Source organism: Akebia trifoliata, chromosome 8, assembly GCF_017979445.1.
Source record: "Akebia trifoliata isolate Shusen 1 chromosome 8, ASM1797944v1, whole genome shotgun sequence".
Lineage (NCBI taxonomy): Eukaryota > Viridiplantae > Streptophyta > Magnoliopsida > Ranunculales > Lardizabalaceae > Akebia > Akebia trifoliata.
The window spans coordinates 2,314,440-2,384,922 of NC_141382.1; the positions used below are offsets into that span (position 1 = coordinate 2,314,440).

Below are 70,483 nucleotides of genomic sequence, written 5' to 3' on the forward strand. Positions count from 1 at the left end.
AACGAATAAGTCCATGATAGAGTTGCCATTGAGCTCTTCTATTGGTCCATTTGGAGGAGACCATTCGATTATCAATCCATTGATAGATTAAATTTGTTTGATTTCAATATGACCTAAATATTTATCAATCATACAATAGAGGGATTGGATGATTTAGGACTGGAGCCAAGGCATATGGGTCTCTCCCCTGGGCACATGCAACGTCCACACATCACACACACCTGGTATAAGTGAGAGAGCACTCTTGTGGGTGGCCCCGAGAAAATATTGCTTATATTGGGTATCGAGCACAATCTATGAACTCTCACCACTTATTAGATCTGAAATTGCCATTGAGCCACCCCTTTGTGGTTTGAAATTGTTTATTTTCATTAATGATATGAAATTGACAATCAAACACTTCAATAGATATGCGACGATCTCCAATGATCATGATTAGATGTTTTGATCATAACCTATTCCTTATCCTTGAGAACATGTGATTGTAGGATCATACAAACTTATAGATAAAATGTCATTTTCTACCATGTTAATGTAATATGAATTCTTGTACGATAGAAGGGTTATAATGATAAAATAGAATAGTATAGCAATGGGCACAGAAGTATAGAAGAAAAAATGTTAAACGGTTCGAAATTATCTAATCCAACTTAACTCAAGCATTTTGGATCCAGATTAAGTGAAATCAAAATTATTTGAATATGATTTTATCTAGTAAGTTATGATTCAAGATGAGTATGAATATACTCAATCCGACCCATTTAAATCCTACTTATTGCATTTCTACATGTTTTATTTACCTTCTCCTCTCTCTATTTCTCTCTCCTTTTGGTTGAGCGAAGCGGATCCTCCTTAGCACCGTTTGAACGGTTGAAAGAGCGTTACATCAGCAATACAATCAAATTCATCACTTAAAAAAATATGGAGTTCAGTAGTCATTCATTTTTAAAGACATGGATCTAGCAAAAACAAACTTCTTTTTTATTTTTATTATTTAAAATTAGTTCTAAACCATGATCATAAGGTGGCTTAGATATTATTTTTCTTGCATACTTGGCTTTAACTTATATGTCAAGAGAGTGTTCCAAGAAACGCTAACTAATGACAGAAGGAAAGTGGGTGTTGAGTGTCATAAAATAAAAATATTATTGACACGTTAAAAAGTACGTGATGTGTACACGGCCGACATCGCAAGAGCACAGAACCGCACATCTTTCTCCTGTGTATCCTGACAAAAACGATCCACGACACAGTACTTTTGCCACGTTATCAGTGTATCATATCGCGTACCAAAATCGCGTGCAGACATCACGACTCATAATATTTTTCTCACAGGACTCACAGAAATATGGGATCTTCCAATCACATGTACCCACGTGTATTGAATGCATTCGTAATTTACAAAAGTATCGATGGTAGTTATAAAACTACTCTTGTATACATGACGTGGCAAGCACTGAGGAATCTGTAAGCATAGTGAGAAAAAAAAAAAAAACGACTCCTTGAACGTGACGCAGTGCTCATTCAGGTGCGCAAAGAATTTGAATGGTTGAAATTTACTCATACGAAAGGTGGTGAGCTGTGGGCACTCTCCCTCTCACAGCCTCAAACACATCTCTCTCTCTCTCTCTCTCTCCTCTCCAAATGCTTCTTTGAACATCTGTGTTGTCTCCCTGAACATGAATTCTAGCTCGTCCAACTCTCAATCCATGGTAGAATCTACCCCTACAGATGTCTCAGGTAAGAAGGTACGGAAACCCTATATCATTACTAAGTCAAGGGAGAGCTGGAGTGAAGAAGAGCACGATAAGTTCCTCGAAGCTTTGCAACTGTAATGTTTTTTTAATCTTTCCCAACTTTGTTTTTTTTAATAGTTGAATCTTGTTCTCAGACATGTTTCTCAAGTCAAGATATTTATAGGGTTTTGGAATTTTTATTTTTTTGTCTTTTCTCATGAATTTTCATTTCCATCTGTATTTCAATTTTTTTTTTTTTTAAAATTTATTTCAGGGAATTTTTTGGTTTTGATTTTCTGATTAATTGCTGTTGTTTAAGAACTTTGGTTGTTTAGTGGTTTAAAATTTAATTAAGAATCTTTTGAGTTTGACGTTGTTCCTCTTCTTCTACCCACATGGGCGCATCATCTATCATCTCTCAAGAAACAATCAAGATGAATTTTACATCTCAATCATAAACGCGCAATTGACAATCAGATTTGTCAACAAATCAGTGGTGATATCGAAGGATCACAATCGATGTTTTTGTGATTGCGGGAGGTTATTGGAGTATTAACGTATGTATTGTATTAAGGTGTACGTAGACGCATCGAATCATGTTTGTTCATTAAGATTAAATCATGTGGTTAGGGTAGTTAGGTAACTACATAAAGATCTAGTTTATCCGGGTTATTCAATTTATAAAGAAATTTGTCGATAAAAAAAAGAAAAAGATTATTTATTAAATTTAATTATATATATTTCAATTTATGCTGAGTTTGTTGGGCTGGATTGACTTGGCTGGTCCAAATCGGACTCCACACCTAATCAATCTCATGGTCACCAATGCAAAATTTAAACTAATGATTTTGGAGAAAGATAAGTTTTTTTTTTTTTTGATATGGGGATGTCCGGACTTACGTCTGACTAGGGGGACCGGATGAGCCAGGGTCCCTCCCCCGGGCACGTGCAATGCCCTCACATCACATGCACCACGTAAGTGAGGGAGCGCCCTCGTGGGTTAATCAGCTCAGATGATTGACTATGTCCAATTTGGCTGGTATATATTGCATTGGCCATTTTTATTTTTTTTCCATCCAATAATGGTGTATTTTTCTTCTTGTGTTTCTCTATGGATGCTTGGTTTTTGTTTTGTTTTTTCTCTTCTAATTGAAACTGGTCACTATTACTAATTTGGAGCCAACATGGTGTATTTCATACTTAATACTCAAAACCCAACCTAATGATTTGCTTTCTTGCTAATTCAGGTTTGATCGTGACTGGAAGAAAATTGAGGACTTTGTTGGTTCAAAGACTGTAATACAGGTGCTTGTTAAATAATGGTGAAAGTATCTCCAACAAATTACTTTGTCTCAGTTTAAAAACAACGTATTCTATCCTAAAAGAATTATGCATTTATACTTGTGAAATATTGGGTGTTGTAACCTCGAATGTCAATGAAATCTAGAAATAAGATCGTAATACGTAGAATCGTTCTGGGTTTTCCCAAGTTTCCTTGGTTTTTGTTTTGCAAAATTTATTCTTAAACTCTGTTTCATACATTTGGGTCCATAGATATTGTCTCTCCCATTTGGTTGATATTTGGGACATTTTATTTCTTCTTATAGACAACATTTTGTCTTTAATATTTTTGTATGTTCGTAGGGAGTTTCATTCTATCCTCCCATCTGCAGATCCGGAGCCACGCCCAGAAATACTTTTTAAAGGTTCAAAAGAATGGCTCAGTAGCACACGTGCCGCCTCCTCGTCCCAAACGCAAAGCCGCTTATCCTTACCCACAAAAGGCTTCCAAAAATGGTATTATTTTTTATTTATTTTTCGGGGGGGGGGGGGGGGGGGGGTCTTAACTAAAAGGCCAAGAAGTTCTGGTGTAGGATTTGAATTTCAAGAGTTGATCTATTGATGTCCTGACTTGCTACTTTCTTGAATAATTCGCAGCTTTGGTTCCAACTCAAGCATCCATGACTTGCCCTTCTACCCTGCATTGCCTTGCACTCGGATATTCCCCATGGGACGACACTTCTATACTTACAAATACCGAATTAAGCGGAAACTTACCCGTTCAAGATGACTATGCCAATGTTCATGAAGTTGAAGGTATGCATATGCTTTTAAAACTGTTCTTTGCTAATCTCGCACCTTTAATGTTCCTCTAGAATTTAGATGATTTTACTAAAAAAAGTCGTGATAATCTGACACCCCCCTACGCTCCCATCACAGAACTGTAGATCATGTGCCTTAAGATACAAAAGAAAAAGGTTTGTGGTTTTGCGTATCCCGAGGCAAATGATCTATGGTTCTGTGATGGGGCGTATGTCAGAGGGGGTGTCAGAAAATCATTAGTCTACTAAAAAATGTACATAGATACATGCTTTTAGAGGGAATTTTTCGTGTACTTAGTGTGCCTTAATGTCACTGATTCAGCTGATATTGAGTCAAATGGGGAAGTGAGGATTGGTAGTGGCAGCTTTAGTGGCAACGGAAGCTTGAGAAAAACATCACCAAATTGTGACATACCAAAGCAAGGTTCTACACCTCATGGTACTCTTCTCGCCGTGTGCAAACTTTTGTATCACAAATTGTCAAATCCTAAAACAAGAAATTGCATAATCAAATCTATAGCTTCCACAGCAATTATTCGCATATTAATCTGAGTGTTACTATACTTAGTTGTCGTCTTGTAATTTAGATTTTAGACTTCTTAATTATCTTATTTTCTTTCCTTATTACATGGATTATCTAGGTCAGTGATCCACAAATGAAAGTTTATTGAAGCATTTAGCTGTTATAAGAAATATTAACTTGTCAGCTTTAAACAAATATGCTGTAATTGTGTCTCATCTTTGGAGGAGTTTAGTGGATAAATTGATAAATTTGTTTTCCCTTTTAATTATTTGGTCTTGTTAACGTGTTCCCTTAGGGCACACGTTAAAGTGCAATTAATACACTTTGAAAATTGGAATTTATACTGAAAATGCCCTTAAAATTTCTTTTTTTACCAAAATATCCTTGGATTCCAATTTCGACAAGTTAACACAACCCTTAATTATTTGATTAAGTTATTAGAAATGATTTGAAATATTTATAAATAGGAAGCAATTCATTTTATTAACAAAATCTCCCCCAGTGCACGGTTCTTCCATCATATTTATTGCTCATATTACCTGTTTATCACGGATCATCTTTCCCTTGCTGCATCAAATTGGTTGGATGTTCTTCATTGTATCTCTGTTTTGCAGGTATACCCGACTTTGCTGAAGTATATAACTTCATTGGAAGTGTCTTCGATCCAGACACTACAGGTCATGTGCAGAAGCTCAAGGAGATGGATCCCATCAATTTTGAAACCGTGGGTTTTCTGAAACTTACTATGTTTTGCAAATGACTTATGTGCTATGTAGTTGTTGTATTGGTGTAAAAAAAGTAGCTAAAATTCCAGTTTATTAAAATTATCAAAGGTATTGAAGGTGTACTAGAAGAAAATTTGGCTATTTAGATTTAAAACTGCAAGCGAAAAATGACTTAACATTTCTCATTATCTTTAGCCACGAAGCAAGATTTTAATGCCTTCGACACTATCGCAATTATCCTCATCTCATCACATGGAGGCTGTTATTGTTGTTGGTTTTTTTTTTACTGGTTGTCCATTGTCCATATAAATCTATTTGTTGACTTTTTTCAGGTGTTGTTATTGATGAGAAACCTCACCATCAATCTGTCTAGCCATGATTTTGAGCCAATTGTAAGTACTTATTTCATTGTTATTTCTGTGTATCTTTCCGAGTGACAACTCTTCTATTGATGATGCATGAATTCTTGATTATACAAGTTTCTTCTGTTTCCAATAATGCTTGTGGTTAGAAGTTCAACCTTCATAGCTTCTGATGTTGGCTTAGACTCAATAACCCATCGATGTTCTATTTATTTTATTTTTGGCGCTGAGTTTAAAGGATTCACACAATTTAGTGGCTATATGACACATGCATTAATGGTTTCAATCTCCTATATCATTTGAGATTTCATGACACTTGCATATAACACTTGCACTCCATTCTTATGGGACATTGGCTAATTGATTATGTTATCTGTTGGTACAGGGAAATGGACTGTCATCAGATGACGTGAATCCGGAAACAGTAAGAAATCCTTTAGGAGCTTATGCCACAAATCAGAAGTAGGACCTCATATACCATTTAGTGGCTATATGACACATGCATTAATGGTTTCAATGTCCTATATCATTTGAGATTTCATGACACTTGCATATAACACTTGCACTCCATTCTTATGGGACATTGGCTAATTGATTATGTTATCTGTTGGTACAGGGAAATGGACTATCATTAGATGACGTGAATCCGGAAACAGTAAGAATTCCTTTAGCAGCTTATGCCACAAATCAGAAGTAGGACCTCATATACCGTGTTGAACGACTGAGTGATGATAACTTGCTGGCTTGTATGTGTTATCTTTTAACATCTCTCCTTTAGTTCTTCACACTGAACAATAAGGTCTTATGTGGAACAAACTCATTTAAGTTAGTTGAAAGACATGGATGGATGGGGTTAGGGGTGTTTGTATATGGATCGCCTTTTCCTACTTGGTTGCTTTCACTGCACATTTTGAAATGCATTTTTTTATAGAAAGAAACAGACATTGACATAACCCTTAACCAACACATTTAACAGCACTTAAGTGTTAATGATGCAGAAAATTAACGACTTTTCTCTTAGTGCCCTGAAACATCATCACGCCTGTTGCGGTTCAGTCTTATGAAGGTTTTCACTCTGATACCCTTCCTTTTGGGGCCTTGGCCCGAAGTAGTTTTTTCCTCATGTTTACCCATTCGCAAGGTCACTCCTTCCGTGACTTGAACTTAAGACATCGTGTTGGTTTTGATACTATTTGGTGTAAACCTAATTAATACGCCAAAAGCACCTAGGCGTGGAAAGTTAAGCCCTTAACACATGGTAAGCAAATCCAAACGTGAAATAATAGACCAACACCGGAGTAGAAGGAATTTTTGGTTTTCAGTGACCCATAACTATCTAAAACACATGCATTCTAAGAGAACATTATGCTGAACTGGATTTGAGTTTTGTGTTTCCAAGAAGTAGGGCTGCCAATGGATTGAAATAGACACAAAATCCAATTCAATAACATCGGATCTAGATTGAGGATTAGTTGTGATAAGGATCCCATACTAATGATCAAATTTGATAACCTATAAGATCGGTTCTGTGTTAACCATGCCTTGATCCAATAGAGGCCCCAATGGGATAAAATGTGAGAAATTATGTAAATTGTATTATATATTTTGATTAAAACTTTTATCTTGCATATCAAATCATATTTGATCCAACCTGGATCCAGATTTGGTCATAATATTGAGATTTAATAAGCGCCCATATCAACGAGAGTCCAATTCGATTCTTATTTATTTTTCCCAGATTGATCCAATCTGGGAAAAACTTTGCTCCCCAGGACTAGAGATCAAACTGCAGTCTCCAAAGACCATGATTCATCAATTAGTTTTTGTAGTTTTTCGTTTGTGAGTCGACGATGGGCCAAAAACTCTTTGTAGAGCGTCTCTCAAATTAACTAAATTTGGATTCTCCAATTATGTTAAGCCGAAGGTCAATTTGATTTAATTTGGATAAATCCAGGGAAATGTTTCAAAAAATAAAATGGAAAATTTTCGAAGACCATAAAAATGATGTTTTTAACCTCCCTAAAGCCCTATCTTCTTGTTCATATTTGAAGGTTTAGGAAAGATGGAACCTTGAGGTCGTGGGGGGTTGATTTAGGGGAGATAAATCACCGATAAATTTATAGACTTAATCCGATCCCTTATCCATAGAATTTTTCCAATTAAAAAAAAGATTCGTCGACGGTTTAGTGACGGTGATCCTAATGGCAACCCTTAAAAAACTGACAGCTTAATTGGTTAATAGAACAGAAGAAGCCATCACAGAAATTCCTTCTCAGGTTAAATCATTGTAAAACACTTGAAATAATAATAGAATTTAGACTGCTATAATCCAAATAATACACCTCATCTCCAAAATTCCGACTCAATGGCTTCCCTCACTAAGCCGGTAGCCAGATTTAAGGCCTTCATTTCTGAAAAAAGTAATTTTTCATTTTCTTTTGTCGAATTTTCTATTGACGTAAATCTCAAACTTACAAAGAATGACAAATCCACCGTAAAAATTCGGTACAATCTTATAACAACTCATGCCACTGCAGACTGCTTGTCATAATGGTCGTCGAGATTCAGAGCTTGTAGCAGCTTCGGCCACGATTCTGGGATTCCTCCTGGCAAATCAAACTCCAATAACTTGCCTCTGCTGCAGTAGAACTCCTCAACTGGTTGGCTCTGTTGGAACAAAACAAAAATACTTGGAACTTAAACTAACAAAACTAACGAAGATATGATTAAAACTGCTTGAGATGATGGAGCATTACCATTTCATTGTATATTCGGAGACGTTCTTTTACTATTGCATCTGTATCATCTGATCGAGTAATGAGCTTCAACTCACAATTTGGAGGGGGAGGAAGTGGAGCCATGTATATTCCTGGTCCCCCATTCTCATCCTTGATGTTAATAGAAGCAACATTGAAATTCCCTCCACATTGGCTACAAATTCTTCTTCCAAGGCATTTCTCAAGTATTATATCTTCCCGGAGCTTTAAATTTATCACCAAGTCGATATTTGTAACATCCTCCAATATTTCCTTAAAAAGAAAGAACAAACAAAATGCAGCATAAGAGGTCTGCCGAATAACAATAGAACACAATAATACAAAGCTACGGGGTTAGGATGCCAAGACTAAAATTATGACATTATAGCAGTCCCTCTAATGGAATAGAGAACAAGATTTCCAGGCCTCGATCAGACCAGATTAGAGGAAACATCAAATCAATATGTATATACCCCCCTCTCCCTTATCATAAACATGTGCAATTGTGTATCCTGAGGGAAAAATCTACAATTCTTGCACATGCCGCATCAGTGAGTTTTTGAGTTATTCTGTCAGATTATGTTAGAAAATCAGGCACTCAATGACAATGTATCTGGTATTTAAGATCATTAGATTTTTGGCCTGAGAGTTCTTCTAGTGGGACGAATCAAATGGTGAACTCTAACCACGTTGCATATGTTACATGTCAGGCAATAAGACATGTTTAGCATGGATCATTTCAATAACTTTATTTGATATATTCCTTCAAGATCGATAGATTAAGCCAAACTTAAATTTTAACATGCCTACCCTTTGTCGCAAAAGGTGCTCACCGCTTGTGTTATTGTCCGAGGGAAACCATCAAAGAATAAATCCCTATTCACCATTAGCTTCCCCAGCTTCAAGTTGCTTAGACAACAAACGAAAAATAATATCATCCGACAACAGTTTCCCTTGGTTTACAATCTCCGCAAGCCGCAAAAGACAATAAAGAAAATAAACAAAGCATGAAAGAAAATAACATTAAATGGAAGCACAGTAGGTTGGTCAAAGGCTCAAAGCACCAGTTTCATACTTTCTTACGTTGCTTGCCCAGTTTTTGAATCTTAAAATTTTGTAATCCACTCATTAGACAGAATGAAGCACTCAATCCTTCATAAAATCTCGACTTTTGTAGGGTAGAGAACTAACTATGTAGTTTAGTCTCTCATACAATGATTTTTGTCCATGAAAGGGGTATCAAAATATATGGCACGAGTCGGTCACACTAAAGAACTGTTTTAGGTTAAAAATAAACACAATTAGGCTTAGACCCATAGTTCAGTTGGTTTGACACATTGCAAAGCCACTTTGAGGTCGTGGGTTGAAGTCCAGCTTACCCATCCAAAAAAAAAATCAACCCAATTGAGATTATTATATTCTTATCTACTACATTCATGAGATGAAAATTGGAAGGGAAAAGAAAAAGAGTGGTGAATGGAGAGGTTTAAAAAAGCCTGTACATAGGATAGTTGCAATCATCCAGACAAGTTGATTCTTGATCTAAGATCTGACCTAAATGCGACCATTGAATGGTGGATCTCAAGCCCCCAGGCATGTGTGGTAAATGCTGAAATTTCACTTGTTTATTCCATAGTGTTTATATATACTCCATTCTTTGAATATCCAATATAGTCCTCATTTTCCTAGGCTCCCTCTGACATATAATCCCTGACGTGGCATGTGCTAGAACCATAGTTTCCTCGGGATACACAACTGCACATCTTCATAAATATTACAGTTTTATATCCCGAGGAAAAATCTATGATTCTTGCACATGCCACGGCAAGAAACGTATGTCAAAGGGGGGTGTCAGAAAATCATTATTTTATCCAATATCCTTCAAAGGGATGCATTTCTTGTTATAGATTGCCACTTATTGCTAAGGAAAGGGAAAAATTGTTGTTCCTCGATTTCGCGACAGGAAATTCAAGGGTATCAAGAACCACAATCTTTATGCTAATCCAATAAATGTATGATATAGCCTAACAAAAAAAATAAATTATTAACCGTATTATTGGCCTTAATAAATGTTGTTAATGTTCACGTGCTATTTTAGTATTTTACCCACTTATTTTATCTTTTTTTTATAAGATAAAAATGCACCCATCTAAACGTTCACACACTCTTAAGCATGGACCCATTTTTTCACAAGGATATATTTTTGATAACCAGGTATCCTTGTAACCTTTTTTTTCCAGTAAATGTTTCATAAAGGGCAGCATTATTTCATTAAACATTAATTTGCATATTCCTTTTAACTTATTTCAATTGACTTTCTCATAGTTTGTGACTTATTCAATCTACTCCTACATTTTCTAGAATGTGTTTATTTCTAATTTTATGATTTAAGATACGCATTTTAGATATAATATACTACTCTTTAATTTAAAACTCGTTTTGATGTCTCGTCTCGTCTCGTCCATGAGCGAGACCAAGTTGCCTCGGAAGAGTTTTCCGATACGTTTGAGTCTCGTTCAACAATGAGAAAAAAAGAACTCTGGTATTAAATCTAGTCCGATACCGAGACATCTCGAACGAGATTTAAAACCATGTTTACGCATGAATTGGTGTGGCAATAGCAGGTCTAAAAAAAAACATGGATGGAGACAGTGAAAGCAGAGGATATTTCGCACGAATTAAAACAAAATTTTAAATTCTTCATTTTTAGCACAGATCGTTAGAACACATACACACAAATTTCGATGTCCAGAATCTGATTGTGCCGTTCGATCTATGCGGTCAGATCTCATTGTTAATGCAATAAATCCCAAATAATTAAAAAAAAATATACGAAATTTAACAAAAAAGTGATAATTGAATCCTAGCAAACCTGTTGAGAGAGGGGACTAGAGGAGGAGAGATCCTCTCGAACGATATCACCAGAAGAGATGTGAGGGACACCAAGGAGATTAGAGAGACGGCTGGCGTAGGTTCCTTTGCCTACGCCAGGGCAACCCAAGAAAACCCATTGGACGTTTCTGTCCTTAATATCTGAACGAAGTTGAAGGGTACTTTCGGAAATTACAGCTGAAGATAATCTTCTCATTAGAGTAATAGACATGCAAGACAACGAAAATCCTCTTTCTCTTACCAGGCGGTTCAAGGCCGACATGGAAAGAAGAAATCGAGTTGCAGAAGAGAGAGAGAGTCAGAGAAATGAAATGTGGATCGACCCAATTATAGGACCCTTGATGGCTGGGTGAGATGATCACCGAATCAGTTCAAGATTTGCATGAAACACATGTATTTGGAATTTGGAATTGTATGACCTACGTAACCATGCAATCAAATATGCCATATGCCACCCTGCACAGAATGAGAGATCTCTAGATAAACCCCCTTAGAAAAATTGTACACAAGTAGATACAAAGAAACAAAAAATTACACACAAATGTCTCTTGTGACTGAGTTTCAGTTTCACATGCAAATGTCTGTTTTTGGGGATAAAGCTTTTAGTTTCAGTTGTGCTGTTGTTGTTTCAGAAGTTATTTTCCTTCATGTTTGTATTGCCTGGATTCTTCAAATCTGTGTTTGTCTGCCTTCAGCTTTTAAACTCACTCATTGAAGCTCCTTGGATTCCCTCCATTGACTTCCTTTTAGTCCCGAGACCAGGGCGTTTTATTAACTTAGTTCTTGCCGTCCTATGTGGGGATCTCTCACTTTTCTTGAGGATCTTCAAAGCCAGTGTCTTCAGTGGAGCAGTAATGTCCAATGGCAGAAGAATCTCCTCCAACTCATGCCACTCAAGATCTTCAGAGTCACCATCTTCATACACCACCCGATACCAACCCAATTCCCCATCAAACTTCACCACTGTGCCAGAATAATACTGCTCCCCAAACAACTTCCGAACTTCTCTGCCTTCCAACCACTTACCAAAACCAGGATGTCTTTTTGGTTCAATATCACTTGGATTGTCGAAATGAGGGAGAGAAGAGTCGCTTGGAGCCACATTTGGCACCCCATTAATGACAATAGCGGGCTCTCCAGGTATCTCGTAAATGCTCGCCAATATGGTTCCCGAATCTGGCTCACCGCAAGTTCTTTCCATTTATAAAAGCAAAGTTCTTCAAATGGTGATCCTTCTTGATAAGCTCGACATGAGAATGAACATGCTATATAATAACAGGATTAAAGATCAATTACTAAATGGAAATAAAGGTTCCTCACAAAGAAATAAACATGAAGATAAAACATGCAAATATTTGACCAGGTTATAGCATGGTAAAGAATGTAACATGGACATGGCTAATTGAACTTTCAAACAGAGTATATAAGTGGTATTTCTAGATGAAAGATAAAACAATATGTTATGTGTATGCCTTGTATTCTGTTGGGAAAAGGGATTGTACATTAAGGGTTCAACTTGGTTCAGTTTGGGGCCAAATTGAAACCGAACCGAACCGACCTAGGTCGGTTCCACTAAACAAGAACCAGAACTGGACCGAATTGCCCAGAAACCAAACCGAACTAACGTCGGTTTGGTTTGATGCAGGAGCGGAGCTCGAAGGAAGCAGTGGGGGGCACTTGCCCCACAAACTTTGAGATACACCTTATTTTCAACTAATTACATACCCTTATTTGCTCTCCCCGTTCCCCCCAATCTCCCTCCCCATTTGCCCCCCTCGCCTCCCTCTAATTTTTGAAGATGAAATTGCCTCTTGACTGGGCCTTCTCTCATAGACTAATTGGAAATGACCTAAATATCCTTTTCTTTAACTTCTAACAAAAATCTCTGAATTTTTCCCCAAAATCATCTTCAAGCTCTTCAATGTACCATTAACTATCTTTGCCCCCACTGCAAAAAAAAAATCCTGGTTCTAAGGGTTGCCAATATCCTATAAACTTGCTTGGAAGTAACAAACATTTTAATGGAAAAAAAAAAAAAAAACATGAAACATTTCATATAATAAATCATTAGCAAGGTATTAAATTTCGATTTCGGTTAGTCTGGAAATGGAAATATTTCGATGAATGTGGAAATGAATACAATTTTTGGAAATGATGGAAATGACAGAAATATTAATGAAATTTTCATTAACCCTGTAGGAAACGATAAAATAGGCATTAAAACACACCCATTAAGTCATCAAATTACAATAAACTACCATATAGAGTGAGAAATTGAATATCAACAACATTTAGCTACAATACACAGATGTATTGAGAGGCCGACAATGGAAATAAAAAATAATAATGTTGCATTAACTACATACAACTTAATATGTATGACATCAAAATGAAGAACTATTAAGAATTGCATTCACGTGTAATTATATTTCTTTTATTTTTTTTAATAAGTATGATTAAGTTGCTAATGTATCCAACTAATTGAAACATGGTTGCTTGTATGCATGCTTATATAAATGTACTAATATGCTAAGAACACATTAAAATAAGATGATATATATGACTAAGTAATCATAATTATACTAATGGATGAATGTTCTATGCAATTTTTATTAGTAAATACTATGTGTAATTTACAAGTTCTTCCTAAAAAGCAATTATGAGTTTTTTTTTTTTTTAAGAAAATATTTCGGTCGAAATTTACTATTCATCAAAATATTTCCACCGAAATATTGCATATTTATACATAAAAAAATGATAATTTCGGCCGAAATTCACTATCCATCAAAATATTTCACGAAATGAATAGTGATTTCCACCGAAATATATACAAATTTTTTTTTGTTGGTTATATTCATGATGGAACTTGTGGAAATGGAAATATTTCGGTATATTTCTGAAATATGTCGAAATTTAATACCATGGTCATTAGTCTATGTCCCAACTCTTAAGCAGTAAGCACAATAAAAATAAAAAAATAAAAAAAAATCAATCATCTCAGCATGGGTGCACCTCCTTGCTAAGATAGTTGGGTGGCAGCACACCTCCTACCCGAAGGTGGGGTTTCCGCACCCAAATGTTGGGGTTATTTTTTTAGCCAATTCTGTAATTATCCGCTATGGCGGAAAATTTGATATTTTGGAAAGAAAGGGAGTTGGTTATGGATTAGGTAACCAAAAGGGAGAGTTGGTTTCGTATGGGAAAAACTAAGGTTATATAAGTAAGGGATGTAATCATTCTCGTACATAGTGAAATTTTCTCAACTCTTATCTATGGATGTAGCCATAGCTGAACCACATTAATCTTAAGCTAAAATTTCTTGGTTTCTTGATGGTTCTTGTTTGTTTCATGGTGCAAACATCTCTAGATCTAAGGATCTTCATCCACACTATATGAAAACAGCCCCAAAGCAGTGTGCTTTAAAATTCCTTCGCGACTTTATTGGTGTTCTTGACACTACAAAATGTGGAGGTAACTAATTATCACAAAAAAAATTCCCCATATTTTGCATTATATAATCGACACAAAAAATATAACACAGATTTGAATGGAGGCACAGATTTTGGGTTAACTGAGGTTGTGAAGCAGAACATCCTAAAAAAATCCAATCTCTTGATTTTGGAGAATAATATAAGTAATTTAATTTCTAAATTTCATTTATAAGTTGTTTTAGACTGATACCTTGTCTGGATTTATAAGCAAAAAAAAAAAAAAAAGGGTTGTAAAAATTGAGAATTGTGGTTTAATCCGCCAAATTCATACCCTAAAATTGTTAATGTGGAGAATTTAATGGTTTTTGTGAAAAAAAAACCCGAATTTGAAACTCGAGAATTTGAAATTAGGGTTGTTTTGGGTGTTTGAATCCATGGATTTGAAAGTGAGGTGAAGGGTTAGAAGAGGAAACTGATGGATTATGAGATTGAAGCATGTTTGTAAGAAAATTGCGTGGGGTGGATTATGATTTGAGAAAGCTTCGAGGGTTTTCTCCTACTAAACAATGCTCTTCTCGCAAACCCTAACCCTAGATTTAGAAATAAAGAAAGAAAGACACCTTACAAGAGAAAAAGTGCCCGTGGATGTTGCTGCTTCCTTACTCCCAACGGTTTTAGAACAAGAATACTGCATAAGATCTCTTCATGTGTGTGGTTGAGCTTTCAAATTTGATTTGAACAGTTTATACTAGAGGTTTTTTTCTTTTCTTTTTCTTTTAATTTAGATATATTAATGCTGGAGTGACCTCAGTGTGCGACACAAGGCGCATGCACCCGTAAATGCGTTTTCTCTGAAATACGAGTAAAATACATTTACGGACATGTGTGCGCCACTGCATCAAGGTGTCTCTAGCTGAGGCCACTCTAGCACGACTCTTTTATACATCCACTTTGATCTCCTTACAAAAACTCATAGACCGTAATTTGTTATTGTTAATTTGTAAATCACTTTTTATTGGATTGGAATTTTTGAAATAGACTGATTTTTTGGGAGGATGATATTCTAACCATAGAGATCATCTTCACATAAACTATTATGAAACTTTTTAGTCAAATGGGACAACACTTTGACAACCAATTTGGTTGTTAAACATTGTCCATGTATACGTATATAGGAGAACATTCACAGACCATATATTATACCAAACATTTTTCAATATGTGGGTTAGAAGTTTTGGAATGGGCTGATTTTTTGGGAGGATGATCTCCTGACCATAGAGATCATCTTCACATCAATGTTTATGAAACTTTTTAGTAAAATGGGACAAGACTTTGGCAACCAATATGGTTGCTAAACATTGTTCATGTTTACATATATAGGAGAACGTTTAAGGGACATATATTAAACCAAACATTTTTCAATATGTGGGTTAGAAGTTTCGGAATGGGTTAATTTTTTGTGAAGATGATCTTTTCACCATAAAGATCATCTTTACAAAAATTCAGCCTATTCTGAAACTTAACACATATATTGATCTGAAACTTCTAACCCATATATTGAAAAATGTTCAGCACAATATTTAGTTTTGTCTATGGTTCTTGAACCTGACCCATATGTAAATTTTGATGTATCGAAACGGCATGTATGAGAAATTACTGGCCCAGTGCCCCATAGGCCCATCCTTCTTTTTTAATATATACTTATAAAAGAAGAATAAGTCGTGATAATCGGACTACCCCAAGCGGCACACTCAATCAACTCCCCTGACGTAACAAGTTCGGGAGCCGTAGATCTGTACACTTCGAGATACAAGATTCCCTTGGATATACTTTTATGGGGAAGTGCACTTGTGTATCCCGAGGCATACAAATCTGAGGCTCCTGAACTTGTCACGTCAGGAGAGTCGATTGAGTGTGCCACTTGGGGTAGTTAGATTATCTCGATTCAAGAATAATATATCCGTTTTGATATCAAATCAGATACTCAATCGAGTTATTTTACAAAATAATGAAAAAACCAGAACTATATTAAGGGTTTACTACGGCTGTCAATGGGTGACGCTGGGCCTCAAAATCCTAATCCAACCTGGCCCGTTAAATAAAATTTGCAATCCCACCCGGCCCACAAATTTCTTTATGTACGTTATAAATAATTAAATATAACTATAATGTTGTAAAAAAGTTATCGGACTGGCTTCCCAATGGGCCTGGCCCAAAAAATTCTTAAATGGGCCCATATGACTTGAGTTCGGTCCTTGACGGGTCTAATTGGGCAAAAAGCTAATCCCTTAACAGTCTAAGGATCTAGGATTTATTTCAGGTTGAAAATAAGGGTATGAAGATAAATTCATATAAATGAGTGTCAATTTTAACAGAAAAAAAATTAATCATTTTTATGAATTTTAAATTCATAGATGTTTGTTTTGGTAAAAACAAACAAATACCAAAATGACTATTTGACTCTTTTGATTAATATTTTAAAAATGTGGTTGGATGTCTTTATCCTGTAAGTTTGACAACAAAGAGGCCATAATGCTTGTTTTATGTTGTTAGGTACGCCTCTACGATGCCTTATTGCTACTAGGATGAGACATAGGTGGTGTTTGTTAAACTGAAAAAAATAAGTGCTGAATAGCATTAAGCGCTGAAACTTATAAGCGCTGAATTTAAGTGCTGAAAAAGTTGTTTGTTTAGATGCTGAATCATATTTGTTACACATTACTGAAATTGATAAATTGTCTTTGTTACCCTTACAATCATATTATACATTGTTTACATCTTTCAAATGCTTATTTATTATCAAACACAATAAAATATATTATTTCTTATAAAATTAAAATATAATTTATTTTTAAATAATAAATAATACTCAAATCTTCAATTTATAAATAATAATTTCTATTTATAAAAACCCACAAATTTCAAATTAAAAATAATAATGTCATACAAGTCACCAAAATTTGAAATCAACTTTAAAAGAACTTAATTTTGGATGAATAATTTTCAATGGAAATGAAGGATATGTAATTATAAAAGCACCCTATGAATTAATAAGGGCAACCCACACTATAGCCATTTTTTATTTTGTTTTATATGGGTTAAAGTTTTTGGAATGAGCAAATTTTTTGTGAGGATAATCTATATGGTCTAGAGATCATCCTCACCAAAAATCAATCTATTTTGAAACTTCTAACTCATTAAAAATAGTTTTCAAAAAAAAAAAATGGACAATTTACGGTTCTTGAACTTGTTTTGATAGGGTTAGAAGTTTCAAGATGTGCTGATTTTTTGTGAGGATGATCTCCTCATTGTAGAGATCATCATCACCAAAAATCAACTCATTCCAAAACTTTTAACCCATATAAGATAAAATAATTTAGCTATGGTGTGGGTTTATTAATTTGTGGGGTGTTTATATACTTATCCATGGGATATAAGAGGTAATATCCTTTTAAGAATAAGGGCATACTTGTCCGTGTTGAAAAAAGCGAAGTACTTACCGCTTCAGCAATTTTTTTCAGCATCAAAATAGTGCTGAATTTTTTTCACTTATTTTCAGCAATAAGCACGAGTAAACAAACGCGCTATTTTGACAAAAGTGCTAAATTTAATTTTTTTCAGCAATAAGCACTGAAAAATAGCGCAAACAAACACCGCCATACAAGTGATGAAAGAAGGCAATGCTAACGCCAAACCATTCAAATCATGAAAGAAAATCATCAAAAGATCTAGATCTTGATAGAACCAAATAAGGATCAAAGTTTTGATTAAAAATAAATAAAATGAAAAAGATATGTTTGAAATATTTTTTAATATTCTCTTCTTAAAAGAAATAATTGTAACAAATGCTACATTTTGATAGTGTAGCAATTGTTTTGTGGTGATTGCTACCAAGGGCAAATTAGGAGGGACATGAGGGAGTGGGGGCAAATGGGACACGTAATTAGTTGAAAATACAGAATATCTTAAAGTTCTGTGAGGGCAATTGCCCCCAATGGCTCCTTATTAGCTCCGCCCCTGGTAGCGATCACTATACTAATGTACGTCTTACGTCATTTTCACCAAACACTATGTCATAGTAATCGCTATGGTATCAAAACAATCTCTTACTCGTACCAATCCTAAGCTTGTATATGCTATAACTTTTATCCCAATGTTAGTTTTACTATTACATATGTTTTGGGGGTAGTTCATGAACATCTATACAACTAAAATAGCAAAGAGATTCGATCATTATTTTATTTTTTTGCATTTTAAGTTTGTTTTAGTAACTTTGAGTATGTTCAAATGCTACAATAACCTCTAAAAACTACTAAAACAATCTTAAAATGTAAAATATAAAAATGATTAAAAGACATGAAACTCTAACCAAAAGACTATGAAGTAGTGATTGGGCAGTAATAGGGGCAGAGCCAGGATTTGCTCTCGTGGAGGCAACCAAGAGCATTTTTTTTTGTAGCAGGGGCAACAAATAGAGGAAATTTTGGGGGGGGGGGGGGGGGGCAACTACTAGAGTTTTTTTTTTTTTTTTTTTTGTGGTAGCAATAGCGACGAATTTTCTTATCAATTGTTGTTATCTATCGCAATAACTCATGTATCTTCGTAGACTTCAAAAATTCTTGTGGGGGCAAGTGCCCCTGCTTCCCCCGATATAATTACACATGGTGTTGGCACTTAGAGAATAATTTGTCAACACTATGTGGCTCAATCAACACTTAGAACACTTTCAAAATAAATAAACAAATCATTAATTATTCGAAAATTTTCTCTTAAATATAAAAGGATGGTGTATAGTTATTATATTATAAAATGGGTTGGCATCGGTAGATATGAACTTATATAATCCCAACTGTTTATACGGGAATCCAATGATTAGGATAAAAGATGTATCTCGAGAATATGTGACGGATCGTTAAGATTAATCTCAAAATAGAATTGGAGTATAAATAATAGAACGATGGTGTGGTAATATCGCAACCCCTTGTTTAAGATGGAAAAGAGACCGAACGGTATTAACCAATGGAAGGTGAGGTGAATGGTTTGTCGGAACTCGTGACATAAATTACATCTAAATAGAATGTGGTCTCTTTCAATCTCGATATGTGTACATTCCAACTTCCAAGAGTGTTGATCCTGTACTCCCTGAGTAGGGGTTTCAAACCCATTCCATCACTATTGAACACCACGTGGCATTTTTATTTATTTTTGATTGTGGGTCCAATGTTTGTAATTGTAATTTCCTGATGAAAAATATTCAAAAATAAGAAGTAGGGTTTTCAATGGATCCGGTTCGGATCAGATTGGTACTAATGAAATAAATTTTTGTTAGACCCGAACTTGATTTGATATAATATTTGTTGTCTTGGATTTGATCCAATCCAAAAAGAAGAAAAAAATTAATTTTTCAATCTGATTAAATTTGATAAAATTATATATAAAATTTAATATATATTATATATTTAAAAATATAATAAATAGAAAATGTTAATGTTCAAGATTTCATGCGAACATTTGTATTTTACACCACATTCACTTTTCAAAAATTTCCATACATATTTTGTCTTTTAATAAAAAAAAAAAAAATTTGATGAGAGAAGAGGAAAGACAATATATATTATTAAGGGATGTTCTTGAAAAATAATAAGAAGAGAAAAAGCAATAAAATTGGGAGTATTTGTGACAATGATGAGAAGAGAAAAATAAATAAAATTGAAAGTTGTCTTCGCGACAAATAAAGATTGAGATAAAAGGAAGGACAATCGTCCTATTTAAAGTTTCAAACACTTACGGATCGATAAGGTTAGGTCAAAAATCAATTTGATAAATTTTCAAATTAATTTTTTATCGAAACCTAAATCCTTTATCTGAATTTGGAGTTATCAAATGGATAGGCTTTTGGATATAATCCGATCCATTTACACTTCAAAAAGGAAGTGTGGTTGCAATCCAACTCACAGAAGAACATGACTTGCACCCTCCAATAAAACAGAAGATACCCATGGAAGATCAAATTCATGGAGATGTCATTTTAGTGAAAGACTATCCTTACTAAGAGTCAATTTGCTCAAATGAATTATCACATCGTCAATCCAACACTACAATTCTCTAAATTTCATCAAAAAATTTAAATTGATAAAATAAATAAAAATAAAAATTTCTTTTAAACTTGATCCAAGATTTTCAAAATGGATGGGTATCGAACTTCCACCTAACTCCCAAACTTAAAATTAAAATTTAACGATGAAAAATATATATATTTTTTCAAAAATCGTACAATTCTACCTTCGAATCATGTTTTATTTTGATACCAAAGGTGGTCCCAAGTACCCACCTTACTAACTTAGTAAGGCTAGACGGACTTTCGGATTTAAAGGTTCCTCTTTCTCAAAGTCTTACCCATACAGTACTGTCGCTTACGTGGAGCAATCTTATCCGTCCATCAAGAATGTTAAGTAAGATAGGTGTTTGTTCTAACTCCTTCATTATGTTCCCTAAAAGACAAGCAATTATTTACACTTTGAGATCACTCTTTGCAAAGTACAGTAAAAAAAGTACCTCTGACCATCACAGAGACTTTATAATGATATATTAATCAACGGCCCAGAATTCTGTGATTTTAATTAACTTTGAAGGACTGAAAATCTATAAACACGTGTAACTTTTTATTCATTGATCACACACCATTAAATGGGATCAAAGTTACACCATAAGAACAGTTGGATAAAAAAAGTCAAGCTAATTGAATGATAATAATGTTGATGTGATCTATCATATTATTTTCAATACAGATAACCCAACAAATTTGTGTCACTTTCTACCATTTTAGGCGTAAATTGTCGGTCGTCGCCATTAATCTAAAGTCAATCCAATAAAAATAGAATATTAATTATTCGATCTTAAAATCTCATTTTAAACTCTGTTACGAGTGTAATTTTCTTCGATGCATAGTAAGATTGATGTAGATGTTGATCGGAGTCAAATGTCCTTAATACAATCATTAAGTGGATATGAGAGATGAACAAATAACCAATGTTTTAAAAAGAATAACAATCTTCTGCCCCCCTTGACATACATCCCCCTATGCCCCATCACATAATTGTAGATCATTTGCATTGGGATACGTAGAATTATAAATATTTTTGTGTATCTCGAGGTAAATGATCTATTATTTTATGACGGGAGAGCATGTCAGAGGGAGGGAGGGAGGGGGTTTCAGATTATCACGATTCTTTAAAAAATGAATTGGTGATTGTACCAATAATTTATTCATTTGGTCGAACCATGGTTGGTACCTAATTTAGTTTGGGTGGACCAATTTGCATCTATCCAGAAAATATAAAATGCATTTTTTTTCTCAATAATAATTATATTTACTTATTTTGATTGAAAAATAAATTTTCACAAAAATTGATGGCTCACTAATTGAATTGATTTCATTACGATCGAATTGGTCAAACCAAATTGTAGAGCTATCGATTCGATTTGATTTTTAAAACACTAATAGTAACTCTTTGCCCTTCTGCTTTCTATTTATGCACGTCAAGTTTACAATCTCGATTGTCATTCTTTTAAAGATGTTTGGATATATTTAAAAAGAAAGTTCTTTTTTTTTTTTTTAAGTTTAAAAGTTTGTTTAGTCATTTGCTTCCAACTTCAAGCATTTGATCTCTCTCAATTAAGTAGAGTCATAAAAATAACAAGTTTCAAATCACGATCATTTTCTTTTTCAAATCATGTTGTAGCTGCACAAGCCTTGCTCATACTCTACAAAAGACCCACAAAGGAAGAATCCTAGAACAAGAGGAGAAGTGTCTATAATAATAATAATAATAATAATAAAAAGATAAAAATCTAAATTTTTTAGATAGTAAAAAAAAAAAAAGTTACATTTTACTTTAAGAAAAAAAAAAAATCTTAAAATTTATGTTCTTTCGCAAATAATTTCTACTTTGTATCCACTCAGAATTTATGATTAACTTGTTCAGATCCAACTTTTTTTTTTTAAATTTCAAGGTGATATTTGTTTTATTATCAAATTTCAACTCCTCTACTAATTAATTAATTATAAAAAATAAAAAAAAACATATATTGTAAGATTATTGATTCAAATCTATAACTTATTGGGTAAAATTGGTCTACACCAAAGTCTAACCCATATGTCATCAAATTTGATCCATTTGAACATCCCCTCACACTGTTAGAGTTTTACAACAAATATTGGAAAGAAAATTAAAATGTCCTCCCTACAACATAGTAAAATATTTTATTACTGTCGTCCCTTAGATTAGGCAGTTGGATAGGTTCAGAGATCTATGAGATTTGCTAAAGGTTATAATCTCGAGGTACATATGAGCGTGAACCTAGGGAGGACAACAGCATAAAGAGGACGCTAATAAACGCTCTTCAAGACAGAATGTGACTAGACAGTACAGCTATACGGTCCTCCGTATGAAGATGATGAAGCTAGACAATGTGTAGGTCCTCTCTAGACTCTAGACTCTTGTCAGTCCTCACCAGTCATTTTGATACGGCAGCACCATTACTATATCTAATATCCGACAGTAGTGAAATTACTATTATGCCTCTCCCTTGTCTTTTACCTGAACTTTGACCCAATGGAATTCCTATTGTCGTGTATCCACACGTGGATCTTCTTATCTGCATGAACTTGGAATAGTGATATTGTACTACTGGTAGTAAGTTAATATAATAAAGCTTTCTATGCAAACTATTGGATATAGCATTTAAGAACTAGTAAGATTTCTAATTTATTCTTATCCGCGCTTTAGATTGTAAGTGTTTGGAGGAATTTTCAAAACACTAAGGATTTTCTGACTCAAACTTTTCACTCAATTTATACTCGATTGACGTGATAAGAGCACAAAATCATTTATCATTTTTCTTGTGTACCTTAAAGAAAAAGATGTATGATTCTGTGCCCTTGCCACATCAGATGTGTAAAGATTGAGTGAAAATTTTCGAGTTAGAAAAACACGACTCTTTTAAACATCGCATGTACTTCATGATATGTAGCATTAATTATTAAGGTCTAAGTTTGAAATATTTCTTGAATTTTTGTGATAATGAGAGGTATTTGTCAATTTCATGCAGATGTCTTAAGTATTTGATCTATATGAGAATTAACAAAATAACAAAAATAGTAATGTTTGATGCAATGAACCTAAGTTACAACCGTCCTCTTTTTTTTTTTTTTCTAGGTTTGGGGTTGACAAAAAGTGCACACCACATGGGTAGACTTAGAATAAGAGAGACAAGAAAATTTGAAAAGTAAATGAGCAACGAAGAAAAAAATGACTATTTTTTAATAATTATTTTATGAAATTTATCGAGATTCTAAATGTTTTGTGATGGTTGAAAGAGTCATGCATACTAACATCCTATAACACCGTTTGTATAAAAACTCTGGACAACACTCATATCTCAAGAAAAAACATCTATGATTCCATGTACAACATTGCAATGGTTGTTGGAAGTTAGTTTAGCATATTGTTTAAAAATCAATGCCCATCACAAATCATACATTCATACTTATGTTTTTATTTCCCATCTACAATAGTATAAAGAGTCATGATGAATGCACATAGTAAATCATATGCGGTTTGTACGTAATTGATGTGGCAAGGACACATAATCACAAATCTTTTTTTTTTCTTTTCGGGATACACGGGAAATAGATCTGTGGTTCTATGCCCTTGTTACATCAACCGCGTACAGATAACGTATGATTTATTGTGTGCATTCATCAGTGTGTCAATGACTCATGCAAAAAATTTTGAGGATGTCACACATTTCTAAGACGAATCTTGACCGTTGGATTTCTTCTAAATCCTTTTAATTATTTGCAAATTGGACCTGTTTCGCCTTATTAGTTATAGGTGGTACTTGATTGGGGTTCAGCTGAAACGATTGAATGAGCATCAAAGTTTTATATAAATTAATGGTAGTGTAGAAACATTCAGTAGGAAGTAGGGGCATTCAAAGTCATAGCAATTGGAATGACAGAACAGTTCAAACTTCAAAGACCTACCAAAAAGCTATCAATTGTTTTGGGGAAAAACAGTGTGGCTTTTTCAATTTGCATGCTTTTATCATTCAAAGTCGGTTGTCCGAATGTTACGTTTCGTACTGAGAGAGAGAGGCAGATGGGCAGATGACAGCATAATTTCAAACTCGGCCAACTTGACTCGGTTCTTTTGAATTTCTGATTGACTCGGTAGTTAGACTCATTTGGAATCTGACTGTTTCCAAATTGATGACGTGCTTCTCTTATACATTAATTAAAATGATCTAAATACCCTCAACTTCGATCTCTAATTTAATAAGTCGAGTTTTCTTCTGAAGTTCTTTGATCTCTATGGTTCATCATTTTAATTTATTCAACCTCATCTTCAATTCATTATATTTCAATATCACCTAATTAACCCTTTATAGAAAATCCTTAATTCTTGTATCTAAAATTTTATGATCTTCAACTTCTTCGAAAATCTTATTCATGTTATTAGTTTGAAAACACAGAATATTTCAAATATTCAACAAAATGAGAAAATTATGTGCAAAGAAAAATGATATTATCACATCATTGTATTATGAATAGGTAGATTTACCAAAACATGCACAACATTTCAAATGTTTACCAAAACGGTACACTATAGCAATTAATTCTGAAAACAGTAAATTTACCATTTTCGAAATTAATTTTTTTTACCAAAATGGTAAAAACAGTAAAATGTATTTTTTTATACCGAAAATGCCCTTTTTTATTTTTTGACTGAAATTTCGAAAATAAAATTGATTCGGTAATTTTTTTTTTGTAAATACATATTATTGTTGGATTACAGAAAGAGAGTGAATCTTTTTAGTTAGATTTTCATTTTTTTAAGGTTAAAATTGTAAATATATATGTAAAACAAAAAAAGGGTATTTTCGGTAGAAAAATTTATATTTTACTGTTTTTACCGTTTTGATAAAAAATATTAATTCCGAAAACGATAAATTTATCGTTTTCGGAATTAATTGCTACAGTGTACCGTTTTGATAATTAATTTCAAAAACTCTACCATTTTGATAAATTATTCTTATGAATAAACACCATAAGTAATGTAATTATATGGTGACTTTATAATAAAATTCTTATGATGTTTATCCGTAACATAATCATGTGGTAATATCACATCTCTAAGTGAAGTGTCCAATTTTTTTTTCTTAAGATTGTTGATTATTTCATTTGATCTAATGGAAAAGTCGAGTTTTGATAAGTTCCTCAGATAGGATAGGTCAAGTGTTCAAAACGCCACGAAATTATGAACTCCTAGAGGCCACAATCCAAGGTCCGATTAACCCTCAACTCAATCAGTTGCACATAAGACTTTTCAAGAGGGCGGTGCAACTGTGAAATTAGTAAAATATTCCTTTTCAAATTTTAAGAAGCTATATCTCCTTCCCTTTACACACAAAAACTTGCTGTCTAACTATTCTGATTTTTAAAGAAATTTTAATATTTCAACCCATTTTTTCATTTATTTTACTATTTTAATACATTATATTGTTTCATCGGAGTTCACTCATGACTCAACGAGTTGACTATCCATAAAGTCAAGATCTAAAACTATTGATGGTAGGTGCAATAGTTTTCTTTCATTTTTTTGTTTTTTTTGGATGGGAGAGAGTGCAGCACATAAAAGCCTCTATCTCTATATGCATTTTCTGTTAAGAAGTAAATTATAAGGTGATGATGACAGTATTATTCAAGATTCTCTCTCTCTCTCACACTCTGACTACAAAGACAAGGAGGAAAGCAAAGGAAAAGCATGGACTGAAACCCACATTGAATGCTTCTCTCAGGGAAACATCAGCATGACCTGCACCTTCAGTAGTACTTTGCCCTCTTCGTTTAACCTCTTCTTTGCCCCCTCTCTCCTCTCTTCATCCCATTTGTCTCTCCTTTGTCTTACTTACTCTCTCTCTCTCTCTCTACTATATATATATATATATATGTACTACTTATAGAATTTGAAACAAAAGAAGAAAAGTGAGAGAAGAGACGATGTCACCAGCAACTTCAACAAGATGGTGTCCAACACCAGAGCAACTTATGATACTTGAAGAAATGTATAGAGGAGGAATAAGAACTCCTAATGGCTCTCAGATACAACAGATAACAGCCCATCTTTCTTTTTATGGGAAGATTGAAGGAAAAAATGTTTTCTATTGGTTTCAAAACCATAAAGCAAGAGATAGGCAGAAACTTAGAAGGAAACTAAGTAGACAGCAACAACAACTCCAGCAGCAGACCACCAACCACCACCTTCTTCACCATTTTGAAGCTTCTCCTTCTACTGGATTTCAACAGTTTCACCATTATAACTTACCTCAGTTTCTTCCCCAGGTGTGTAGTAAATTTGAATTTTTTTTATTTAATAGTTTGTGATGGGTTTTGCTTTGTGGGCCTCCATATGATCAATTTGAAATCATGGGTTGTTGTTTTTAGTACTATGTTCTTTGCTTGATTGGCTCTTTAAGTCTTAACTATTAAGTTTTTAATATTTCCTCTTTGTGCCTTTCTTACATGTAAATATGAAAATTTTGAAGTTTGTGATATATATACATGTTGGTCCAAAATATTTCTCTTTTATTGTAGGACCAACATACAATCGTCTGATTAAAGAAATCATGGGTGGTTGTTTGTTTTAATCTTGATTCTATTTTTGTTAAAATCAAAATCATGATCTAAATAATAACAAAAAGAGTTAATCAGAGCCATTCAATCTTAATCTTAAATATCAAGTGCCATTGTAATAAACTGTAAACTGATGTACTCTATTATTCCTTTTGTTTGCCGTCAAAAACAACACACAGGAAGTGTAACAAATAGTGATGGTTGTCTTCTTTCTTTGTTTTTTGATGGAGTAGGAAGGACTTCAAGAGGCATCAACCCAAGTGATGAATTACACGTGGAAGGTGGATAATCCAGAGAGCGATGAGATGGAGAAGTGGATGAAGATGTACGGTCGTGATTGGATGATGATGATGGATGTGGGTCCAGCTCCTCCTTGTTACAGTAGACCTCTCAAAACCCTAGAACTCTTCCCCATTAACAGCACAAACCTCAAAGATGAGTGCAGCACATCCAAGCAGCATGTCTCCTTCTCTACTACCACCAACTAACTATATAGCTGCTTATTCTCTCTCTCTCTCTCTCTCTCTCTCCCTACTACTTCCCTAAGTATCTCTGACTATCTCTGTAAGCTATATTTATCAAAAAAAAAACTATCTCTGTGAGCTATGTTCTCTGTCTTGGTTTCTGTTATGTTATGTGTGAGTTGTCAATGTAAAAGACTATCTTGTCTAACTGGTACCTCAATTCTACCATGACATAAGCATTGTTATTGGGTTTTTTATTTATTTCTTATTTTGTTATTATTTTTAATTTTTGTGATTTAGACATACCCATCCACATTTTTGATTTATTTTTTTAGTTACCTCTATGTTTCAAACTGATGACATGACCTTGAAATCTGTCTTATCTCTAATAAATTAATGAAAAATGACTCAAATGTTCTTATCTTCGACTTCTTAGATAAAATTTTTTTACCTAATTTGCAACATTAACATTCAATCTATAGTCTTCAAAGTTTTTTTTTTATATTTTTATCATCATCCAAATCAAGATTCTATCTACTTCAACTTAATTAAATCTAAAAAACGAGATAGGATTTTCAGAGAATGAGAAGATGATGGAACTTAGGAAATTTTTTTTAAGGAAAATCTCAGAAGGGATTAAGCCGATGATCAAAATAGTAGAGATTGAACATCTTGAAGAATGAATATTACATGTTTTGAGAAAAAAAGGGTTTTTAATTTGGTCACAATTGGTTGAAGATGGTGGGATTTAAGTTAATCGGTAAGAGAAAACTAAGGTCAAGAGAACATGTCATGAGTTCGACAATACATGTTAAGGTTACATCAAACATTCACCAAATCATGGAGTGGTATGTCTAATTTTTTTTTTTTTTGAGTCGTGTTGGAGTGACCTCAAGATTAGACTTCATATTACACATCTTAATTGATGTGAAAGTGGATAGAAACCATAAATGTTTTTTCACTTATACCTGGAGGAAAGCACCTATGTTTCCCATACACTTCCACAACAAGGTATGCAGTATGAGGTCCAATATTGAGGTCACTTCAGCATTATTCAATTTTTTTTTTTTCCAACTTAAATCCCTATTGTTGGCCTTTTGGTTTGATTATTATTTAGTTATTTTCTTTTCCCTATTGTGGTTGGAGAAAGTTTTCAACTGCAAAACATATCAGTCCTTTCGACTGCAAAAGTCAGACTTCATTATTGATGACAAGTCAAGCCCACGTTGAAGACTGTTTCACATTGTTTTCTTGTAGGCCAAGAATCTGACGAAGCTATGTGTATATTAAGAAAAAATACAGATGCTCTTGAGATGCCTCATCATTTTTGAAAAAATAAGGTACATGAAGGATGGATCCACCCAAGATTGATTTGATCAAATATATTTCCGTCAAATTGACTAGTGTGAATCGACCAAATATATTTTAAATTACTTTCTAGAAATAATTTCAACCTTTATTTTCTTCAAAAAACAATAAATATTGCATAAATAACTTGACTGAGTTTGGATCCACTTGCATGACTTTCCAAGTTAAATTTTGATTGTTTGTTTGCAGAGAGTTAGTGGTAAATTAAAATTCGTACCTCTCAAATGTTTCTATATCTACATATGTTTTGGAGGAAGCAGATACTCTGTAGCACACGGTTCAGGTGGCAACCCTCCATACTTTTACATGTTTTCTTCACTAAAAATCTAACTTTGGTATTTTTCTCTCTTATTTTGAACCTTCAACACCTACCAAAAAAAAAAAAACCTTGGACCAAGGCAAGGCTAGAACACATTGCGACTAATGTCACTGTCACACTTTACTTGCTTGACGAAGCCTTTTGGATTCAAATCCGCACACAAATCCTCTTTCGCTTGGCACAAACTCCTTTCGATTTGTCACTCCAGGCATCAGGAAGATGGTACTAACTATTGGAAGGCCTATGTCCAGCCTACTCAATTAATCAAATTAACTAATCACCATACATTGAGAGTAAATATAATCAATTTGTACATTTATCACATAATATTCAAATGGAGTGTATTATGTGTGTAAATGATTTTTTAAATTTATTTGGAATGATTATTTTGAAAAATAATGTGAATTGAGGCTTGTGAGGAAAGATAATATATGTTGCTAATTGGATAAGACTCGATATAAATCCTTTTGGATATAACATATGAATCTCATGTTAATGATGATTGGAAAGTGATCCATTATGATGTAACAAGATAGTATCTGGTTGAGCCTTTTTACATACATAATTTTTGAGAAAGTATCACACTGAACGCCTAAATATTGACACACCATTTGATAGGTTTATACCATTTGAACGCCTAAATATTGACACACCATTTGATTGTTTGAACACTACTATCATGTCTGAGTGTTTGGACACTGATATACTATTTGTCCTATGAACATTAGTACGCATTTAAAACTGATATAGAATTGGGTTATATTTAATGTATAGAAATCTTAGGATGTGAACAATTACTTATTGGCCTTACGCAATCGATCGAATCATATAGATATCCCTTCAACAAGACATAGGTCATTGAAAGAATCTCAGACGACCCACCAAAGCACAAAACTCAAGATCTTTCAGAAAATGGATTCTTATTCAAAGAGTGCATAACTGCATGGATAAGTTCACGCTAACTCGTCAATTTGGGATCCAATTCAAGATTTTCCTTGGGAGGTATTGAGAAGGAATTGGAGCTCTTCCTATTCATTTTGTTTTTTTATTTTATTTGCTTAGTGGGGTTAGTGGTTAACAATTTCAAGGGGTTTGAACCTAAGACTTTGGGAACAATCTCTAGAAGGTCTAACTACTTAGCTATGTGATCCTTCTTAAGCTCTCTCTATTCCTATTTTATATTGCAGAGTGATTGAGAGTAATGAGCGGGAAACCAAAAGGAAAAGAATATTTGGAAGTCTAGCAAGAGGTATAAATGCATTAAGTTGTGTAAATATTGTGTACAATATAGTGGACTATGCAGTTAGGCATATAAATAATTACTTGTGCAAGTTCTTTTTAGTGAGTACTTTGTATGGAAGAAAGGTTTGAATGTATAATATAGAGTTTCTAGATGATGAATTGTGTTAAACTATGGATGAAGTTTTACAAGTACAAGTTTTACATAAGTAAAAAATTATAAAGGAAATTATGCTCTGAGGTGATTATATGAATGAATGAAAAGTGATTAATTTAGCTTGAAAGAAGAAACAAAAATTTGAGGCACATTTTGGGAATTCCATCCTATCTTATTGATTTTATGATTCACAACTTGAGATTTGGAAATCTAAATCTTTTGAAGTGACATAAAGTCTATGGGTGACAATACCATAGACTTGTGCACATTTCCTGCCATCACCGAGTTATTGATCTCATTGAAAACATGCTTAAAATTTTAAAAATAAAATTTTATAAGAAAAACCAATCTAGTGTGGTAATATAATTTTTCTTTGATTTATTTATTATTAATAATATAGATATTTTTGACTCAACCAATTTGACTTGTTGGCCATCAAGTTGACTTGACTTATTGGACATCCAATCCAAGTTTACAATTTTTAAAACATTGTTGTTAACGATCCAATCTACAAGACATTGACACTTCAAACAACAACAACAAAGTCTTATCCTGAATATTTGAGTTTGGTTATACAAATATTGTCCCTCCATTCCCATATGTCTAAAGCCGAGTCTTCTTGTTGGGTTTAGTTGGAATCTATCACTTTTGAGAAATTCCTTAGCATGAATGAAATGAGATGTTTGTTTAGGATTCATGTTGAGGGAGGAAATTTTTTATATTGACTACCAACCTAACGTAACCCACCTCCTTTATCTAGGCTTGAAATCAACAATGTAGTTTCAAGGGGACACACACTAGTAAAGTTGAGACATTGACACTTTACATAATTATATTAGTGAACGAGATTCAAATGCTTAAAGCCCTAGGTATAAAAATGTTTCTATTATGGTGAATTTGGATTCCTCCTGTACACCTTCATCTCTTGCTTGATTCCGAAAGGTGTAACTTTAGTGCCACAAATGTCCGATCCACGCCATACATTTCGAGGGAGGTATCGATGGAAGTAGAAATATCTTGACGATAGGTGGGACCATCTAGACATGTGGACTTGTACTAAACATGGTCTCCAATCATCGTTCCCCATCGATTTTATTTAATAGATAGCAAATTGGCGACTTTGCACATGGACCAATCACTTGGAATGAATCTACACCCCACAATTGAAATGGATTTCTTGGGATATCATCAAGTACCATAAGGTTCACAAGATCCACTCGTCTTACCTGCTTGGAGTTGAGATGGTGCACCAACACATCATTGGACATTTTATTGCCAAATCATAGACTCACAATGTTTGACGTATCATCAACCTTGGTATACGTGGTATCTATAGTAACCTTGTAACTGCAATTTTCCTGCAATGTAGCTTCAAAATTCATAATTCAATATGAAGAAATCTTTGTTTCTTCATTTTTTTTTGCTCCATGCTTAAAAATTTGTGTATCTTTTTTTATGTTATTAGTGATCGAACACCTTAGTTCTTTCATAGTTTAACTGAAACCTTGTCTCCACTCAGAATGGTTACTGGACAAGAGACGGCCCCAGCCAAAAGCCTCCCAAAAAAAACAAGTACAACAACAAAGCCTTACATCGACGCCTTAGGAAGCAGAGGTCTTGAGTTCGAAAACCACCTTAGGGGCCACCCTTAGTGATTTATCCCAGAAATTACTTGGTATGTGTGATGAGAGGGGATTGGTTGGGTGCTTAGAGTACCAAACACCTCGGATCATGAAAAAAAAAAAGAAAAGAAAGAAAGAAGACAAATACTTACACAAAAAATTTATGGTTGGCTAAACGAATTCTATTTCTCTAGATTCATTTTTCGAAAGGGAATTATTCTATTGTAAAAAATTCCATTTGCAGTTGGGTAATCTAGACATTTTCTTATGAGTTTTGATGAATATTTGAGATTACCCCCATTTTATTTTCAAATTTATGACATACCTCCCTTGTCCATGGCCTTTAGAAGAGACTAACAAAATATGACCAAAACATTTTTATGTTCCCCAAAATACCCTTGACACCCCCTTACCTAAAAATAAAAAAAAAATCCTCTTTGATCCTTAATTTATTTGACAAAGTATCTATGGTAAAAAATTATTAATTTTCTGTTCGTTGATTTAAAAGTAAAAAAGAGTAATTAATAAAATGGTATGACAAAGTGATGAACAAAGGGCTTTGGGTGTAAAATCGAGGATTTTTTGGCAAGAGATTGAAAACGGGGATATTTCATCATTAAGGTTGAGGCATCTCATCATTTTGAAAACATAGGGGTTATCTCAATATTCACCAAAACACTGAGGATATGCTTATTGTCTAAGATAATCCAATCAAATTCATCCCATTGTACATTTGGGGACAGAAAGAATGTATGTGCAAATTAAATGTTTTAATTGACAAAAAAAAAATAAGAATCAATATAAACCCACCAGGGGTTAATTGATATGGTAAGGGCGATTGGATTTGCTCCCAAGGTCATACATTCAAATCTCTATATGTCTCTCCATATAAAGTACTTATATTTAATTGTTGTATCCGGGTAGAGTGGTTATTACGTGTGGCTCATCAAAAAAAGAAAAAAGAATAGGAACCAAAGAGGTTTATGACAAAAAATCCAATTAATGTCTTAAAAATCTAACAGACCACTAGACCAAATATTTGTCCAATTGGTCGAGGTCTAGAATTCTAGTTATAGCAACATGATATCGTGGGAGAAAAAACCATATCCTTCCTAAATGTCGAAGGATCTGCGTCAATCTAACCAATATGATTGGATTCGACATAAAATTGATCTGATAACAATATATATATATATATATATATATTGTTGTATTTTAAACAAAATAATATATAATATAATTTAGGGTAGTTTACTACCCTTGCAAAAATTGATGATATTAGGTTTTACCCCCTTGTCCCAAAGTTGAAATTACTTTTTTGTTGATGATTTTTAATGGTAATTTTGATTTTTGTTTTTTAAATTATTATATAATAATTTAAGGTTTTTTTAAGGAAATTAAAAATAAGTAAATTTTTTGAAAGTTTGACCATTGAAAAGAAGGCAACCTTGAATTTCAGTCAAGGGTATCATTAAATTAGCCTATAATTTCACATACTCTCACATTATATGTGATCCAGGCCCAATCGGATAGGAATATGGTTGATCAAGAATAGATATGGATCCTTATCAGAACCCGAATCCTCAATCCATATCCTAATCCATCAGATCAGATAGAATTTCGGGTCTGCTCCTATCCATTGGCAGTGCGCACTAGACTTACGTTTTTTTGGCGGGAAGACTTCCACCCACTTGTGAGTCCTGACATCTCAAGAGCAACAAGAACACAAAACGCGAAGATCAATCGTTCCCTCTTCTTCATCTTCGTTAAAATCCGAGATAACTCGCCAATTCTCACTTTCTTCTGAAAAGAGGGCTTAGGGTGAACTCTCTATCGAGAAGATCGCATTTCGACAGAGACAGAGTCCTCTCGCCCTTCACGCTCCTTCATCGTCATCATCGTGAAACCCATTTCAATCCGTAAGCTCTCTCTAATTTTATCTCTCTCTCTCTCTCAGCTGGTTCGATATTCATCAAAACCCTAGCGATTAACTTGCATCAACTTCTCTTCTTGTCCGCCATTAATGGGCATTAAAACTTTTACAAATAATACACGTCTAGTCGTCCATGGTGACACCACAGAATCATAGAGAATCACTAAAGTCCATACCAGCCAGCCCTCTCTGGTTGAATTGAATTTCTATGTTTCAATTTTCGTATCATTTGCCTTACTTTACCATACTTTACCTGATCTATTTGGTGGGTTTAGGATTAGGGTTTATGTATTTGCAGGTGAATTGGGTTCTAGCTTGTGTGATTGTGGTGATTGAATCGAGTTGCTTGAATCGTGTTTATGTATTTGCATTCGAATTGGATTTTTAGTAATCAGGTCAACCCAGACCAACACCCACTTACCCATAAAAATAGTGATTCTCGTCACTATGCTCGTCCAATTTGTAGCGAATCAATTGAGGAATTTTTGGGAATCAATGATTACGATTGAGGAATTTTTAGGTTACACGTCTTGTACTGAGGGTTTGATTCATTTTCAATATTCACAACATGTTTATTCTGTTTTATAAATGCTTACTAATTGCATTTTATATAACAATGATTTGTTCTAATAAACCAAGAGTCATGTGTGGTTGGTTGACAATGAGAGCAGTTAAGTGTTAAAGGCTTGAAGCTTTTGAAATTCAAAGGTTTGCTAGGGAACAAGTTGCTCAAAATAGACAATTGGGTATGTGCACAAATAGTTTTAATTTGTGCTACTAATATAACTACTTTACTTCCTTCAATTTGAATTTTCAATCATGGTTTTAGGCAATGGTTGCTTGTTATCTCTGTTTAAAAAAAAAAAGTATATTGAGTTTCTGAACTTTGTATATATAAGGATGATTCATAAGTAAGAGAATTTTCAATACACATACGATCACTATTTGCTCCACTTTTGGTGTTTTCAATTACAATAACAGGGCACTTATTGTGTTTTTTGGGTTTTGTTTGAATCATAATGATGCAGTGCATTCACGTGTCTTATTTATCTAAAGTACTCATTCATCCCAATTTCTACTTACAGGAGGAAATATTTCTTTTTTTTTTCCTTGACATTTTGGATTCTCTACTAATTGGTTTCTTATTAGTGCTAATCTCTGTGGATTTGAGCAAAGTATCTGTTTTAATCTTTGATTACTTTTATTGCAATCGTTAAGAAGAGATTTGATTGCTTTCGTTTCGATTTTTTGAAGTTTAGATTTCTATAATATTGGATGGAATCGTGTTTTTTAGGGTTTTTAGTGTTGCTTTTCGTCTCTTTACTTTTCTTTTGCTGCTTTAATAAATAAGATCAATCACAACAACACTGGAAAATTGAAGAATGGAGGATATAAAATATTAAAGAACAGAGAAAATAAAATTCCGATCCAAAATGATAAAATAATAATTATATATTGATAATAAATATATTATAAAGCAGGTATTTCCTCTCTCTCTCATCTTCGACCCTCAGTGAGGAAACCCTTTCTTTTCTATTTTTTGTCAGTAAAACCCTTGATAAGGTTGAAGTAAGATAGATCATTAAGGTTGGAGATCTGGTTTTAAAGACAAACTCAAGGGCTGAAGTTTGAAGGTGATTGGTGTTGGGGAAAAAAGGAGGGTTTTTGTTACAGGTTGAAGATGATGGCATTTACATTTAGGTCATCTTTTTTTAGTTTATGTTAGTAGATTTAAATCTTCTTTGTAACAACCCTTTGATTTTCTACACAATCTAATCTTTTATTAGTTGATTAGTTTGAAGGTTGAATAGGTTTTAATGGTGAAAGTTGAAGACTAATGCTTTTGAGAATCAAACATTATATTGCTTTTGTTTCGATTTTTTGAAGTTCAAAATTCTATAGTAATTGATGGAATCGTATTTCTAGGGTTTTTGATGTTGCTTCTCGTCTCTTTACTTTTCTTTGGCTGCTTTAATGAACATGATTAAACAGAACAAAAATTGGAAACTTAAGAACAGAAACATAAAAATATGTAAAATTTTGTAAATTTTAGTTTTTCTGATGAGTAAAATTATTTTGAACTTGGATTGTGCATCTTGAGAAAACTTTTGGATTCGAACTTAAAATTCTTGTACAGAAAGTGTTCTCTAGACTGGTCCTCCAGAAGCCTGGAAGAATGGAGGTGTTGCATTGTTCGAGCTGAGTTGCAGATGGAGGTGTTACATCGGCCCTCCAAATAGTAAGAGATGAGGTGGCTGTTCAGAGAAGAGGTTTAGATTGCCATTCCAGAAATCCTTAACGGGTTATTGTCTTATTTGTTTAGATAAAACATTTATCAAGCTAACTGGATTCTGCTATCCAGTGTATATGACTGTGGCATATGGCAATTACAATTATAAACAAATTGGATTGATGATCTTGCATGTGTTGAAAAAGACACTTAGATATGTGTGCGTGTCTATAGAAACAGTTTTTTTTTTTTTTTTTTGGTTGTGTTGGTTAAAGCCTTTGTATTTTGTGATAAAAAACCAATAGATCAATATAAGAGTGAACAAGAACCTCGTTCATTTGGTCTGTACCCATGTTTCAAGCCTATTACTTGGCTTTGTAAAAGAAAGATGCTTAGATATGTAACCTCCAATTCTACCTCTGCAGGACATAGATAAGCATCTCACAAGATCTCTCAATGACGTCAAAATCCAGACGAACAACTGACTCCAACACTAGTTTGTTCCCAATAGCATCTATGGCACCATTTACAACTCCTGGTTCTTCCTCTCCACCTTCAATCTCCAAAGATGGTGAAAGCAGTCTTCAGCCTTTCTTTGTTCTTCACAAGGCATTGCCTCGAAAATCAGATGTGAAACCTTCAAGATCCAAGACAATCAGAAAGATAGATTTATCTCCAGCATCACCTAAATCTGCCCGAATATCCAAGGACATCGAGCGAGTTGAAGAAAACATTGATCATAACTATGAACAGTTGCGAATTGAAGCTTTTGATCTTGTCTGGTCAAAAATTGAGATAACTATCAATGAAGTTCTGAGGGACATTAACATCAATGTATTCAATGAGATACATGAATGGGTGCGTGAATCCTTTTCTGCTATTAGATCAACTGGTACACCTAGCTTTCTTGAAGTAAATTGCTCATACCCTCTTGTAACTGATATCACTTACAAGCAGATTTTTACGGGTCTGGTGTTCACAAAAAATGTAGAGTTTGTCGATGATTTGCTTACATTCAAAGAGCTTGGCATGCATTTGAAGTCTCATGGATGCCATGTGGTTAATCTTTCATCACTTGACTTTTCAGCCAAGAATGGGATTGGTGGTTGTCTTAAAAGTCTATTACGACAACTAGTTATAGTTAGCCCGGATGCAACAGATCTATCTATCCTAGCATCATGGTATAGTGAACCAGAAAACTATGGTAATCCTTTGGTCGTGATCATTGAAGATATGGAGCGATGCTGTGGATCCGTCTTTTCTGAGTTCATTTTGATGTTGAGGGAGTGGGTTGTTAAGATTCCAATCATCTTAGTAATGGGACTTGCAACAACTATTGATGCTCCAAGAAATGTGCTTCCGTCCAATGCCCTTCAATGCTTGCACCTTTGTAAGTTCACTTTGGGGTCTCCATCTGAGAGATTGGATTCTATCATTGTTGCCATTCTTCTAAATCCTTGTGCAGGATTTGGTATTAGCTACAAGGTGGCGGTTTTCTTGAGAAACTACTTTATAAGACAGGATGGAACTGTCACCTCTTTCATTAGGGCTTTAAAGATTGCATGTGTTAAGCATTTCTTAATGGAGCCTCTAAGTTTCTTATGCAAAGGCTTACTTGAAGAAGATAGTAAGAGTTTCTAGGTTGAAAAGTGTACATTGTTTCCCGAAATAATTCTTAAGTATGCTTTTGATCTTCCATCTTGTGAAAGTAGGGATAAAACTACTATAACTGGTGAGAGTTTGGTGCTTGGTTTATCTGAAATAAAGGAATTGAGGAAGGACTGGAGTTCTGTGTTCTTGTACTTATACGAAGCATCATAGTTTCATAAAATGCAACTATTCGACATTTTTTGTGAAGCACTTGATCCATCTTTATGCAACTTAAGGGCTTCTTCTAAACATCACTCGGGAGTAGGGAAAGATCTAGCAAAACCTTCCTCAGTGGATTGCAAGGGATGTCTCATTTGTCAGGTAGTACAGAAGCTAAGTGATCTTTCAATGGCATCACTGCGTCAATTGCTTCAGTTTTGGAGAAAACACACAAAAGAAATTGCTGAGATCCATGGTAAAGTGAATGAGTTGCACTCTATTTTGAAATGTGAGGTTGAAAACAAGGGTTTAAGGGGTGATGGGACAGGCACACCCATATCTCGAGGCTGGTTGAATATCGAAAAGGACACAATAACAGTGAATGTGAAAGTGGCTACGTTGTTGGAACGTATGGTTGGGGATTATATAAAGCCCATCGAATGTGCACCCTTCCATGAAATTTTCTGTTTCAAGCATGTTGATGTGCTACAAGCTGCTTTAATTGGAAACCAAAGGAGAACGATTCAAGTTGATCTTCTCAAGTCTCACAACTATCTCCGTTGTAGTGTTGTACCAAGAGTGGAAACATCTTACCATCGATGCATGATACCTCTATTATGTATACATTAGCTCAAAAGCATGGTGATCTAATCAACCTCCACGATTGGTTTGAATCTTTTAAATCAGTCCTCTGTCCAAGTATTAAAGGCAAACGCTAGATTCAGTCACCATTATTGAAAAAAAGAAAAGATACAAGTGAGCCTGAAGACGTAAATGAAGCTTCAGTTCAAGCATGGTTCTGTAAGGCAGTTACAGAGCTCCAGATTATGGGGCTTCTTCGTATGCCAAGCAAGAGGCGTCCTGATTATGTTCAAAGAGTTGCCTTCGGACTGTAACTAGTGGAGTCTTCCTAGAGGAGCAAACAATTGGAATGGCAACCACTGAGATGCTGTGGGATATTGTGTTTAATTATACTCCAAAATTTGTCAGATTGAAATTCAGGATGTGTAAATGGCATTTGTCACTTTTAAGAAGAAAGAAAATCTAAAGAAATGCCTTCAGGAGTTTGGCAAGTCATGCATTTCTTTCTATGCTTGTTGATTATTTGTTTTTGTGTGCTTTTAACATATATACGATGTTTAAAGATATATATCTTAAGCATCATCGATGGAAGAAAATGTTTTTTGTTCCTTATTTTTTGTAAGAAAAATGAGGGGTGGGGATACATATTTTGATTAGCCTTGTTTCTTGATGCATAACAGCCTTCTGAAGAAAGGGGCACAAGGTCTTATTGAGATTAACTAGTGATGATAGTGTGTATGGGTCTTGAATGTGTTTCTTAATCCTGTGAGCTTGACAAGCAGTGGAAGCTTGGGTGGCTGCTTCTTGTTGTTAAAGATGAATTAGAATAAATTAATCAAGAGAGATTCTATTGCCACACCAACTTTTGCTAACAGCACCCCAATTCATATGTAAATCACCATAGGAATCACACACATCTTGGGGTGCTGTTAGTAAAAGTTGGCGTGGCTGTTGAAACTCTTCAATTAATTTTAAGGATGAGTGTGAGAGAGATAAGAAGATGAATGTTTTGGATAACTTTGTATATAGGAATTACTGCATGATGCTTACATGGAGAAATGATACTTTTATTTTACTTGAATTTTAATAATGCAGCCATTCAAAAACTGATTAAAACCCAATATTTCTTTATTCATGTTAGAGTGTTGTTAGTTTTATTTGAATTTTAAGCTTTTCTTTAACAGTATGTGTTTTTCCATCAGAACTAGAGCCAACTCCTGTGCACATCTATGTCAAGATGATGATGATGATGATACAAAATCAAAAACCATAAAACCAAAGTAAGGGCCATTGTAGTATTGGCATTCAAATGAAATGGGCTTTACTTTTTTTTCATTTTATAGTTCAAGGTTTAAGGTTTTTCATATTGGTTACCTAATAGCATGACGAAATATGATATACATAGTAAATTTTTACAAGCATTTGAGATATTGGAGGAAAACAAGATCAAGATGGAAGAGCAAAGCCTCTTGGGGGTTGTTGGTAGTGGGATCCAAGGACTGTGATGAGAAACATATTATATTTCATCTTTTTTGTTTAACTGATTTGGTAAGTTCGAAAATTATATTAAATACAATTTCTTTTAAGTATTCATGAAGTTGTTTTGGGTTGCTTGGCATGTTGTCTTGCTTTTCATTTTGGAATAATTTTCCCCCTTTTTAAATTGCTGGTCTCGGTGTATCTGCAAAACCAATATATGGATCAAAGGAATGGAATCTAAACTACTTGCAGCAGACAACAGCGCTTGGCGGTTGCCGTCTTGAATCAGAGCAGATTCTCTCACAAAGATTGGTAAAAACTATTTACCATACTGGATATCTCTGACTAATATGTGTCCGACTTCTTGTTTGTTTGTACATGAAGACACCCACATGTGATATGTCTTTTGTTTGTACAAGAAGACATCCATATGTGATATGTCCTTTAATCTCTTCTTAAACTCTTTTCACCTCAATAAATACATCTCTCCTTGTAGGCTTTAACACAAGAAAACCACCCTTCAACAACAATGAATTCAACTAAGCTCCTTCTCTCTCTTCTCATCCTTGAATACATCTTCATTTCTCTTTCATTAACCCAAGCAGCCCCAACAAATTCAAAGCTCTTTAGAGAGTACATTGGAGCTGAGGGCAAGAATGTCAGTTTCACTGATGTACCCATCAACCGTGATGTCGAATTCCATTTCATTCTCTCCTTTGCTATTGATTACACCACCTCTTCATCCTCTCCTGTGCCCACCAACGGCCAATTTAATGTCTTTTGGGACACTGAAAACCTCACCCCTTCCCAAGTCTCCTCTATCAAGAGCTCTCATTCTAATGTCAAGGTCGCTCTTAGCCTCGGTGGTGACACTGTTGCCGGTGATTTCGTTTTCTTCAAACCTTCTTCAATTGATTCTTGGGTTCGAAATGCTGTCCTTTCACTAACACAAATCATTAAGAAAAATAACCTAGATGGCATCGATATTGATTATGAGCACTTCAGTACTGATCCTAATACATTTGCTGAGTGCATTGGACAACTTATATCGACTCTGAAACGAAATGGGGTCATCAAATTTGCATCAATAGCTCCATATGACGATGATCCAATTCAGACCCATTACTTGGCTTTGTGGAGGAAGTATGGGCATCTTATAGACTATGTTAATTTTCAGTTCTATGCCTATGATAAAGGAACAAGTGTGGCTGAGTTTCTGAGATTCTTTGAGCTTCAGAGCTCTAATTATAGAGGAGGTAAGGTGTTAGTGAGCTTTGGTACCGATGGAAGCGGCGGGTTGTCTCCGGAAAATGGATTTTTTAATGCTTGTAGAGGGCTTAAAAGTCAGGGAAAACTCAATGGGATCTTCATTTGGTCAGCAGATGATTCTAAGAAAAATGGTTTTCCTTTTGAGAAGCAATCACAAGCCTTGTTGGCTAGTTCAAGCTGTTCTATCCACCCTTTACTACCTTGTGAGGTTCTTGGATGAGCAACTATTCCTAATGAACATTCATAAGAAAACATGTTATTGGATTTTAATTTGTTTGATTGAAAATGCATTTTTTGTTTGTGTTTGTTGTTGTAAAAATGTTGTTTGGGTTTGTTTTCTTTTGTTTTTTGTGCTTATCTGCAGGAGAAATTTCAAAAATAATAATGGTGTCTTTGGTTTCTTAATGTGCACAGTAGCAAAAATGGGTCCTGGCCAACAATATTTTAGTATATTTTTTTGTTGTTATATTTGATGGACTTCTTTATTTTGTATGGGGGGTGGTTTAGACCTATCCCTCCCTCCATGTTATGGTGAATAATTGAGATACACCCTTATCTTCTCAAACTGATGAAATGCCCCCTTCACTTTAGTCTACTCTAATAGATTAATGGAAAATGACTTAAATGCCTTCAACAACCTTAAGTTGATATCTATTTCAACTTCAAAATTTCAAGAACAATCTATGATTTGTGGAGAAGTAAAAGACAATGGAATTTTGGATAGAAAAATCAAGTGTCCTATGCATGAGGTTGAATAGATTAAAAATAAGGAAAATGCTGAAGTAACATTGAAATTGACATTGATTCTTACGGAATCACAGATGCTTTTCATCGAGATACAAGTGACAAAACATTTATGGCTATGTGTGCACTTCCACATCAGTCATGTGAGAATAGATGTCAATTTTAATGTTACTCCTGCATGACTCTAAAAATAATTAACCATAGAGATGAGTCATACTAGAGTAACATCGAAATTGACATCATGTCACACATTGGTGTGCATAGAACCATATATGCTTCTCACTCGTATCTCGATGAAAATCATCTATGGTTTCGTATACACATCCACGTCAATAACGCATGAAACGATGTCAATTTCAATGTTACTTCAACATTTTTCTTATTTTTAATCTATTCAACCTCATCCTCATGTAGAGAACATTTGATTTTTCTACCCAAAATTCCATTGTCATATACTTCTCCACAAATCATATATTGTTCTTGAAATTTGAAGTTGATGCCAACTTAAGGTTGTTGAAGGAAGGCATTTAAGTCATTTCATCAGTTTGAGAAGATAAAGGGTGTATCTCAAATTTCATCAATTTGAAGAACTTGAATTTGACAGATTTTGTTTAGTACAATCCAGGATTTTCACTAGTGGTTGAAGATAAGGGCAGTCTGGTCATTTTCATTAGTCTATTAGTGAAGACTGAGGTCAAGATCATCAATTTGAAAACTAAGGGGGTATTCTAATATTCACAAAACATGGAGGGGGTAAATCTTTATTCATGATTCTCTCGAATTTACCTAATATAACAAATTTGGCAGCCGTCCTCTTGTTTAAATGTTTTGTGAGAATATAAACGGGCACAAACTCCTGTTAGGAAAACAACAACAAGAGGAAGCTTCATTATGTAAGGGGGAGTGGATAATACCGGGTCCCACTTAGGAGATCCTAAAGTTGATTGAATTGGATGATCTTGACCGTTGATTTATAATAAATACTGAATCGATCGGATGGATGTGATCTTACGATGTGGATGGTTTTGGGAAAACTGATTCCCTTGGTAGTTGGCAATTTTTTTTCTTTCCACGTTTCACTCTTTAATTTGGCTGTCAATGGATCTGATTACGGTTGATCCGACACCACATCGTTAAGCATGGAAGAAGATCAGGAACCGATCCAATGATTAATGGATTGGATCCTTATTGGGTCGGATTGTAATTGAATCTCACTATTTGGATACAAAATCTAATCAGATAATAATTGGATAAGATGTATATCATATCAAATTTAAATGAGAGATTTTTTGTTCAAAGAAAAATCAACCCAGGATTTCATAGAATTTTAGATGATCAATTGTCAATCACACTAAATCTAACAATGATAGTTTTGTAAATTGGGGATATCTTCATTATACGTGGATTCGTGTGATTAGTCGATCCAAGATTCTGTGAGATTCCGGATTGAATTTTCTATGAACGAAAAATTCTTCGATTCAAATAGATAAACAAAATATGGACTTACTTAATGTAAGTAAATATAATTTCACAATATATCAACCTCCCACTCTATCGGGAGTGATATCTAATATTATTGAAAACGTGTTCATTTTTACTATCTGAATCCAAATTCTTTTAGGTCTTCCTTTGACTCTTCTAGGACTTTCAACTTGTATTTTCTTCAAATTAAGTTGTAATCGATCCTTTGTTGAACATGTAAAAATCATCTTAATCATTAATTAGTTAATCCCTACTGGATCTACTATTAAATTTTGATCAGTCTGCATCATATACAACTCAATTCTTGCCACATGGATCTATCAATTAAGGCACTAAAAAGGAGAAAACCTTCTAACCAAAAAATCTATGTAACAAGATTTGAGGTGTGTGAGTGGGGTTTTAAGCATCCTCTTTATACTTATATGATCCGATTTCTTAAATTTTCATAATTGCATATATTTCTAATTTTATGTTCCATAGCCCTTCCATCTATCCATCAATCAATCTGATTCTTTTCATTTTTATCGTGCTTGATTTATTAATATGATGCTTCTTGACCATCCAACATGATTTCTCTTTATCTTTGATTTGTATTTTATTTTATTTTTATCGTTGCTTCACACACTTACTTTTTCTACATATTTAATTAAATTCCTTCAAATTTAACAAACACAAATCTTTGTTTCAATTTCAAACTAAAATTTTTCATTAGTTTTATTCTTTCTTTTAAAGTGGGGAGAACAAAACTACAGAGAAATAAAAAATAAATTAAACTAACTCATTTATCACCATTTTTACAACTCACAAGTCACTGATCTCATCATTTCGACAATTTCCCACAGATAAGTACATGGTTGAACTCTTTTTCGATGGAAGCACTCTACAACAATCCCTCCTTGGTGACTGCAAAAGAGAATTAAAATTCGATTAACAATAGTAACGATAATAGTAATGTAATCCAAGCATTAATAAGTACTTGAAAGCTTACCTTTTGCCATCGAAAAGCGTCGGGCCTCTTCATGACAACAATAGAGTCAATTGTAGATGGAGACGCCATTTTCCATCGACAATAAGGGTGTCGTTCTCTATGACGAGTGTAGATGCCGATTGTTTGTTTCTTTGCTCGATTGTATCTAGCAGAGTTCATGTAGAATATGAATGGCTTTTGGCATGGATGCTTAGTTACGGGCCTAGTGTTGAATGCGTACGCGGTGTAATCAGCTCTTTTGTACCAGTTAAGGAAAGTTCTTGTCGGCATTTCGAGCTCTCTAGGTGATATAACGCCCCTTAAGATTTGAATCACATAGCCCCATGAGATGGAGATCGACCAACCTCGGTTTTTATTGTAACAGATGGATTGTTGCATTATACTCGCTGAATCGAGTTTGATGGATTGGAAAAGGTGTTGGAGAGATCTAGCTCTGCTCATTTTAGGGAATATTGGGTCCACCACGTCGAGATGGTGCAATGACACAAGTGGAGTGACGGGGTGTGCAGCTAGTAGACCCAATAGGTTCCCATACACGTCGTACTGCAAAAATCAATAAGTTAAAGTACAAGTGGTGAGCCAATATTCGAGTTCATCGATGGATTACCCATTGTTTTTTTGAGAATTTAATACAGGTTTAGAGTAAATCATTTCAATCTGTCATGTAGGGGGGCGACGGTGGATCATATATCTTCTAATTGTGACTCCATCAAACCAAAATTTAACATGATTACAACAATCTAACGAGTATCAATGTGAATTCTAACGTGATATCTCGCATCTTCCAAATAATTTAAAGACTTTTGATGAAATGCACTCTTAGTATTACCTGATGAAACCCGCTTTCACGGGTAAGGGGCACACCGAGCTCGGCCATGCAAGCCTGGATCCTGTCATCACTGCCATACAACCCGGGATACCTATTCAAGCATCGGTCTTGCATCTTCTCTAACGCCTTCGCCAACGGATAGCTTATAGCAAACCCACCACCACCGTATGCCATGGCATAAGAGAAGAATATATTCTGAACATGGCTCTCCGATGAGCTCCCTACATAATAAAATTGCCGATGATCATACTTGGCAAGAACCCTCACAACATTATCAATCACAAACACCGTATCGTCGTCACCCATAACAAACCATCTCACGTCCTTCATTCCTAACCTTGCTGTCTCGGATACAACTCTTGAGATCCTCAACGCAGATCTCCTCCCTTGACGATTCGTATATGGGAAGTTTGATGTGTTGCTTGAGATTCGTATATCGGGTAATCCTTCGTTTCTTTTTGTCTTCACTGGTTTGTCTAACCATACCATCCCTCTTGTCACTCTAGGCCTCCACCATTGTTTGATATATTGCTTTCTTTGTTCCCATAGGTTCGATGATCCAGCGATACAGAAGACAATGTGCTTAATCTCCGTGTCAAAGCGACGAGTTGTTATTTGTGATAATTCGATTGGTTGAGTTTCTTCTTCTTCTTGTTGTTGGTTGATGGGTAGTGATGTCGAGGAAGAATTGGTGTAAGGGAGAAGATCGGAGAGATGTTCGTCGGTTGACATACAATCTTGTTGTAGGTCATTGGTGAGGATGAGATTCGAGGAGTAGAGAATGTAGATCATGGACATGATGATGAAGAACCATGTGATGAGATTTCGAAGACCGATGGTTAACAACGATGGCGACAAACGTTGTGGGGTTCCATTTGTTTGATCTCGAGGTGTTAATTTCTTTTCCAAGTCTTGTGATTTGCTATTGTTAATGTTATTGCTTGTGTTGCCTCCCATGGTTTTAGATCAAATTGCATTAAAAATTGTAAGAAGAGAGAAGAAGGAAGAAGGAGAGCAATGGAGAATGGATTGAGAAATTTCGGATCTAAAGAGAGAGACAAAGATGGGTGTTTTGATTTTTCAACTCTGATTTGAGTTTGTTTTGGAATGATCTATGTTGAAGGCGTCTATCTCTCATTTTGCATTAAAAAACCTATGGCCTACATTCATACTTTTATTGGGCCCACAATTTATGGGTCTGATTTTTTGGAATCAAGATAATCTAGATAAGATATAGAATGATGTAGCATCAAATTATGGTGGGTGGTGTCCTAATATATGGTTCTAAATACGATGAGAATGAATTGGATCTAACCCAAAATTCGATCCGATAACTATAATATATCTAGATCAAGGATTTGAGTTCTGATAAGGATCAGATAAGACATGAACCATATTCGACAACTTATTGGATAAACCACCTCTTGATCAGATATGTAATCATATTATGTTTGAAATATATAAATGAAGCGGATTTATTATTTATTTTTTGTTTTGAGATATAATGTATATTATATTTTATGTGTACCCTTAACATACTGAATTGGATTGGATTAGGATACAAATTACCCTAAGGGCCTTGATAAGCTCCTCAGCAAGGGCAGGTCAAGTGGTCAAAACCCTATGAAGCAATGAACTCCTTTGGGCCACCCTTTAGAGTTTGATTGACCCTTGACTCAATCAGTTGCACGTAGGAGTCTTCGAGGGGGCAGTGGATTTGATTAGTCTCACTCGGGGACACCCACGAACCACCCCCTCCAAACAAAAAAATAAAAATAAAAATAAATAAATTAATACAAAAGATCAAATTTGGAGCAATGCATATTAAATTGGATTGAATCTGGAATTAAAATGAAGAATAGTGATTTTTTGACTCCCCTTAAAACATACTACCCTAACGTGGGAGTGGCAATGCATAGATCCAAAGATTTTTTTCTTGGGATACACACTACACATTATTACAAGGATGTGCACTTGTCTATCCCGAGGAAAATCTATGGTTCTATGCACTGTTACACCAAGGGAGTATGTGAGAGGCGAGTCAAATTATCATGTCTCTAAAATGAAATATCTAAATATAGGACCTAGTCTAATAAATTCCTGTTTGACCAATAATATTTTTTAGAGAGAAAATAAATAAAGGTAGGTTGAGAAATTGAGATGACGAGCAAAAATAACTGAATCGCTAGAAGAAGGGCTTGAACCTTCGACCTTGTGGTTAACAGCCACACGCTCTAACCAACTGAGCTACTCCAGCAATGCGTATTTGGAAGATAAATTTTAATTATATAAATAAAAAATTGGGTACCAATTTGATTAATTGTAGACAAGATCAGTGATTAGTACAGGTCATTTGATGATACATCCTTATATTCAGTGAAGAATGGTGGAATCAATCCACTATTTTGGATCAAAAATCTAAGCCCAAAAAGTCAACAACAAGGAGGGTCAATAGTGACATTGCCCATCAAAGGACTTTCAAGTTATAAGAAATTGATCAAAAAAAATCCATTGCCCTAATATTTTATTAATGCATAGAAACATATTGATTCATTCGACTAGAGAGTTATATGAATCTTAATAGGGTTTATATAGAAAATCTATTATCTGAAAATTGATTAAAAATAAACTTTGACTTATATAATTGAATTTAATATAAATCCAATTGATTTTTATCAAAACTTATATTGTACACCTTATTACAATAAAATCACACCTAATAATTTGACAACTTAGGGTTTATGAACTACTTGTCCCTCTTAAAAACACAACTGACATAACATGCTATCACTCATGTATGCATTAAACATATTGAAATTGATTATCATTTTATTTGTGATTTGATTTATATGAATCGATTTTACATTCATTTATACGTGTTTAATTTTAATAATTTCTATTGACGCTCCAACTTTTACATATCGCACCTTAATTAAAAATAAAGAAAATAAGTGAATTGTTGAGAATAAGTAAAAGTTGGGGTATCGATAAAAATTCTCTTGTATTTTTTTATAGCTAGATTTTTAATTTTTTTTAACTTTTACGATTTTATATGAACCAAATCATAGTTCTAAACAAAAATTGTTTGAATGAGTGTTATAATGTTTTGATTGTTACTTGAACCAGACGTTTGTAATGTTCAAAGAGTGTGTTGTAATCTTTAATTGGTGTGTGATAAATAAATTAAAGAGTAAAAGTTGGGGTGCCAATAGTAGCTCTCTTAAATTTACTCCATGTAACTTCAAACTTACTGTCAAACAGCCCTAGTCGTTGACAGTTTAACTTGAGATATTTTGATGTGTTAAAAAGCAATAATTTCGACATTTGTTCCACGTGTCCAATACTCAACCTATCTGTGAAAAAATTGTCCATCGAAGCAAGAAAACTGTACAAAACAACAAATCCTAGCTCGCAGTCTCGACATGGCGATGGAGACTCAGAAATCCAAAGAGACAGATCTCCAACACGAAGAACTCACTTCGGAAACCCTAGAAACAGTCCAACACAAACCCTCGATCACATCTCTGCAACCGTCCTCAGCTGAAGATCCAGTAACAGAAGTACCTCTAATGGAAGACGAGGGGTCGAAAGAAATCGAATCTCCACGCTCCGAATCTCCATTGGGTTCATCAATGGATGTTCCGGTTACGGATCTCCAGAAGAGGATGCGTCGCGCTGAGCGTTTCGGGATGTCTGTGCAGCTTTCTGAAGAAGAAAAACGAAATTCTCGTGCCGAAAGGTGCAAATTTTTTTATTTTTTATTTTTCAATTTCTTTGTGTTTGCATCAATGAGGTTTCTGTAAATGGTAGGTTAGTGATTTCTAGGGTTTATATTAGGGTACTTTTAGTTTTCAACTTATGTTCCCAAATGTGTATTAGTTTTTCATTTATTTTGAGATTCTACTGATTGGGTTTTAGTTGATGGACATTTAATGCATTCTAGGGCTTATATTATGGTGGTGTTTTTGTTAGTTATTTGTTCTTCCTGTGGTGTACAAAATACAAATGAAGTAGAATGTTTGAAAAAATTTAGGGCCTTTAGAGTAGATTGGAACAACTTTGATGGGCAAAGGAAAAAATAATAGTTAAATTGGATAGAAAAGTCTGCCCTTCATCTGGAACGGGGAAGCAGTGAATTTTAGGTTATTCCAGCATGCCAATTATTCTTTAAATGGAGCTGTTACACTGAATCCATTGCTGACAATGTGGACCGATTCGATCTTGTATTAGTAGGCTTTGAAGCAAAATTATAGAGCAGAACTTATGATATTTATTTTTGGTGTGGATCTCGTTTGAAGTCAAATGCTTTCACAAAAGATATAGTTCTAGATAGAGTTAGGATGTGTGGAGTGTTTTTTCCACGACCCTTTACCTATAAAAAAAATACTGCTAGATAAGTTCATTGGAAAATTTGTTTCCTATTGCCGACCTGGTGTTTTGGTATAAGGCTTTAATGATGATTGAGAACTTGCTAGGAGTGTGGTCATAGCCCTTCATCATACTTAAAATTTCAATTGAAAAAGGACAATTGGTTTTTTAGTGTAAATGTCAATGGAGGAATAAGGTGGATACAATAAGGGGATCCTTCTTTTTTAGTCTGCATGTTTAGGATTGTTAAGCATACTGCTTTATCTGCCAGGAAGTGGTGTGCATGATTGAAAGGCAGTTAGGGAGTTGGGAATCATGAGTTCTCCATTTCAATCCACTTATGATGCGATTATCTTTAGCAACGCCTTAGTTGCCCATGCAAAGGGCTTTAAGTGTATCTTAAGATGCTATCAGGTGGTACTTATCAAAAAAACAGATGCTATCAGGTGGTGATGGGGATTTGGATGAACACTTGGAGAAGTAATGACATTGAAGTTGTAGAGAATATCGTACTTTTGAAGCATTGCTCAATGCCAGAATTGGTTGCTATAAACCTAATTTTCCAGCTAGAATTACATATATTTCTTATTTGAGGATCTTTGTTTTCCCACAAGCAATTCTCTTCAGGGACTTGCTATGTTGAACCTCCTATGTGATGGCACCACCAACTTGTAGTTTGGAAAAAAATAATGAGATATCTTTTTTTTTTTTTTTTTTTTTTTGGGGGGGGGGGGGGGGGGGGGGGGGGATCTCAAAAATCCCATTTTCTTGAAAGGAAACGTGTTTGCGATCTTAAAAAAACAAAGAGTTTACGATGTAACAGTCCAGTAGAAGCAAGTAGGGGCCTTATTTTAGAAGTGGCATGTAGAAGTGAAAACACGGGTTGCTATCGATGCCTCCAGGGGGATGGTGGTGGGTTGCGACATCTCAGAAAGGAAGATCGGTCCCAGATATATCTCGAGCTGACTCATGACTTATCTGGGTACTCTCTTGACTAAGGATGGAGCTATCTATTTATTAGGGATTGGTTAGTCTTCTGATTAGGGATTGCATTGTCTCGACCTTCGATTGTGCAAATCCTCTCTTTACCCCTGGGTGTCCATGCATACAACTCGAGGTGTCATGTGTATTGCCCATATTAAGTATTTTTGTATGTTTACACAATTTAAAGTTGGCAGCTAGATTCCTATGGAAGAGTCTGAGGTATGCTAAGATAGATGTTGGTGAAAGTCAAAGCCGAGACTCAGGTGATTACTAATGAGATCCACGTTACAGAAATCAGATGATCATCAATGAGTTATGAGATTCAGTTGTAGAAGTTTGGATGATCATCCAAAAATCTTGATGCCTGGAAAAATTCGACTTGAGAGCTATTAATGATGAAATGTAGGGTGATTGTCTCGAGTTATTGTTGAGGTAGAGGCCAAGTAATCACTAGCTTAGATATTATTTCCAATGAATTTCCAGAGGCAGTAGTTGGAGTCTTTATTGAGCATTCTAGAGATGAGGTCATATCTTGAGCAACACAGCTAGACCATGTTGTTTGACAAAGAGAATCAATGTTCTCGATGGGCCACGATTATATTGTTCAACACTGAGAGGCAGCAATTGTGTTTGAAAAAAATATACTTAATCCTAAAAAGACATGTGGTACCTCGAAGTGTATGTATTGGACATCAAAGAGTTGTGAGAGGATTTGTAGAAACCAAGGTCGAGACACCATAGTCCCTATTTGGGAGACTGCCTGGTCTTGAGTCAAAAGACAATTTAATTCCTAGTCAGAAGATTGCATGGAATGAAAGTCGGTTTGGGGATTATATCCAAGATGTGTTTATCTTGTTGTGAGGTATCTGGTTCGCTAAAGATGTACACTCACACAAGCTAGATCAATTTCTTGAAAAATGCTTGTCCTTAGGCGTGACAATTGAAATCGACAACCAACCTACCAAAAGCATGGTCCCTGACTTGAATCCTTGAATTGTCAAGAGTTATTAAATTGGCCAAAAGTATGGTTCTATAAATGACATAGAGTTGACATCACACATACTATAGCAAATCTTTTGTAAAAAGGGGAGAAGGTTTAAGGATGGGGAGGACTCCATGGGAAATATGAGAGTAGTACGTTTTGGAGAGGATTGTTTTGGGGGTTTTTGGAAGGCTTGGGAGGATTTTTTTTTGGGCATAGGGGTCAAAATTTGCATTATTCAAACAGAAATACTTTCAATTGAATGGTGGCCCCAAGGAGCTTTGAGATGTAGTCATATGGATATCAACGACAAACTTCATCAACAAATATTTTCTTCGATTCATGTGTGCATGAATAATATGCTATGAAGAATCGTAATTGTTTGGGGTGAGTGCCTAGACATCGATGACAGCCCAAAATTTTGTCCCTAGGGCATGCATTAATAACTTTTGGGGTAGTAGAAGTGCACACTTGTGAGGTCAATAACACGAGGAACAATAGGGGTTTTGATGAGATAGAGAGGGGAGGGTTACAAGTTTAATTTCGTCCTTTCTCAAGTCCCTAAGATAGAATTGTTTCTTCTCTTTTGTCCCTTCTTTGACAGATAGTCATTAGAGATTTGAGCCAGTTGATTTTTATTCTTTTAGATTTGGCCGGGCAGTGCCTGAGCCAAATCAAATTGACTCATTACTGCTTTCTTCACGAAGCAGAGCATAGCAGAGATGCGGATGCTGAGTGGAAAGACCAAAAAAGTTGAAACTCTAAATGAATACATTCATGAAGATCGAGTAGCTCTGATAGGCGACCAATTAAGAGAAAATCAATTGAGATGGTTTGGTCATGTGCAACAAAGGCCAAATACTGCCTGAGAATGAACATGTAAGTTGAGCAAAGACTTCATGGGCGTCTCCTTCGACGATTTTGTGTTTAGATGGGATTCTATGTGTAATACGTAGTGCCGTTGCTGGTTTTCTTTTTTTGCTTTTCTTTGTTTTTTCGTCCTTTGTCTCTTCGCTTGGGAGCTACCTCAGCCTCCTCCTTTGTTTTTCTCTTTTGTAACACCCTTCTATTAATAAAATCTTACACTTATAAAAAAAAAAAAAAAATGAACATGTAAGTTGAAGTTTCTGAAATGGCTAAAGGAAGTCCAAAAGGAACATGGATAGAGGTAATGAAAGAGTATATGTTCACACTTGCAATAACAGAAGACATATCTCTCGACATGATTTAATGGAGGAACACAATTCATTCAGCCAACCCCAAAATTTGTGACAAGGCTTTGATGGTGATGGCGATTACTTCATTTCTTCAAATAATTGTCCATCTTAAGGGAGACCCTTCTGATGATTTTCAATATTATTATTCGCTTTGTAATAATAATCTGGCCTGACATTCAACTTAATTTAATTTTTTTAGTATTAGTCACCCTTTCTTTTCTTTTCTATTTACTTATTGAACTTGCAACTCATTGGCAGGTTTGGCACTGCTGGGTCTGCCTTGCATGGATCAGATGAGTCAAAAAAATCAGAGGAGCTGAAGAGGAAGGCCAGAGCAGAGAGGTTTTGCATTTTTGTGTCATCTTCCTTCATTGTTAGTATCGAGATATTGATTTGACCACTGATAGCTCTGCATGTTTGTCTGCATAGTGTTGATGAATCCTACTAGATAGGCTTTGAGGTGAATTTTTTATGTTGTTTCTCAGGTTTGGTCTTTCAGCAGAGTCCCTAGCTGATGATGAGGGGAAGAAGAAAGCTCGATCGGCCAGATTTGCACCAGTTTCCAAGACAGATCCTGTTGAAGAGGATAAAAAGAAGGCTAGGGCAATCAGGTCGGCATCGCTTCAACCTTAAATTTTTTTTATTTATTAAGGCTGCATAAGATCTAAGGCCTTTGATCCTTAATTCACTTTCCAGGTTTTCACAAGGTGGTTCCAATGCTCCATCAGAAGTGAATGGCAAGGCCAATTCATAGCAGGTAGGGTGGCCTGTGTTGATAAGATTGTAAAACTCAATGTTCGAAAGGGTAAAAACGATCTCAATTAAAATCGGAAAACTGCTATGTGGGTAAGGCCAGAGGAGGGGGGCTTGAATGTTGATTGCTTTCTTAATTATAAGATTGGTTTCAATGTAATAGTTTTTTTTTGGTAAGTAATGTCATAGTCATCACTGTTAGTTACTTAATCCAAATTTTTTTAGTTTAAAAATGCTATTTTAGGGAGTTTTCTGCGTTTAATTCTCTTTCAATTTCCTATCTAGTGGAGCATAATTTCTGACATATTGAGTCCTGATCATGGTTCAACGTTTTGTGCTGCTTTGGAATGTTTCGCCAGAACATTCTGATTTCGACTTCTATTGAAGCGAAACATTGATTCCAAACATAGAATGTTTCAGGAATATTTCTTGTTGTCTCAAAATGTTTCAGTCAAGATCATTTTGGTTTATTTGTGGTTTGGACACAAAAAAAACAAATATGGGTAGGATTATTGGTTGAAGATGATTTGCTTGTTGGTATACATCAAATTTTAGAATGATTCAAGTTGTGATGAAGTTAATTTTATTTAATCCATCCGGGAGTTCATTGCCTAACCTGTTTATTGAACTTTTAAGGTTCCGATACATATCTATCAAAATGTTTTGGTGCCGAGAAACATTTTGCAGAGAACCTATATATTTTCCCACTCATAGAAGTCCTTCGGTTTTGTTCTCGAATGAATAAACAGATGAAATCAAGCATATAGAAGAGGAAGAATTGAAAGAAGGGTTCCGAACCTTTTTTTTTGTTGAAGAACTAGAGCCTTGTAGATTGATATGGATTTCATGGATAGGAACTTAAAACAAGATGTTGAAGTAGTTTTGATTATTCAATTTTTATTATATAAAGTCGTCTCTTCGCCCCCTCTGATTTAGCGGTCTCTTGTTCTCGATTAGCTCTATCCTCCTTTTCTCGTCCCTCTTACCAATCAAAATCTCAAAAGAGTGTTTTTCATATATATACCAAAAAATTTAGAAGTTGAACAGCGATGGTTACATCTCTATGACATAACAGCTGACCTTCGATTTCTTCTTTGATCACTCTTATAACCTATTTGTTTAGAGTTTTTCTCATTTGAGTAGAAACCTTTATCGAAAAACCTCGAAAAGAATAAACGGAAAGGGTAGTGAACATCGATAATGAAGTTCAATATACTGATCAGTACCCTTTCCATTTGTTCTCTTCGAAATTTTTCAATATAAGTTTCTACTCAGATGAGAAAAACTCTTAAAAAAGTGGGAGTAGTTGGCCAATCCTAGATACTGAATCCAACGGTATACGATAAAATTCCTAGGGATCTAAACCCATAAAGATAATAAACCCTTCTCCCATGATGGGATGCATCGCATCCTGTTCTATTCTAAAGAAAAGAGTTCTGATAATATGACGCCCCCTCTCTGACTCATGCCCCCATCAAAAACTGTTGATCATTTGCCTAAGGATACACAAGATAATTTTTTTTATTATTATGCGTATCCCAAGGCAAATGATTTACGGTTCTGTGATGGGGGCCTTTGCGTCGGGCCGGTCAGAGTGGGGTCTTAGAAAATCATTACACTATTATAAATAATATAAAAAAAAAAAAAAAAAAAAAAAAAAAAAACTGTGGTCTCCCTAAATCCATACTTTATTATATATATATATATATATATATATATATATAAATAAAGGGTTAAAGAGAAAAACAGTGGCCAAGTGGCTCACCAAATTTAGGGTTTCCTTTTCCATGGTCAAAGTAAGATTTAACACTCAAAAGCATGAAGAATATCCAAATCCAACATCAAATGTGATAAGGACCAGACATGGTCACCAACTCATAAATTTGGACTTCTTGCACGGTGCCGCCCACTGGTTTTAATTAATGGAGCATGTGTGCCACCAGCCATTTTTAATTAATAGAGAGTTTAAAAGCAGTCATCAATGTGTTCTATCTATCTTTACCAACTACATTGTTGGTCTTATTTTGATGTCTATTAATTTGCATCAACTTGGTGACCATATGATTTTCATATTTTTGAGACTAATTCGCTATAATAATACGCGAATCTCATTAGATCCTTAACATTTTTGTAAAATTTCTTGAATTTAGCTAGTCTGCAGGGTTTGAGTTTCACTAGTGGTCGAATATATCATAGGAATATGTGAATATCCCTCGAGATATGTATTTTTATCATGATCGTCGCATTTTGTATTTTAATGGTTGGGATTTCGTGTTTTTTCACGAGTAAGGATAATTTTTCTTCTAATTCAATCTGGGGTTGTTTCAATTACTCTTAAATCAGTTGGCTCATTTACACATCCCTTGAGATATTCCAATTTCGACTAAAACTAGAACGAAAAATTTACCCAAATGTTTCAAATATCTCGGAATGTTTCAATCGGATTGACTCAATTTTTCTCTGGACTGAAACAATGCCTCAAGTCGAGATTTTAAAACTTTCTGGTAACTAAGGTCATGAGTGTGCTCTGAGGGACCATAAACCCATTATAGGATAAAGAGATGCTTCAAACATCTAAAGAATCAACAATCAAACTCCATGAAACAATTTAGAGCTGAACCATTTATCAAATATCTAGAAATCCAAATAAGAGAAGGGTTGTCATTAGTTCAAAAACATAAAGTTTTCAAGTAATTACATCCATGGTTTAAAGGTTCATACCATTTCAAAATGTTTCGATCAAGATCAGACATAGAATGTTTTGGATTGTTTCGATAGAAACAGTCTCAATAACTGAATAAAGATTTTTGATTTTGTAGATATTTTTTGGATGGTTTCAGTTGTAATACGAGGCAAAATACTACAATTTTGTAACTTAAAACCATACCCTTTTGGGTTTGATCTTTTTCGTCGATTATGGAACTAAATTGCTAAGCTGAGAGTCAAACAAAGATGGCTTAAATGAGAACTTCCTAAATTTCATTTGCCAATTACCAAGAAATTTTTACAGAGAACTTTTGTTCCAAAAGCATCTCCAAGGCTTAATCACCAGCTCTACTATCTTTAGTTCAGACTTTCGAGAGCCCGATGAAGGAAAATACAGTGGGAAGCCAAAGTTAATAAAAAACAATTAAATTTTTTTTGTGGATACAATTGGGGAAATGTGAATCAAAAGAAGGCGTGTGTGGGCCCAGCTCCTCCTCTAATTGAAATTGTGTGACCAGGGAGGGGGCTCTTTTTGATCGGACGGGGATCCAAAAACAAAACTATAACCGTGATATCATCATGAAAATGTCTCCTCACTCCTCGATCGATCTTTTTCAAGTCGGAGTACCTCATTTCTCTTTTTTTCGCCGCTTCTCGTAGTGCCGCCTTAACAAGTCTCTTTGCTATCCCCTGCACAAGTATGAAACATTACTAATCGTATCCAACATTACTAAATGAAATGAAACTCAAGAAGAGAGGTTGGGCTCTTACGTTACGTGGGTTATGGTGGACAATGTCGACCGCCTCCTGATTGCCTAGGTGTTCCCATAGACCATCTGATGCAAATATAAGAAAATGGTCTTGAGGGTTGAGTTTCTGAACTAATATTGATGGCTCGGAACTAAGGATTGGCTTGGGAAATGGTTCGGGCAGTCTAAATTTCGCTAGTAAAGGCTCCCTATTGAATTCCGTCTTCTTCAAATAGGCATCACCAATGGATCTTGAAACCTGAAAAAACAAGAGATTTAGGATACAAGAATATTGTTTTTCTATGGGTTGTTCATCAGTCTACAAAATTATTAAGCACCGATAACAAAGAACATGAGTGATCTTAGACCAATATGTACAAGTGTAAAGAAAATAACCTGAATAATACCCTTCACACGCCAAACTTTGTGTTTTAAAACCACAATTTGTGAATCATTGGGATGCAATGACCGCAACTCATCTCTCACAGATTCAATACTTGCATTGTGCTCTGTTGACAATTGAACAGCCGTGACACTTCTAACAGACTTCTCTGATCTCCCTAACACTACCCGAGAATCTCCGACATTTGCAATATATAGCGTTCCATCACATATGATCCCCACCAAACAACAAGATCCCACCGATGCAATCTGTGGCTTATTGAGCCATTGCTTCTTTACTAGAGAGAGGAACTCCTCTTCTGTCGCGGAGAATGCTTTGCGGATAACATTAGCTGACATCTCCTGATGCTCCGACGTAAATTCTGCACCACAATAGCTATTAGTTTTCTATACCATAATTAGACAATCAAGCTAAATCCTGAAAAAAGGAGAACAAAGATTTGACTCGAAAGTATAAAAAAAAAAGAATTAGAGAAGCATTCATGTTTGAAATTTGGAATCTATTGTTGCTTTTGACAACTGAGATAAAGTAATGGCTACAAAGAGTTCAAGGATATTTATTTTGTGGATTTTATTTGAGGAGAAAGAATGAAAAATAGTTCTCCTGTTGGATCCAAGATTTGCATCTCTTAGTTAGAGAAGTGGGTTCCCTCCATGAGATGCATATAATTGATCAGGACCTTAAATTTATCAATCGACTTTGCAAAATAGTGTTTGTTGGCTCTAGATGAACAAAGATTATGCTTTAGTTGTTCTAAAATATGAATTCTTCTAAGTCTGACCATGGAGCCCAACTCAAGGTTTCTCACAAATTTAAACTAGAATGTATAGAAGCAATGATGAACAAAATTCATTGAAGAATGAAAATAAATAAGTTCAATGTAAAAGCGTTACGAAACCAAAATAATTATTGCAATTGGAGGAAGAACATACTCTTGAGATTGTTAAACAGGTGGTCATTAATGAACCGTGAAGTCTCCGGTCCTCCATGCCCATCGTAGATCCCGACGAACGTCCCTTGAGGACCCGAACCAAGTGAGCTCAATGGGCCTGATTCAAGTTGACTCTGATCCTCCAACAAGCTATTGGCTTGTATCAGAGCCATCGAAAATTCTCCATTAACATGCTGACCCAAATCCTTATACCACCACAACCCATCAATCCTACCACTTTCTTCTTTATTTCTACGAAAACCACCGTCGCCATTGACGTTAGGCTTCCAACAAGGTTTAACGATTTTCATGACTCCAGACGAAATCATACCTATCAATCTCTATCACCAAAACCACCCCAAAATGTTCATTAAGTCGGATCCAAAACAAAATCAAGACCAACACAAAGACCCAAATCCACTTTCAGTTCCAATTTTGGTTTACATTTAAATCTAAACACAACCCAATTTCCTGTAACTTTATACCAAAACACAGACACCATTAATTTGAAGAAATCTCCAAGAAAAACAAAATGGGTATGGGCAGAAACAACGGCAGACAACAATCTCAGACAATAAAGCAACAATCTTTAATAGAGTTCAGAGAATTTAGAAGGGATTCCCATCTCAAGTACCTTGAATCTGAATCTGTATGTCAGATGTTTGAAAGCTACCCATATTTCTTTGATTCTTCTTTCAACGACAGATATAAACAGTAAAATCCCATTTGAGATTTATCATCTCGACAGCTTCTGATCATCATAGAACAGATCAGATAAATTTTGGAGTTTTTTGACAAAAAAAATCAATTTTTTTCTGACTGATTCTCATCAGAGAGATCCCTCTTACAGAGAAATGGGTCTTCTTCGTCTTCTTCTATTTTCTATTCTCTTCTCTTTCTTGGTGTGTAATAAAGAGAGATTAGATTAGAAATCTCTCATTTTCTTCTCTTCTGTTTCATGAGAGCTTATTAGCTTTTTATTTATTTATTTATTATATTTTTCTTTCCTAATCTTTCTCTCTTTGTGAGAGGTTTTTAAAATTCATTGGTTGAGGTTTTGACCTTGACAAGCAACGACCCACCTTTTTAGGCAACTTTTGCTCATTTTTCTCCTAATTCCTGTTTTCTGGTTTTGGTGTGACCGTTCCATGTTTGTTTGCAATTTATAGCAAAGTTCACACTATGAGAGAAGGAAGAATTCTTATTCTTCTCTTGTATGCTTTAAGACCCAATCTCTTTTCTACTATCTAGTGCTTGGTCATTATGACTAGGCATTTGTGTCCACTATCCACTCCACCATTCGATCTCGATCATGATTTTGATCTTGATCGATTACATTTCCCTTGATTATCTACTCTTATTTTGCTCATTGTTACTATCATAATTATTTTTGCTTTCTTTTTCTCTGGCTATTAAGATATTTCAATTCGCCATATTGTGTCTTGCCCATCTGTTCATAAATTCAGTGCTAGTTTGAAAGATTGACCCATTTGAAAATCCTTGTATGTATACTTATTTCCAACTTTCTGAAGAATTTCTCTGTTTGTTATGTTCTTCTTCAATGTTGGGTGTTTAGGTATCCATTGTAAGTCTTGCCTCGTTTGAACGCCATTGTTCACTTTATGGTTATTCCATCTTAAGGTAGTGTTAAATGAAAGGATCTTATTAGTTTATATGAATGATAAGTCATAGATCGAACTAAATAAAAAAAATTGGATGCTATCACACACTTTTGTATTGGCTAAGTTCAAGAATTGGAGATAAACGGACTCAATATTGTTGGCACTTGTTACAATGTAAACCACCTCTTCCCATACCTCCCCATGTCATAACCACCATTCCGTTTCATTGGTATCTATCAATTAGGTTCGACAATCTATAAAAATATAGGTTGTTATTTTATTATAAGAAAAGTCTACCTAAACCAATGAGCGTTGAGTTTAAGTCCTCTTGTTGGCCATCCACAAGGATTTATCCGTACTTATCTAATATGTGTGGTTTGTGGAATATTGCAAGTACTCAAGATTTGGGTGAAATATGGTGTTTTAGGAGGTTAGTTGCCTTGTCCTTGCTAGTCAGGCCTACGGGTCTGGAACACCCTTCAATTTCATTAATTGGGTTATAAAATAGTTGGTGTGGTGATCGAAGAGCTCGATAACTAAAGGCCTCCCCTTTGTTTACTTTTGCAAAGTAAACAAGCAAAAAATTCATTATGTGCACCTTTCCATTATTCTAGGGTGCGGATAACTATTCTAATTTTTAATGATTACACGCCGCAAATTTCACTAAGTGCCCCTTTCCATATTCTATTTTTTAATGATTACACCCCTTTCGGCTTCCTCCTCCAATGAAGCTCTTCAATTTGGGTTTCTACACTGGTGAGAAAAAACTATTTGACCTCTAAAACACTTTTTTTTCCTTCTAATTTTATTTTTCTGAAGATACCTTTTTTGCTTGCATACGTATCCATATTTGGTGTGTGATACATTGTTCATAAGTTGGTATGTTAAGAAAAGAGAATTTCTATTGGCACTCCAATGTTAAGTTTTTACATCCCAATTAAAAATAAAATAAACTAAGTGAATGGTTGAAAATAGAGTCGTGAGAGCGCCCCCCCTTTGACATACCCCCATCACATAGCCATAGATCACTTGCTTCGGGATACACAAGAAAAAGATTTATGATTCTACATATCCCGAGGCAAATGATCTATGATTTTGTGATGGGGGCATAGGTTAGAGGGGAGCATCATAAAATCATTATTCCTGAGAATAAGTAAAAGTTGGGGTGCTATTGTCTCTCTCTCTCTCTCTCTCTCTTAGGTTTTAGGATTTTATATGAGCTTAATCCTTGTAAATGACTACTGAATTTTTTTGAATGGGTGTCATAACGTTTTATAATATTGATTAATAATTGACCCAAGTCTTTGTAATATTTGAATAGTGTGGATTAATCTTTAATTGGGGTGATAAATAATTTAAGAAATTGGGGTGAATAAGTAAAAAGTTGGGATGCCAAGAGCAGCTCTCTAAAAACTAGACAAATTTCACAAATAACCCATTGGCATCAACTCTGTATTCCTAATATTGGGATCGACAACATAAATCCTATTTCGCCATCAATAAATTTGGATTCTTATGAAGAGGTTCAATATATTTTTAACGACAATGTAATCCATTTCACCGATAAAATGAATCTTTGAAGCAATTACAAACAACTCTTAAATAATCAGAAATTATTCCATTTTTACATGATAAGTACTTTCACCATGATTGCTTTCTTGGAAGCAACATCAATACTTCAACTAAAAGGTCTGAAGTTCAAGTGATGGTATAACCATGGTTTTAAATCTCGTCCGAGATTGAGACGACTCATCCAATAAGTCTCGGTATCGTCCACCAACGAGATGGATAGACAAGTCAATGTATCGGACGAGATTTAAAATCCACGTTAGTTTTTCTCACTGTTGAACGAGACATCTCAAATGTATCGGAAAACTTGTCCAAGATGACTCGGTCTCGTTCACAGACAAGACGTCAAAACGAGTTTTAAAACCATGGGTATAACACCAGTAACATAAAGAATTATCAGGTTGAAATTAACAAGGACCCCAAATCTACCAATAAAAATAAAAATAAAATATGGGCCATAGTAAACGAGTAGGCCAAATGCTGTCTCCCTTAACCCATTACATGTACCACAAAGCCCCATAACATGTTTTTAAAGGCTCACCTCATCAGGATACTTTCATTCATGATCAACAACATATTCTGACCAAGTTGATGACTATACAGAACTCAAGATGAAATAATGCAGTGGAGGCAGAGAGAGAGAGAGAGAGTTCCATGCAACCCAATTTGATGGAGCTACAATGTGGTCACATGAGCAGCACTCGGGATCTGACGTGATATTTTTCTTGAATAAAACATTGTTACTCAACGACGAATTTTTTTTGTAATTGTGTGCCTTTGAAGAGTTATTGAATCTCGTTTATTTGATTCTCAATGTGATGGATTGAGGTAGTAAGAAAAGAACTAAATGGGCCATAGTAAATGGGGAAAAGAGGATTCATGTTACCAACTCCAATATCTTTGATGAGCATAGATGATAACAACTTAAAACAAATACGTAAATATTCACCTAAAAGTAACAGTGATCAAAGTAAGGGGAAAAAAATCAATAGGAAAGATAAATCAATCATAATAAAACAGCAAATGATCCCGCAATAGCAAATCGTTGAAGCTTCTCCTTCCCCATCATCTTCCCTTAAAAAAACGCCCATATCACAGATGTGAAAATTAAGACAAATGTTCTAAAGAAAAACAATAAATTATTGGGAACCCATATCCCTTTCTTATCTCCATTGCCACACGTGCGCATTTTCGTCATTGATCATCAATTTTTCATACATTCATCCATGTTCTTATTCATGTCTTGTTGAAATCGAATCGAAGTTTCTCCACAATCTGAATTTGATTTACAACACAAAACTTGAACAAAATCATAAAAAACTCAATGATTCATAAACCCAGCTGACATTTTTTAAGATAATAGTGGCGAACAGAAAGTAACTTCAATAGAGAAAATGTGCACTGGGTTTTCAATAATGAAAGAATTTTTGCTTCTCTAGACCACAAAGATGCTACAATGACTTACAAAACCAAGGTCCTCATAGCTCCTGTGATCCGATTAACTAGTTTGAAGACATGCTTTGCATCCATAAATCTAGCTTACAATCTTGATGAGATCTCTATGTGAACTCTTGGCTGCATGATATACTGTCTCCATTGATGAAAAAACCAATAGAACAGGTGGTATTGATGAATCCTGAGCAACTTGTACAGTAAGCAGGCTACACTACTCTCACAATTCATTGATTTCGTTTTCCTTCTTTTGATTGAAATGCAAAGAAGTTAGTTTGGGCATGTACAACAAACACCAATGATGGAACCAGTAGGAAATGCTTTGGTGCAATTGGTAGAATCCAAGAAGGCAAGAGGAAGGCTGAAAGTAAGGAGGATTCAAGTAGTTTGAAGAGATTTGAAGTCAGATCCCTTCATATAAGATACAGGTCGGGATAGAGTCAAACGATACGTTGCCAAACCCCAACATTTGGGATGAGTAGATGATGATGGGTTTGATATTCAACTTCAACTACAATAGAACTTTCAACTTTAATCATAGGGTTTAGTTAAGTTTATAAAATCACATCCAACGTCAAGGTTCTCGACCACCAATAATAGTTGCTAAATTTTCCTCTCATGTACGGATCATTTTCAACTGCAAACAATCTCCTCATCCAACTCAACTGCAGAAACATAACCCTCTTCTCTCATCATCTCAACCAATTCCTCCAACACCCCATAAATATCTCCCATCCTCTCGTTTGACACATCCCCAGCTATGAAACTCTGTAACCCACCACTAGTTTCGATCCAACTACATCCAGGTTTTTTCTTCAACCCCATATTTTTCATCTTCTCCCTAACCCTTTCGGCTTCTTCCCATCTCCCAGCTCGAGAATATAAATTTGCCATGATAATGTAATTCCCAGTGTTTTGAGGTTCAATCTCAAATAATTTATCACAAGCAAGCTTCCCAAGTTCAACGTCTCCAGAAACCGATACACCATTGAGCAATGCCCCCCAAATCTTGGCGCTCGGTTCAATTGGCATTCCAGAGATGAACTCGGCTGCTTCGTAAAGCATTCCAGCACGGCTAAGGACTCCAACTATGCAAGCATAATGCTCAACTCCAGGACGAATCCCATATTCTTGCAACATGGCATCAAAGATTTGGCGAGCTTCGTTCACAACTCCGGAGTGTGCACAAGCAGCCAGAACTGCCGTGAATGTGATGGGGTCTGGCCGGGTTCCACTTGTAAGCATCTCGTTGAACAGGGCAAGTGCTGCTGAAGCATTGCCGTGGGCTGCATAAGCTGAAATTATCGATGTCCATATGATAACGCTCCTAGCCCTAGATTGAGAAAAAACCCGGTGTGCTCCATGGAGAAAGCCAGCTTTTGCGTACATGTCAATTATTGCAGTTGCCACATAGATGTTTCCATTGTAATTATTTCTAATGGCATAACCATGTATCTGTTTGCCACCTTTCAAATTTGAATAATATGAAAATGCAGGAAGAACACTCGAAAGTGTTACGGAATTTGGGCTGAAACCCATGGTCTGCATTTCACGAAGGAGTTTTGGAATACCCTCATAGTGGTTATTCTGAACTAGACCCGAAACCACAGCATTCCACGTACTCAATGACGGGGTTCTCATTTCCCGAAATAGTTCTATTGCTTTGTCGACAAGTCCATGAATCATGTACCCGGAAATCATCGAGCCATAACTAACCTCATCCTTCTCCTTCATCTCATTGAACAAACCTCTAGCATATTCCAAGCTCCCACATTTCGCATAAAACCCAATAACCGAGTTACGAGCTGAAGTATCCATCTCAATGTTGTTCTCAAAAACGAACCGATGAACTTCCATCCCAAAATTAAGATCCTTCAACTGCCCACAAGCTTGTAAAACACCCACCACTGTAACCGCATCGGGTCTCAAACCACTCGAACCTATCATTTCCTTATACAATCTCAAGCAATCCTCATATGAACCACCATGAGAATACCCACCAATCATAGAATTCCACGACACAATATCTCTCTCTAACATCCTATCAAACAACTTTCTAGCCCAACCCAAATTGTGGGACTTCGCATAAAACATAACCAACGCATTAACAACAAATATATCACATTCATACCCATGTCTCAGAACAAAACCATGAATCTCTTTAGCTAATCTTAGTTCAGGAAACAAAGAAGACAATGCTTTAAGCACACAAGTAATCGTGAAATTGTTGGGTTTAAGATTCGATGTTGTAGATGAAGAAACCAAAGAAGAGAAGAGCTTCAGTGTTTCGGTGTGTCTGTTCTGTTGTGAGAAAGCAATGAACATGGCGTTCCAAGAAAATATGTTTCTGTGGGGAATTTCGTCGAACAGTTTACAAGCTTCGAAGAGATAGCCTGATTTAGAGTAGAAAGCAAGAAGCTTTGAAGCAAGGAAGTTGTCTGGGGTGACTGAAAAGAGTACAATACGAGCGTGGATCTGCTTGCCTTGGTGGACAAGGCGATGGTTCGTGCAGTGTTGGATGAGGTGACCATAGGCGCTGTAGTCGAGCCCATTGGCTTGGGACAGAATAGCTTGGGCGTGTTTGATATAGCCGTTAGTGTTTGATGAAATTCGATCTTTTAGACAACTTGTTATCCTCATCAGGGCCAATGGACAACATAGATTTGGCTAGGTTAAGGTTTTTTTAGAGAGCTTCTATTTGCACACCAACTTTTACTAAAAGCACCCCAGATGTGTGCTAATTTCTGGTGATTTGCGTCTGAATTGAGGTGCTCTGAGCAAAAGTTGATGTGGCAATAGAATCTCTTGAAAATACAGTTAGAAAAGTGGTTGATGTGACTTTACATGTGGTTTGTTTGAAATCTCTTCATGGGGTTGTTCATCACAACTCAGTGTTGTACTTAAAAGAATAATGGTTTTGTGACGCGCCCTCTAACACACGCCCCCATACGTCCTCTGACGTGTCATTTGTTAAAATCATAGATTATTTCCCTGGGATACACAATGACACATATTAATGTGGATGTACAGTTGTGTGTCCTAAGGGAAAAAAATCTACGGTTTTAGCCCATGCCACCCTAAGGGGCATATGGGGGCATGCGTCAGAAGGGGGCGTCTGAAAATCATGACTCTTACTTCAATCCCTTAAACTGTTACAAGTTTGATTAACTAAACTTGAGCCCCCATAGTCGTAAATTGTGTGAACTCACAGAAATGGATTTTATGTAAGATTTCATAGGAGTATTTCCCCCTTCTTTGAAGTATATTGTTATTTATTGCTTAGCGATTCTTTACATTCTCTTCCTTTTAATGATCGATTGTTACCAGAAATCCTTACATGAACAACAACCGTCTTTGAAGTGATGGAATCGGTTACAATCTCTAATAACAATTTCCCGACCATAAACTTCGGAGACGAGTTTTAGTGCAGAGTGGCAATCTCTGCACACACGGAGATTCTTCACTACTCGAATAGGAGTTGCCGCACTTGTGTTTAGAAGACCAAATGCAACTGCCAGCTTCTCGCTATGAACCGAAAGATTCTGAGCTTTCTCCTCTTCATTTAGATCAAACAACACAAGAGAAGTGTCTGGCACATAACCTACTGACTCCAGTTTCTGGGAAATCTCGTCAAGTTTCATGTATATCTCTTTGGTTTGTGGATGAGTCTTGTCTCCCACTATGAACTCATGAACTGTATTGTCTACCTCTACCGAACTGCAACCCGGACTCTTCCCGATTCCTCTAGACTTCATTAAGCTCCGAACTCTGCTCACATCCTCCCATCGTCCAGTAGAGGCATACATGTTTGAAAGTAACACATAATAACCCGAATTTAGAGGCTCTAAATCTACCAATTTCTCTAACACCTTCTCTCCTAAATGGGAATCATTGCAGGTCCTACAGGCACCAAGCAACGAGCCCAAAATTACCGAATTGGGTTCTATGGGCATATGATCTATGAGATTTAGAGCTTCGTCTAACTGACGTGCTCGTCCTAGAACATCAACCATGCACCCGTAATGCTCAATTTTAGGCTTTATCCCATATATCTTTTGCATGTTTTCAAAATAAATCCAAGCTTTTTCTACGAGGCCAGCATGGGCACAAGCATTTAATAGTCCAATAAATGTTATATCATCGGGCATCACTCCTCTATCGTCCATCTCAGTGAAAAGCTTAATGGCTTCTTCACCCCGGCCATGGATCGCCAACCCAGATATAACCGTGTTCCAAGATACCACACTTCGCTCCCTCATCCCCTTGAACACATCCATTGCCTTGTCAATACAACCACACTTCCCATACATGTCGATGATCGCATTCCACACTATCGTTTTCCGATCAAATTTGTTCCTTTCTACAAAATGGTGGACCCACTCTCCCAATTTTAAAGCACCCAACTGAGTACAAGCCGAAAGCACAGCAACTACAGTGATCTCATCAGGCTTTTCCCCAACAATCTGCATCTGACGAAATAGCACTAGTGCTTCACTTGGCATTGAAGCCCGAACATATCCACCAATCATTGCATTCCAAGTCGGCAATGTTTTAATGGGCATCCCTTCAAACAATCTCTCCACGACATCAAACTTGCCAATCCTCAAGTACCCACAAACCATAACATTCCAAGACTGCTCGTCCTTCGTAGGCATCTTATCGAAGAGCTCCCGAGCAGCCTCAATGTCTCCTTTCCTTGCATACCCAGCAATCATGGCATTCCATGTTGCAATCGTCCTATGCTGCATTCTATTAAACAAGCTCCTACCTGTCTTGACATTCCATCCAGCATACATGTTTACCAATGATGTGTAGACATGGACATCGGAATCTGGTATCCCAAAGACAATGCATTGGGCATGGATTACTGGGCCAAATAAATTGATCGAGTTCGAGCTTGCAGTGCAAGCCTTGATGAGAAATGTGAAGGTGTAGTTATTGGGTTGGACACCTCGGTGTCTCATTAGTCCATAGAATGAGATAGCTTTAATGGGCGAATTACTATTCGCGTAAGACCTGATCATGTTATTCCACATGAATGTGGTGGGTTCTTGTTGGAGTTGTTGAAAGACAAGAGCAGCGTAGTCAAGTGCAGCATTAGACACAGTGGAGGTTGTGGTGCAGAAGACTAAGAGCTTGGCATAGTGATCTTCGGGTAGGTTACGACGAAGAATGTAGGCATGAATTTGCTTGGCTTGTTTGAGGGAATTGCAGGATTGGGGTAGGGAGGGTATGGTGTGTAATTTGTTGGGAAATTCAGCTTGGGGAGGGGCTGATTTGGTCTTGAGAAGAGCAGCCATTTTTTTTTCTTTCTTCTTTTTGGTTCCTGTTGATGCTTGGGAACAGAAACTTATCCAAAGACATGGTTGAGATATTGTTAAGTCAGCTGAGTGGACTTTGTTTGCTTGTGTGTGTGTTTTTTCATCTTCTTTCTTTATTGGAGGCCCCCCTTGACCTCAGTCTTCTTTAATATACAAATAAAAAATGACTTTAATGCACTTGTCTTTAACCTTTGGCCACAGACACTTGATTTTTCTTCCCAAAACACCAGTAATCTTGAAACTCTTGGGTAAAAGTCTTTTCCCTCATCTTCAACCTTAAGACTTTATGTACTTGATGCCTCAAGAGAAAGATAGGATTTTGGTGAAGACGATGAGGTTGAAGATAACAGTTTTTAAAAAAAAATAAAATCAAGGTTTTCGGGTAGAGGTCGAAGATGACGGAATTTAAGTAATTTTATTTGTATAAAACCCTCGATTTTTTCTATCCAAGAATCCATCATCTTCATCCTAAAATTCCCAAGAAAAATCCTGTCTTGGCCTTGACGTTTGAGCATTAAAGGAGAGAGAATCCAAAGGTTGAATACAACAAAAAAACAGTAACACGTGAGGTTGAAGATGACTGGTTTTGGGGTAAAAAATCAAGGTAAAAGAGGTTAAGGAAGATGAAGGCATTTGGGTTATTAATCTTAGTCTTCCATAGTAGAACACAGTCAAGGGGTATTTTAACAGTTTGAAACCCAAAACATAAAGGGGTATATCCAATAAGTTAATTTTGCATGTAACAACTTCAAGACATATCTCTTGTTTTTTTTTTTTTCTTGCTATGTGTGGGTGACATGCCTTCTAAGGATCTTTACCTATTAAAAAACAGAGACAAGCATGACACAAGGATCTTTCTTTACTTCATTTATTAAAAGCATTGAATTTTAAAGAATTTAAAATCTCCCAAACAACATTTCAAACTTATCCATATATCACCTCAAAAAAAATACCTCACACCAACATATAACAAATATGACTGACTATAATTGAGCCATACTCTTTTCTGTACAAGCTCTTCTACAATGCAGTTCTGATCTATTTGTTTTGTTATATTTTTTCCTGATCCACTTAATTAATAGCAGTTAGAGGCAATCTGGAATCTCTCAAGGATTCGACAGCTTCCTGTGCCCCTGAAATATGTTTTACCTCCCCATTTGCTTGCTTGGCATTCTTGGCATCCCAGAATGACTTTAATAGCTCGTCAAAAGCCGGAGTCCTAAGTTCTTCGATGGATGCTTTGCTTGGTAAATTGAATGACCTCCTTCTAGGTGTTGAACAAGACGGTTCGTCCACCTGGTTGTTGAAAAAGGTTGAAACATAGACAAATTATGATCTTTTATTATTATTATTATCATTTTTAAATAGACACAACCTCATGGATGGCTGAGATGGACGAGTGGAAAGACTAAGAAAGATAAAATACGGAATGCATTTGGAAAAAATGTAGAAGTAACTCCAACAGGTCCACTAAGAGAAAGTGAGAGTGAGATGGGTCCTAAAAATGAGCGAGAAGAAGACCCCTCTCCCCCCCCCCCCCCCCCCCTCCTCCTCCCTCTTCTCTCTCTCTCTTCTCAATAATATATAGATAGAGAGTGGGATGAACATTATTCATTTAGCCGACACCAGATCTTTGGGATAAGGCTTTGTTGTTGTATGCAACCAAAATAAGTTCTTAAGGTGATTAT

At 35.4% G+C, this 70,483-nt stretch overlaps 7 protein-coding genes, 1 non-coding gene and 3 pseudogenes across 12 annotated transcripts in view; 5 read left to right on the plus strand and 6 right to left on the minus strand.

Moving 5' to 3' along the window:
- Positions 1–1,470: 1,470 nt before the first annotated feature.
- LOC147395399 (protein REVEILLE 8-like) lies at positions 1,471–6,335 on the plus strand. Of its 3 annotated transcripts, none has more exons than XM_086450033.1 (9): positions 1,471–1,831; positions 2,984–3,041; positions 3,410–3,533; positions 3,675–3,833; positions 4,161–4,277; positions 4,976–5,085; positions 5,419–5,478; positions 5,834–5,910; positions 6,065–6,335. In XM_086450033.1, exons 1-9 carry the CDS (start codon positions 1,680–1,682, stop codon positions 6,081–6,083), a joined length of 876 nt encoding a protein of 291 aa, XP_086306159.1. In that variant the 5' UTR covers positions 1,471–1,679; the 3' UTR covers positions 6,084–6,335. The 3 variants fall into 3 exon arrangements, with proteins under 3 accessions (XP_086306159.1, XP_086306158.1, XP_086306160.1); XM_086450032.1 differs by having other exon boundaries at positions 5,834–5,872; XM_086450034.1 differs by lacking the exon at positions 5,834–5,910.
- A 1,441-nt stretch (positions 6,336–7,776) lies between these two features.
- On the minus strand, positions 7,777–15,323 carry LOC147395400 (adenylate kinase 1, chloroplastic-like; annotated as a pseudogene). The gene is made up of 5 exons (XR_015180445.1): positions 15,148–15,323; positions 11,078–12,361; positions 9,038–9,180; positions 8,205–8,477; positions 7,777–8,115 (listed from the first exon to the last, which is right to left on the minus strand). The product of XR_015180445.1 is annotated as an adenylate kinase 1, chloroplastic-like (transcript).
- Positions 15,324–26,221: 10,898 nt separating this feature from the next.
- Positions 26,222–27,924, plus strand: PRS (Homeodomain-like superfamily protein). Its single transcript, XM_086451079.1, has 2 exons — positions 26,222–26,933; positions 27,458–27,924. Exons 1-2 carry the CDS (start codon positions 26,592–26,594, stop codon positions 27,710–27,712), a joined length of 597 nt encoding a protein of 198 aa, XP_086307205.1. The 5' UTR covers positions 26,222–26,591; the 3' UTR covers positions 27,713–27,924.
- A 6,125-nt stretch (positions 27,925–34,049) lies between these two features.
- LOC147395402 (origin of replication complex subunit 3 pseudogene) lies at positions 34,050–40,947 on the plus strand (annotated as a pseudogene). Its single transcript, XR_015180724.1, has 2 exons — positions 34,050–34,312; positions 36,982–40,947. The product of XR_015180724.1 is annotated as an origin of replication complex subunit 3 pseudogene (transcript).
- An 8-nt stretch (positions 40,948–40,955) lies between these two features.
- Positions 40,956–41,915, plus strand: LOC147395403 (chitinase 2 pseudogene; annotated as a pseudogene).
- A 2,753-nt stretch (positions 41,916–44,668) lies between these two features.
- On the minus strand, positions 44,669–46,834 carry LOC147395404 (uncharacterized). Its single transcript, XM_086451136.1, has 3 exons — positions 45,739–46,834; positions 44,910–45,452; positions 44,669–44,824 (listed from the first exon to the last, which is right to left on the minus strand). The coding sequence occupies exons 1-3, from the start codon at positions 46,693–46,695 to the stop codon at positions 44,723–44,725; spliced, it is 1,602 nt and encodes a 533-aa protein (XP_086307262.1). The 5' UTR covers positions 46,696–46,834; the 3' UTR covers positions 44,669–44,722.
- A 1,087-nt stretch (positions 46,835–47,921) lies between these two features.
- Positions 47,922–47,995, minus strand: TRNAN-GUU (transfer RNA asparagine (anticodon GUU)). The gene has a single exon. It is a non-coding gene; the product is annotated as a tRNA-Asn (tRNA).
- A 1,113-nt stretch (positions 47,996–49,108) lies between these two features.
- Positions 49,109–54,252, plus strand: LOC147395406 (uncharacterized). Its single transcript, XM_086451137.1, has 4 exons — positions 49,109–49,477; positions 53,548–53,631; positions 53,775–53,900; positions 53,986–54,252. Exons 1-4 carry the CDS (start codon positions 49,161–49,163, stop codon positions 54,041–54,043), a joined length of 585 nt encoding a protein of 194 aa, XP_086307263.1. The 5' UTR covers positions 49,109–49,160; the 3' UTR covers positions 54,044–54,252.
- Positions 54,253–56,984: 2,732 nt separating this feature from the next.
- On the minus strand, positions 56,985–59,845 carry LOC147395407 (putative protein phosphatase 2C 38). The gene is made up of 4 exons (XM_086449880.1): positions 58,833–59,845; positions 57,894–58,261; positions 57,520–57,756; positions 56,985–57,438 (listed from the first exon to the last, which is right to left on the minus strand). The coding sequence occupies exons 1-4, from the start codon at positions 59,158–59,160 to the stop codon at positions 57,211–57,213; spliced, it is 1,161 nt and encodes a 386-aa protein (XP_086306006.1). The 5' UTR covers positions 59,161–59,845; the 3' UTR covers positions 56,985–57,210.
- Positions 59,846–63,350: 3,505 nt separating this feature from the next.
- On the minus strand, positions 63,351–68,859 carry LOC147395408 (uncharacterized). The gene is made up of 3 exons (XM_086452458.1): positions 66,799–68,859; positions 66,319–66,373; positions 63,351–66,141 (listed from the first exon to the last, which is right to left on the minus strand). Exons 1-3 carry the CDS (start codon positions 68,772–68,774, stop codon positions 64,108–64,110), a joined length of 4,065 nt encoding a protein of 1,354 aa, XP_086308584.1. The 5' UTR covers positions 68,775–68,859; the 3' UTR covers positions 63,351–64,107.
- A 780-nt stretch (positions 68,860–69,639) lies between these two features.
- Positions 69,640–70,483, minus strand: part of LOC147395409 (kinesin-like protein KIN-5D) — a 7,596-nt gene continuing 6,752 nt past the window's right edge. Inside the window, exon 23 of the mRNA XM_086449879.1 lies at positions 69,640–70,091. Coding sequence (XP_086306005.1) covers positions 69,867–70,091 — 225 coding nt within the window. The 3' untranslated portion in view covers positions 69,640–69,866. The remainder of the gene's footprint in view (positions 70,092–70,483) is intronic.

Coding starts and splice junctions, on each gene's coding strand:
- LOC147395399 (XM_086450032.1), top strand. CDS start 1,680: ATGAATTCTAGCTCGTCCAACTCTCAATCCATGGTAGAATCTACCCCT. Junction 3,834..4,160: donor CAATGTTCATGAAGTTGAAG/GTATGCATATGC, acceptor TCACTGATTCAG/CTGATATTGAGTCAAATGGG. Junction 5,479..5,833: donor GCCATGATTTTGAGCCAATT/GTAAGTACTTAT, acceptor CTGTTGGTACAG/GGAAATGGACTGTCATCAGA.
- PRS (XM_086451079.1), top strand. CDS start 26,592: ATGTCACCAGCAACTTCAACAAGATGGTGTCCAACACCAGAGCAACTT. Junction 26,934..27,457: donor TACCTCAGTTTCTTCCCCAG/GTGTGTAGTAAA, acceptor TTGATGGAGTAG/GAAGGACTTCAAGAGGCATC.
- LOC147395404 (XM_086451136.1), bottom strand. CDS start 46,695: ATGGGAGGCAACACAAGCAATAACATTAACAATAGCAAATCACAAGAC. Junction 45,453..45,738: donor GTGAAAGCGGGTTTCATCAG/GTAATACTAAGA, acceptor TGATTTTTGCAG/TACGACGTGTATGGGAACCT. Junction 44,825..44,909: donor ACGCTTTTCGATGGCAAAAG/GTAAGCTTTCAA, acceptor TCTCTTTTGCAG/TCACCAAGGAGGGATTGTTG.
- LOC147395406 (XM_086451137.1), top strand. CDS start 49,161: ATGGCGATGGAGACTCAGAAATCCAAAGAGACAGATCTCCAACACGAA. Junction 53,632..53,774: donor AGGAAGGCCAGAGCAGAGAG/GTTTTGCATTTT, acceptor GTTGTTTCTCAG/GTTTGGTCTTTCAGCAGAGT. Junction 53,901..53,985: donor AAGAAGGCTAGGGCAATCAG/GTCGGCATCGCT, acceptor TTCACTTTCCAG/GTTTTCACAAGGTGGTTCCA.
- LOC147395407 (XM_086449880.1), bottom strand. CDS start 59,160: ATGATTTCGTCTGGAGTCATGAAAATCGTTAAACCTTGTTGGAAGCCT. Junction 58,262..58,832: donor CCTGTTTAACAATCTCAAGA/GTATGTTCTTCC, acceptor ATTGTGGTGCAG/AATTTACGTCGGAGCATCAG. Junction 57,439..57,519: donor TCCACCATAACCCACGTAAC/GTAAGAGCCCAA, acceptor ATACTTGTGCAG/GGGATAGCAAAGAGACTTGT.
- LOC147395408 (XM_086452458.1), bottom strand. CDS start 68,774: ATGGCTGCTCTTCTCAAGACCAAATCAGCCCCTCCCCAAGCTGAATTT. Junction 66,374..66,798: donor TGTTCATGTAAGGATTTCTG/GTAACAATCGAT, acceptor TATTCTTTTAAG/TACAACACTGAGTTGTGATG. Junction 66,142..66,318: donor AGATTTCAAACAAACCACAT/GTAAAGTCACAT, acceptor ACCTTAACCTAG/CCAAATCTATGTTGTCCATT.